The 72,089-nt window shown below is 33.1% G+C and overlaps 1 protein-coding gene across 3 annotated transcripts; it reads right to left on the bottom strand.

The window, feature by feature from the left end:
• Positions 1-20,381: 20,381 nt before the first annotated feature.
• Positions 20,382-61,271, bottom strand: LOC143231722 (uncharacterized). 3 transcript variants are annotated; one of them, XR_013017134.1, is made up of 4 exons: positions 61,116-61,271; positions 23,285-27,672; positions 23,027-23,157; positions 20,382-20,499 (listed from the first exon to the last, which is right to left on the bottom strand). XR_013017134.1 is itself a non-coding variant. In XM_076466336.1 (4 exons), exons 2-3 carry the CDS (start codon positions 27,626-27,628, stop codon positions 23,107-23,109), a joined length of 4,395 nt encoding a protein of 1,464 aa, XP_076322451.1. In that variant the 5' UTR covers positions 27,629-27,672; positions 61,116-61,271; the 3' UTR covers positions 20,382-20,499; positions 23,058-23,106. The 3 variants fall into 3 exon arrangements, 2 of the variants coding, with proteins under 2 accessions (XP_076322451.1, XP_076322450.1); XM_076466336.1 differs by having other exon boundaries at positions 23,058-23,157; XM_076466335.1 differs by lacking the exon at positions 20,382-20,499 and adding an exon at positions 57,383-57,422 and having other exon boundaries at positions 20,589-23,157; positions 61,116-61,219.
• Between the last annotated feature and the right edge of the window lie 10,818 nt (positions 61,272-72,089).

Genomic DNA, 72,089 nt, shown 5'->3' with positions numbered 1-72,089 from the left:
ACATGCATAGTGAGGTTTCTGACTTAAGGCTTACTTCTAAAGGCTTAAGTTTAAATTATCTAATATGTTGCACACTTCTTTTTTCTTTTGAAATACATTAAGCAGCACAGCAAAATTCATAGCAACTAATTTGCTTTTAGTGGAAAGTTCAGAAACTAGTATGTTTATTTATAACAAAAAAATTTCTTTTTCAACAGTGTTGTTTATCTGGTACCAAGCAAAAAACAAATGCAATCTTTAACAACTGCATTTTTGAAGAAGCAGGACAGTAAGGGGCTGCAACCTGGTGGTATAATTGTGAAATTCTTAAAGTTCCTGGAACAAGAGTTGAGGTGCAAGATAAAAGTGAGGATTAATAAAACTTTCAGTGAAAACTCTGTATGTTTTAACCAATCAAACAGCCTTTAAACCAACATCAACTTTCATTTACACTGACTTGACCTATGTTGGCTGTACAAAAGATAGGCATTCTGTACCATTTCTCTCAAGCATTATTTCCAAAGATTATGTCCAATAAATAACAAACACATTACTTCTGAAAAATCTTTCATATCTTTACAGAAAAGCAAGCATGTTGCTCTGATCATCTATATCAGTAGCCTTAATTGTATCAACCAACCAACCAGAGGAAGAATTTCCAACTCTAATGCCCAATTACAAACTAAGATTTCAAAGAAATAGTATACTCTTCAAAAGAAGAAAGGCAAAATATGAGACAAATTGTTAACAAGTTCATTCCGGGTAGTTCTGTATGACATGTGTGAAACTTTGCACATTCACTGCTGAACATCAAAGTCTGCAAAGCGAAGTCCATGCTCACTAGGTGATGTTCAACGTCACTCAATGCCAATAACGAGTATGCCCCCCGTGAGCATCAATAACTGCTTCGCATCTCTTGCTCATGGAAGCGATGAGATGACGAATCACATCCTGTGGAATGGCTGTCCACTCAGCCTGCAAAGCTGCTGCAAGCTGAGGTAGAGTCTGCGGTTGAGGTTGTCGCCGTCGCAGACGTCGGTCCAACTCGTCCCAAAGATGTTCGATGGGGTTTAAATCTGGTGATCTGGAGGGCCAGGGAAGAACGTTGATGTTGTGGTGTCTCAAGAAGACAGTGGTGAGTCGGGCTGTGTGAGGACGGGCGTTGTCATGTTAAAAGCGTCGTTGGCGTTCACCATGATGGGTTGCACATGGGGCCTAAGAATCTCGTCGACGTATCGTTGAGCCGTAAGATTCCCTCGAATGTGCAAAAGGTCTGTTCTGGCATTGTAGGCGATGGCAGCCCACATCATGATGCTGACACCACCAAATCTGTCAACATCCTGCACACAGTTTGCTGCAAAACGTTCATCTCGGTGATGGTAAACACGGGTCCTTCCATCCTGCCTATGAAGCATAAAACGTGATTCATCGCTGAACCAAACATGCCTCCATCGTCGATGAGGCCATACCCGATGTGCCCGAGTCCACTGCAGCCGTGCTTGGCGATGTTGCTGGGTGAGGATGGCGCCTCTGACTGGGCGCCGAGGTCGGATTCCTGCATCTCGTGAACGGTTGCGTGCGGTCTGATTGGAAATCCTACACAGCCCTGGTATGGTTGAGGCAGTAGGCGTCGCAGTGGTGGTCCTATCCTGAAGGTGATGTAACGGATGTTGCGATTTTGTGCGGGCGTGGTCACCACGAGGTCTGCCAGATCGCGGGCGGTCACAAGTTGATCCATGTTGTTGGTGACGATTCCATAGCCTTGTGATGGTGCTTGGGTGAATATTCACAGCTCTGGCAACATCTGATCGAGATTCGCTTGCTTCCAAGCGACCAATGACGTTGTTGCATTGTGCTTCAGTCAGTCTTGGCGTAACTGTATTGCTTGTCAATGGCTTAATACTGAGCTATGGAAACCGAGAACCCGTCACTTTTATAGGGATTTTGCACATGTTGCACTTGCAGAACATGCAGATCTCTCAAACAAATGTATTGGACACGCATGAGTTTTGGCGAAAAATCCGATGTTTTCCTCCGTTTTCAAAGTGCACAACTTTTATTGTCGTTTTGGTCTGACAATCAGTGCCTTAACACGTGTAACATCACATACTCTGAGCTTGTTACGTTATTACATATAGTTCTCTTTATAATAACAAAAATATCCCTTTTGTGTTTCTTGTTTTGAAGAGTATATATTAGCTGCATGTCAACATAAAAAACCCTTGAAACTACTACTTCATATCTGTCCATTAGCAGTAACATTCATGCATCTACCAAGGTGAGTAGATGTGATCATATTTATAAATGATGTAGAGCAGTTTCCCACAGTGTGAAGCTTCTTTCTGAGGATGGGTACCAAAAATGTGTTGAAACATAAATTAATTTTAATTCTATATCAATAGTAACCAGATACAATTGTACTGAATTACATTATACAAAAATGTGTTGAAACATAAATTAATTTTAATTCTATATCAATAGTAACCAGATACAATTGTACTGAATTACATTATACATACGTCACAAGGAGTTGTTATTATCACCACAATGTTTTTCAATCACTGTACTAAAGTTAGACTGTCTTTACTTACATAATACTCTCACACTTCTTAGATGTTTTATTACTTGGTAGCTTCACTTTAAAATAGGTTTTGCATCTTTTTTCCTTCAGTCTTGGCAGATCATATATTTGGAGTTTCATGAAATAAGTTCCAAGTAAAACTTTCCTATTACCTGTGCTGATTATACAAAATAGTTTAGTTTGACTGTTATTATTTTGTTTTTAGGATAAATTCTTTAAAAAGTGTTAGTTGTGACAAAGTTCATTACATGACTGTATGAGTTATATACTGTGTGTGTAGTTCAACTGTAGTAATACTGTTGATGTCAAACTACTCAAATCTTCAGTATTTTTCATATTACCCTAATTATCTTCCATTAAAATATTGCATAGTTTACAGAAAGTTTGACAACTCAATGAACAACATACAAATACAAGAGAGAGTCCTATTCAGTCAGAAAATGTGAACTTGTCAGCATGCGAATGATTAATCATAACAGGGAATATTTCAAAGTGAGTTTCACAGTTTAATAAAGACAAGTAGAATAATTTGTCTTGACAAAAGATGTCCTAAAGTAATTGAACCCATTTGTGTGGACTCTGACAAAAGGAGACAATTATTTAAAGTTCAGGATACAATTGTTGTAACCTATGGAGTAATGTACATGAATATCCCACAGATTGAACAGTAAGAAACAAAGTAGAGAAAACTTGTGTTTTCAATTTGATTCTAAATCAATTAAAATAACCTGTATAGACTTTTATCAAGAAAGAGCATTATTTAGGTTTAGAAAAAACTTTGATATCCTATAGCATAAACAATGTTCTACATACATTTGACTTATTTTGAATACATTATTTTAAAACAAGTGGATTGTGTGCTGTCCCATTTATTGTTCAAATTTAGTGCCAAAACATTACACACCCACTGAAGAAGAATTCCAGTTCACTAGTATTTAAAATGTTGACAATTTGTCTTTAGTATTGTTGTGGGTACTCCAGTATTAAACAAATGGTGGTTGTTGGGAAGTTTTCAGTTTTACCTGATATATGTATGTAGTACACTTCATTTAAACATTTATTTAAAATACTTTGTTCTGATGAAATCCAACAACTGAGGGATTGGGAGTTGGTTACACTTTTTTCAACGAGTCAGATGTACTTTGTTTCTTTGCCTGATATTTCAGTTGATGTGAACCATTACAGAATGGAAGGAGATTATACAGACCTCTTTGTTCAGCAACATTAAGATCTTGGGTGTTATGGCCATAATTAAAAAAAAACTGAAGTCATTGTAGCTCTCAGATCAATGGAATGAATGGAAGGTGTCACAGTGAAACAACACATTTTTGAATTCATTGAAGAGTTAGCCTTCAAACCTCCAGAGGCCAAGCAGCTCCCAATAGCCACTATTCTATCCATCCAGTTCAGCCACCACATATCTGCATAATGTCACTAGAATCTGCTATGAAGAAAGAGGTGACTGAACCACCAACAGAACTTCAATTGCTGCTGATAAAGTGTTATGTTAGAAGATATGCCATCACCAATGATACTGCAGACAAGTATGGAAAACCCTCTTGTGGGATCACTACAAACCTAAATCTCAAAACACCTTTATAGAGCTCAAGATTTCACAATGGCCAAGTAAGTACTGTGGAACTCTTTATAGTATAAAACTTGTAAAGCACTAGCTGGCAATGACTACTCCACCTGTAGCAAAGATTTTGGTTGTAAATAAACGTACTTCAACGTAAGTTGTCACATGACCACCACTACTTAGGCCTCACCAGGACAGACCCCCACCATACACTGATAGTGTTCACTCAAAATACATCTTGAGACCATATCCTCACTTGCAAGAAATATTTCCAGGAGCAAGCAGGTAGATAGACTGAGGCTTTAGCATTATATAACCACAAACAGAACCCACGATGGAGAAATCTGGGGCATTGTCATGGCTGGAGGAATGACCTGACAAGAGCTCATCCACCAAACCAAATTTTTGAGTAGAAAGTCCACAGCCTTTGTGGAACATCTCCTAACCTTATACTTCACCATTTCATATTGTCTTAAATATGGACTGTATAATAATATATATATATAACTTTCTGTCTTGTAATATTTTCACACTTTTTTTAAGAGTAAGAGTGTACATTTGAATTATAAAAAAAATGTGCTTTTTATGTCTATCTCAATTGCAGGATCTAACTGATAGGTGTTATAGGTTTTCTGTAACATGATCTTTAAGGATTTTACTTTTTCTTAAAACCAGAAGTTTATGTTAGAAGGTTTGTTTGTTTTTCTTAAAACCAGAAGTTCTATGTTAGAAGGTTTGTTTGTTTTTCTTAAAACCAGAAGTTCTATGTTAGAAGGTTTGTTTGTTTGTTTTTCTTAAAGCCAGAAGTTCTATGTTAGAAGGTTTGTATGTTTGTTTTTCTTAAAACCAGAAGTTCTATGTTAGGTTTGTTTGTTTTTCTTAAAACCAGAAGTTCTATGTTAGAAGGTTTGTTTGTTTGTTTTTCTTAAAGCCAGAAGTTCTATGTTAGAAGGTTTGTTTGTTTTTCTTACAACCAGAAGTTCTATGTTAGAAGGTTTGTTTGTTTTTCTTAAAGCCAGAAGTTCTATGTTAGAAGGTTTGTTTGTTTTTCTTAAAACCAGAAGTTCTATGTTAGAAGGTTTGTTTGTTTGTTTTTCTTAAAACCAAGGGTTCTATGTAGAAGGTTTGTTTGTTTTTCTTAAAACCAGAAGTTCTATGTTAGAAGGTTTATTTGTTTTTAATTTTTTTCAAAGAATTATGAGTGAAGTTAGTTATAAGTGTTAATAGGTTTCTTCAATTCATTTGGCTGCAAGTAAACAGTATGATTTAATGCTAATCACTTAATGAATTATTGCTGTTAAAGAGTTTTATGTTATGTAGGTTATCATTAGATTTGTCAAGTGTTTTTGTAAAGGGCTATCTGTTTTAGCTGTTCCTAATTTTGAAGTGACAGATCAAAGGGTAAAAAGATAACAAATAACACCCACTTAAGTTATTCTTAACCAAGGATTAGTGAGATTTATCATAATGTTATAACTCCACCACCTAACAATTGAAAGGAGCTATTTGACATCTAATTTTAATCCCAGAGCCTGACATTAAAAGTTCAACTCCCTGACCTCTTGTCATTCATTATGTAACATTCAAACATACAGTTGATGTGAACATGCATTATATTCATTCCAAGGAAAATCTGTACAACAGATAGATGAAGTGAAGAAAAGTGTTACTGGCTACAATTCTTCACATTATATAGCTACAAAATAACAGATATAGTAAATAAAGTTAGTGTTCCAAAGATTGTTTAATTTAAAAGGAAATCCATTTCAATCCACACTCTGATCAACTTGTGTCACAATGTCAGTCTAGCTTATCTCTCTTTGTTTAGGGTTACTGCTGAGGAGTGAAATTCTCTGAATTTGACATAACCCAAACCAAACTTGATCAAAGTGTATATTGAACTGGATTTTGACTGAAATTAGATTTTAAAATTAAGCAATTTTTGAAATACTAAGTTTATTTATTATTGCATAACAGTTATTTAACATGCAAGGACTTTGTCTTACCTTGTATTCTTTTTAACATTCAAGGACTTTGTCTTACCTTGTATTCTTTTTAACATTCAAGGACTTTGTCTTACCTTGTATTCTTTTTAACATTCAAGGACTTTGTCTTACCTTGTATTCTTTTTAACATTCAAGGACTTTGTCTTACCTTGTATTCTTTTTAACATTCAAGGACTTTGTCTTACCTTGTATTCTTTTTAACATGCAAGGACTTTGTCTTGTATTCTTTCAATTTATAATCGATGTATCAGTGGTAGTTTCTTTACAAGCTCATACGATTTGACTTTTATCATTTTGTGTCAGTATTAAGAGTGATTTAATCTTAACTTTTACCTTTGTTAGAGAATTCTCACATCACAAAGTATGAACTGTATACTAGTATTTTAGTATGAGTTAATTGTATTTACATGCATCATGTCATTGTTAAATAATCCTGTATTTTGTCTGTAGTAAAGTTAATTCTAGTCAAAATTGCCTGTATATAGAAGCTGTTACAGTATACATTAAAGAGTTTTAGTGTATGAAAGTAATTACCTCAATTAGTCTTTCATAAAGATTTATTATTACTTTGTAACAAGCATCTGTCTTATTGGAAAATATCTAATTTGTGGTCAATCTGTGTTAAAGGGTATTTTTCATTGTATATTTTAAATTTCTATATTAAAGATGTTGGATAACTAAAAACATAATATACTTTTATATTTATTTATATGCCATAGAAATATACAATAAAAATTATGGCCATGTTATTTTTTGATATCTTGTTCCTGCACTTGGCTTTACCAGCTCTGAAAGGAATCAACTTGGTTGAAAAACTAGATCAGAGACGATTGATTTAGTGTTTTATGGCACAAAGCAGCTGGGCTATCTGCACCAAACGTCCAGTAAAAAGGTAAAAATAAATTAAATGTAGTAAAATACAGAAAAGGAAATGAAGGTAAAACAAAACATCATTGAAAAACAGAAAAAGTACAAAACCAATGTTGACACCTAGTTTACAATGTTAAGAGAGAAAGCAGAGTAAGAGAAGTTGTAAAGGACTTACTCTAGCAGAATGGTAATGATCATAACCCACCAGGAAGACTAACAGGTAAGTACAAGAACCACTGTCAGTCACCTGAAGTTGGTCTTTCCAGTCCTGGTTCCAGGTCATGTGTCATAACAGCCATTATCAAAAGGTAAAATAACAAAAGTTTTAAAAGACATGTAGCAAAATCGTAATAATAATTAGCCAAATGTCCAGTAAAAAGGTAAGAGTAAAGTAAATGAAGTAAAATACATAACAGGAAATAAAGGTTAAAACAAAACAGCAATTAAAACATAAAATGACATAAAACCAATGTTGACATCCAGTCTACAAAGTTGTAAAGGACTTACTCTAGCAGAATGGTAATGATCATAACCCACCAGGAAGACTAACAGGTAAGTACAAGAACCACCACCAGTCACCTAAAGTTGGTCTTTCCAGTACTGGTGTCGAGTTATTTAATGTCACGACCATTTTCCAATTTCAAATCAAACTAGAGAGATTGAGACTCTTAAAAAAGAACCACAATTAAAAAGGTGTAATGAATAAATATCAAACACTTAAATGAGGTTAAAAAGATTAATGGCCATTAAAAAACTAAAAACTTTATCAAGGTGGAAAGTGTCACCGTCACCAATAACACTGTCCAATGTTATGGACAAACCTTGGGACAGAACATGTTTAAAATAGTGCCGTTGCTAAGAAGTAGAAAAACTTCAACTTATGACAGCAAATGTAAAAATAACAGGATAAGAAAAGACGTTATGTATTTTGTCAAGACAAGTTAGAACAGGAAAGAAAGAAATATGGAAATTATGTAAGAATAAAAGAAAAAACTGAGCAGATAACACTAGAAAAAGATTTGTAAAAATACATCAGTAAAGTCAGAAGGAAGAGATTAATTATGACTGAGATACAAGAGAGAAGAATAGGGTGAAATATGTGAAGACAAAGGAAGAAAATGTCTGAGTTGGATCTCTAAAAGGTGAAGAAATTGTTTGTTTTTTGAATTTTGTGCAAAGCTATACAAAGGCTGTCTGTGCTAGCCGTCCCTAATTTTGCAATGTAAGACTAGAGGGAAAGCAGCTAGTCCTCACCATCCACTGCCAACTCTTTTACCAATGAATAGTGGGAGTGACTGTAACATTATAACACCCCCACGTCTGAAAGGGCGAGCATGTTTGGTGCAACAAGGATTCGAGCCCCCGACCCTCAGATTACAAATCAAACGCCTTAACCAACTTGGCCATGCCAGGCGGAGGTGAAGAAACAGGTGAGAAGAAATGGTTTGCAAAACTTGTATTAAACAAAGTTAAAACTGTATAATGAAACTGAAAAAGAGCGGGTGTGGGATAGATAGATTCCAAAATTACATATGGTTATAGGCTCCAGAATATCTATTAGAAAAATAAAGAATTACATATAATAATATATGGAGAAGATAATTTCTTTTAAATTAAGGAAAACACACAAAGTAGTATTGCTTGAAATGTAGGGATCAACAGAAGTAAAAAAATGTGTAACAAACAGTATCCTTGTTATAACAACGTGTAAATTATATGATAATGTTTAACAGTATCCTTGTTATAACAACAACGTGTAAATTATATGATAATGTTTAACAGTATCTTTGTTATAACAACAATGTGTAAATTATATGATAATGTTTAACAGTATCCTTGTTATAACAACAACGTGTAAATTATATGATAATGTTTAACAGTATCCTTGTTATAACAACGTGTAAATTATATGATAATGTTTAACAGTATCCTTGTTATAACAACGTGTAAATAATATGATAATGTTTAACAGCATCCTTGTTATAACAACAACGTGTAAATTATATGATAATGTTTAACAGTATCCTTGTTATAACGTGTAAATTATATGATAATGTTTAACAGTATCCTTGTTATAACGTGTAAATTATATGATAATGTTTAACAGTATCCTTGTTATAACAACATGTAAATTATATGATAATGTTTAACAGTATCCTTGTTATAACATGTAAATTATATGATAATGTTTAACAGTATCCTTGTTATAACAACGTGTAAATAATATGATAATGTTTAACAGTATCCTTGTTATAACAACATGTAAATTATATGATAATGTTTAACAGTATCCTTGTTATAACAACATGTAAATTATATAATAATGTTTAACAGTATCCTTGTTATAACAACATGTAAATTATATGATAATGTTTAACAGTATCCTTGTTATAACAACGTGTAAATTATATGATAATGTTTAACAGTATCCTTGTTATAACGTTATAACAACGTGTAAATTATATGATAATGTTTAACAGTATCCTTGTAAACAACATGTAAATATATGATAATGTTTAACAGTATCCTTGTTATAACAACAACGTGTAAATTATATGATAATGTTTAACAGTATTCTTGTTATAACAACATGTAAATTATATGATAATGTTTAACAGTATCCTTGTTATAACAACATGTAAATTATATAATAATGTTTAACAGTATCTTTGTTATAACAACGTGTAAATTATATGATAATGTTTAACAGTATTCTTGTTATAACAACAACGTGTAAATTATATGATAATGTTTAAATAGTATCCTTGTTATAACAACATGTAAATTATATGATAATGTTTAACAGTATCCTTGTTATAACAACGTGTAAATTATATGCTAACGTTTAACAGTATCCTTGATATAACAACAACGTGTAAATTATATGATAATGTTTAACAGTATCCTTGTTATAACATGTAAATTATATGATAATGTTTAACAGTATCCTTGTTATAACAACAACGTGTAAATTATATGATAATGTTTAACAGTATTCTTGTTATAACAACATGTAAATTATATGATAATGTTTAACAGTATCCTTGTTATAACAACATGTAAATTATATAATAATGTTTAACAGTATCTTTGTTATAACAACGTGTAAATTATATGATAATGTTTAACAGTATTCTTGTTATAACAACAACGTGTAAATTATATGATAATGTTTAATAGTATCCTTGTTATAACAACATGTAAATTATATGATAATGTTTAACAGTATCCTTGTTATAACAACAAAGTAAATTATATGCTAACGTTTAACAGTATCCTTGTTATAACAACAACGTGTAAATTATATGATAATGTTTAACAGTATCCTTGTTATAACATGTAAATTATATGATAATGTTTAACAGTATCCTTGTTATAACAACGTGTAAATTATATGATAATGTTTAACAGTATCTTTGTTATAACAACGTGTAAATTATATGATAATGTTTAACAGTATCCTTGTTATAACATGTAAATTATATGATAATGTTTAACAGTATCCTTGTTATAACAACGTGTAAATTATATGATAATGTTTAACAGTATCTTTGTTATAACAACGTGTAAATTATATGATAATGTTTGAAGAAAGGATAAGTGGATGGGTTCAATAGAAGGACAATAATATACACATATGCCTACATTAATTGAGGAACAAAGGCTGTATACATTTTATGTACAGGGTGGCCTGTAAGTCCCTACCCATCCATTTGTTATTCAATAACACTAATGATGAGTTGAAGGCAGCTGTTAGTTACTGCAACATTTAGAACAATAACCCCTGCTATGTTGAGGAAAATGTCTCACAGAACATGGCGTCGCATAATATAATGCAGCGAGAATGAGGGACAGCACACAGATACACTGGATACATAAGATATATGGATGGGTAGGGACTTACGGGCCACCCTGTATATTTGAAAAGTTGAAGAGAACAAGAGATTCAAAGAAGGATGCTTTACAAGAAATATGTGATGAAACAAAAAGTACAGAGGATAAAATATACTCAGTCTGACATATATGATGGATTAAAAGCAGGTAAAAGATAGTACTGTAGCAAATTGTCAATGTGAAATATGTGAGAAGGTACTGTGAAATAGGAAAGATACTGGTAGACAAGAGGGAAGAAAGGATAAGTAAACATGTAGTGGATGGTGCAACCGACTTAGAAAACCAGAGAAGAAAGGGTTGTAATAGAGGAACAGGAAATTTTTCCTTTGGTCTACAGATATAATTTTGTTGGTTATGAAAGTAGAATGTTTCCACAAAGTGATTGGAAGGATACTGTAAATGGAGTTAGCAAAGTACATCATCAGGTTGCTCTGTTGTTAGTCTCAGCCTACAGAACACTTGTACTCATTGTATACACTTACAATTCAAGAATATTAATATTACTGTATTTTTTTTTGGCTTATATTTACACTACAATATATCAACTAAACTTATTAAATTCTTCAGTTTCATAGTTACTCTAAATAAACACACAAATTATTTATTAAAGCATGTAAAAATCTTCAAGTGAAAGCAAGCAAGTATTCATAATTCATAAATAAAAGTTTAGATTAAATGTGAAAAAAATCTCCTATCATACAAAAATCATACATTATCACTGAAGCATAAGACTAGTTTTAGATGAACCTAAAGAAAATAACTAGAATATGAGAAAGTAATTCTATGTTCTGACTGTAGTACTATAAACGCTTTCACTCTGGGCTCAGTATAATATACAAGTTCCTCTACACATTTGCACATATTGTGTATCTTCACAAAATTTGAAAGACTAATAAATATTACAAATTTTTGTACACAAAAAAACAAAATTTTCAATTAAATGTTTTTACTAAAGATCTGTTTGTGAAACTAAAGTCTGTTTCAATATTAGTGCAAAGTGATTTAATGTTATGATTAACAAAATTATTTTTCATCCCACAAATCTCAGATATTGTTTATGTAATACATATCAATCATATATTTTGAATCATACTTTATATTTTGTGTTATTTTCTATAATCTATGTGAAGTCTGTTACTTAACCAACCTTGTCACCACCATTAAAAATTTAGAAAATAAATATATGAATTATGTTTTTTTCATGCTAGAATAAGTCTCATAACATTATATATTTATTATTTTTTTAATTATATTGACCTTTACTCATACCTAGCTGACATTAAATAACTTGAATTTATGAAGCATATGTGCACCCATGTTACATATCAGATTATTTTAAACTGACCTTTAGTCTTCCTGTCTTGGCTGTGTTTTAGTGGACTAATATTTACTAATAAACAGTCACATTTCACTTATTATACATTATATATATATGTATATAGATTTTTACTATTTAGAAATAAATTATTAAACTTATTTTTCTTAAAATATAGAACAACAAATCAAGAAATAAAGCAAACAATTACCTAGTGATGACAAGAAACCCACTTGAAGTAAAAATGTATCTCAGGATGACTGGTAGGGGTATTAACACTTTTAATAAGAAGATTGATAAGTTGTTCTCTGCTTTATTAGTAAAAGTGTTAATACCCATACCAGCCATCCTAAGATACAACCAATTATCTCTTCTCACTAAAATCTTTGTGCTCAGTTGCTGCTGCAAATCTGTTTCCAAACCTTTTAAAATTTCTCACATGGAGGTTTTTTTATATATACAGTTGAATAACCAAACAGTCATACATAACTACACTGATACCATAAAATTCCACTATAACTTATTAAGCTTAGTAACTATGATGCATTTAGATTTAAAAAAAAATATGAAGCTTTGAGCAGACTAAAGACATGTTTTACTTCATTGAAATCTTGGATCTAAAGAACGTGATAGCCTTTTCGCAGATTAAAATGGCTAAGAAAAACCACTTTGAGGACATTCTGAGCTGTTGATTATTTACATATCATGTATTAAAGTAAATGTATATAATGGATTGTTTCTAAAAATGGAAAGAGGTGAACATGGCCACTGTTTGATTCAGTACATATGCTGTATCTCAGCAAAATAAAAAGATATAAGAGATTAGTGAATTGAATTCCTAATTTGTACTAAACTACAGACTTAGCATTTTGACGTCACAAACGTTTTAAACAGTGCTGTATTCAACATATCATGTGACCAATTAAAATCTATATTTAGATGCGTTCTTTTAATATTTATTTTAAATTAAGAAATTAACTTGTATATAATAGTAAAGTCCAAACTGTAATATACAGTTCAATTCCAAACTTACTGATGTAAATTCATAAAATAATAGTTCAATATAAATTTGAATGCAAGTCAACAAACGAGATGACATGCCCTTGACCCATGGTTTGTCATGAAAAGGTTAATGCTACTAGTTGTATTGTACTAAACTAATTACAGACAGATTATATAAATATATTGCATAGGCAATTTAAACAGATATAAATAATTTTAAAATCATACTATATCAAAAAGCCTATACATGAACAGCATACGATCTAGTTACAAAGCTCATTTTCAGCATAAACCCAATTATTTTGTACTGTAACTAGTGTTGGCTAAGGCTATTACCCTATATCAGTACTTGACCTTGGTAGAATAAACTATTATTTTTGTAGAAATAAAGTATAATGCAATAAAGTTGCTTTATTTTTTCAACTATTTATCAATAACTTAGTCATTTACTTCATTACCAACCTCCACTGCCAATAATCCTCAATTTATTTAAATGTAATACCTTTAACATATTTTATGAAATTAATAACTAATAAAGTTGAAAGTAAATATACAACATAAAATTTTTATAACTTTATGTTCATTATTGGAAAGGTTTTTAAACCACCCTTTCAATAATACAAATAGTGACACTTCTTGAACAAAACAGTGTATAACTGTAATACTTCTAATTTTCCATTTGTCTTCCTTTGTTCATGAAAAGTTTCAACACCACTCTATACAAGGAAATGCTGGATCACCAATGTGACAGAAATCCAGAATTACATCTGTCCAGTTTTAGTGTAAAGTTTAGAGTTTGTAAAATTCTAGCATTCTTAACAATGAAAAGTTAGTCTTCCTACAGAGAAAATGTATTTCTAATGGATATTTACCTCCCCTCACCTAATAGTTTTTCTCAATTAATGCTGTCCTCTATATACCTAATTTATATTCGCTCCCACATATTTAATGTAGTACAGATATGCTGAGCATGCAAAAGTATGAAACAACCCTCCACCAACAGAAGAGCAACACAACACTGGTACAACCTTACTTCAAGATTAGCCACCCAGGAAGAAACAAGTGGATAAGTAGGTTGGGAAGAGTCAGTTCAGAATTTTAATTTCCAATATGATAGTCTACCTTTTATCACATAACAGCTGGAACCCCACATTGATCTGGTGATTGCAAAATTATGTAGATGAGCCCACATCAGAATATGTCTTGAGGAACCTCTGGAGTGTGGCATCTATGAGGAAAAACACTTGTGGGAAACTGCATCAGATCTGAGCCCAGTATACTCTTCACCCTTGAAGAATGAAAGTGTCGCTAAAGAGGTAACAAAGAACAAACAAAAAGAACAAAGCATAAAAGAAAGAGAAGTAGTGAAGGTGGGAGGTTAAAGTTAAAGATGGGGCAACTGTACATAGAAGAAAAGGATTAAAGCATCAGACTTGAACTCCTAGCCAAGATTAAAAAAACTACTGTTGAAAATCAAAAAAAAAAAAAAGAATTCCAAACCTGATGGTAGGCCAATGTTTTAACCTCAGAAGAGTGTGGGAACACAGCATGCTAATCCTCAAACATTAACAGTCAATGAAACCCTCACCATAGAACCATAATATCTAGAGTGAGAAGAATAAACATTAGGGAGCAGGTGTGTCATGTCACAAGGAAAAGGATAGGTTGCACAACCCTGGGGGATAACAATAAACACAACAAATCTGTGTTATCAAATCTAAAAAATCTAATGAAGGTCTAGGTGCATCAACAAGAACAAATCTGTTATAAAATCCAAAAAATCTGATGAAGGTCTAGGTGCATCAACAACAACAAATCTGTGTTATCAAATCCAAAAAATCTGATGAAGGTCTAGGTGCATCAACAACAACAAATCTGTGTTATCAAATCCAAAAAATCTGATGAAGGTCTAGGTGCATCAACAACAACAAATCTGTGTTATCAAATCCAAAAATCTAATGAAGGTCTAGGTGCATCAACAACAACAAATCTGTGTCATCAAATCTAAAAAACCTAATGAAGGTCTAGGTGCATCAACAACAACAAATCTGTGTTATCAAATCCAAAAAACCTGTTGAAGGTCTAGGTGCATCAACAACAACAAATCTGTGTTACCAAATCCCAAAAATCTGATGAAGGTCTAGGTGCATCAACAACAACAAATCTGTGTTATCAAATCCAAAAATCTGATGAAGGTCTAGGTGCATCAACAACAACTGAATGAGACTGCATATCAAAGGAAGGATGGAAAAGGCTCTCCAAGTCTTCAACCTCCTGTTCAATGTCCCTAGAGTTGGGGAGAACTGCATAAGGGTCAAGAGAGCCACTAACCTGCATAAATGACTCCACTTACAAGCAGATTAGTGTCACAATTTCCTTTTCCTATAACTTTGCACCCATGTTCACAATAACAGGATTGAACCATGATAGTGGCAGCAAGTAAAGTTATGGTGACAATGAACTTCAAATACCTCACTGAACATGAGTAGATAAATACACCAATACCAAAAGTATTCTTAAAACAACTTAAAGAATGAGGGAGAAAAAGAAAATTTTAAGGAAGAAATTCAACTCCTATTGAACAGTTGTTAGATTATCAAAGTTGAAGTTGCAAGTTCCAAAACAAGATATAAAACTAAAAGAATTGTGCAAAATTTGAAAAGTCAGAAGCTCATCAAGGAATAATTCTACTTGCTTAAGTACTAAACCAAGAAGAGAGATTAGACTCTGTAATCCAGAGAGAGACAGCTGTGCAAGGAGTATGTGTTGCACATTTTCTGATGGAAGGTTAATATTGTGCTTTTTCCATGCTACAGCACACTTGTACCCCATTAAACATGTGGGGGTAGGTAGGAATACCATAACTAGTGGCAAACAAAAACAATTGAGCATATAGACAGCAGCATTAATTGAAAAAGCTGTTCTTAAAACATGAGACATATACAGCTTGAAGCACAACTCAATGAAAACCTTTTCTTGATTTAGAGTGTCACTGATGTTACCAATCAGATTTGAAAATATCCTCTACTTTTGTAAAACTTTTTAACAATGTTTCTGTTTTCAATAATAGATGGACAAGCAATAAACTTGTTACATAAATGATTGTAGTATCACAAACTTATTTTAGATAAATAGTAGAAAGAACATTTAGAAATATCAGTTTTAACATATATTTTACAATAGTATCAAGTAACTTCAGTTACATACAAATGCTTTGAGAAACTGGCATTACATAACTTTGTACTACTTCCTCTGAATATCCCACAACTTTCAATACCTTCTTGGATTCTATAAATAACTGGATTATGTAAATTCAGATGCAACAACTATAACTGCACATTAAAATTTAGAATCAGTTTGTAATCTATTTACATAATAGAGCAATTCAATTTATCAATTCTAAATTTATAAATAATGTAGAACATAATAAAATTTAACAAACAGCACTGTGAGTTAACAGATTCAACAGTTCAGTTTTAACCTATTCTTGCTGCTGGTAATTGTGTGGATTATTGCTTTAAAATTCCAGCACAGTTGGAGAGTAAATGTTTCTGGCAGTATTCTCCACTGGCATTCCATCATATGTAAATGTTTCTCGCAGTATTCTTCACTGGCATCCCATCATATGTAAATGTTTCTCACAGTATTCTCCACTGGCATCTCATCATATGTAAATGTTTCTGGCAGTATTCTTCACTGGCATCCCATCATATGTAAATGTTTCTCGCAGTATTCTTCACTGGCATCCCATCATATGTAAATGTTTCTGGCAGTATTCTTCACTGGCATCCCATCATATGTAAATGTTTCTGGCAGTATTCTCCACTGGCATCCCATCATATCTAAATCTTTCTCACAGTATTCTCCACTGGCATCTCATCATATGTAAATGTTTCTCACAGTATTCTCCACTGGCATCTCATCATATGTAAATGTTTCTGGCAGTATTCTCCACTGGCATCCCATCATATGTAAATGTTTCTGGCAGTATTCTCCACTGGCATCCCATCATATGTAAATGTTTCTGGCAGTATTCTCCACCGGCATCCCATCATATGTAAATGTTTCTCGCAGTATTCTTCACTGGCATCCCATTATATGTAAATGTCTCTCGCAGTGTTCTCCACTGGCATCCCATCATATCTAAATCTTTCTCACAGTATTCTCCACTGGCATCTCATCATATGTAAATGTTTCTCACAGTATCCTCCACTGGCATCCCATCATATGTAAATGTTTCTGGCAGTATTCTCCACTGGCATCCCATCATATGTAAATGTTTCTGGCAGTATTCTCCACTGGCATCCCATCATATGTAAATGTTTCTGGCAGTATTCTCCACTGGCATCCCATCATATGTAAATGTTTCTGGCAGTATTCTCCACTGGCATCTCATCATATGCAAATGTCTCTCGTAGTATTCTCCACTGGCATCCCATGGTAAAGTATTTCAACTTCTGATGCTTCTCTTTCCCTCAAGATGTCAGAAAGGACTGTACAACAATGTCTTGGTGGTGCAGCAGCAAGCAGTGCTAAGATGGGAAAATCTAGATTCTTTTATGTATTTTTTAAAATAGCATTGACTAATCAGTTGATACAATGAAGAGAAAAAACATTTAGAGGCCATATGTATATATACACCAGCTGCAGTGAATAGGTTTAAAAAATGCCTTCAATTTCAACTTTTCTGTGATACATGCCTGAATAATAGCAAAACAATTTCATTCTTGAACATTCTGACATACAAACAAGTTATTACTAACTGCAATGGTGAATAATGACTTACTTAAAAGCAAAACTGTTTGTGGGTAAAAATCTTTATTATACCACAGAAACATTGAAATTTGAAAAACGTTTAACAATGTAACAAATTATGACTTGTTTATTAACAATACACTTTCTGCAAGACAATAGATTATTGCTCTGTGTTGTGATTAGTCAAACAGGAAGAACTGATTATAACTGCAGTGATATTGTAGAATGGGCAACATTTCTCGTCCACAGAACAAACAATAAGAGAAAAACAGGTGTTATTTTTTATCAGCATTCTTATTGCATCTCCAATTTGAGTTATTATGGTAACCCTTTCGTAACAAGTCACAGGTCAAAGGCCATGTCATCACATTTGTTGACTTGCATTCAAAATTTCATTGAGCTAATATTTTATGAATTTATGTGAATAAGTTCAAAATCAAATTGTACATTATAAATCAAACTTTAAAATTATATTTTAATTAATTTCTTAATTTAAAAGTAAATATTAAAAGAATACACCTTTATACTGATTTTAGTGAGTCACATGGTATGTTGAATGCAGCACTTCAAAATTAGACATCTGTGATGTCAAAATACCAAGTCTCAAGTTTTGTACAAATCAAGAACTCAAATGACTAATATTAACATGCTTGTAGTATAAAGTAAAAACTCCATATCTTTTTATTTTAAAGATATATGGCTTATGTACTAAATCAGACACAGTGGCCCCATTCACCTCTTTTTCTATTTTTGAAAACATTCTCTAACATCAACATATGACATGTAACTAACCAATCAACACCTTAGAATGTCCCCTTGTGTTTTTCTCAGCTATTTTAACCTGTGAAAAGGCTACCACATTCTTTTGATCAAAGATTTCTAGGAGGTTGGTTGTGTCTTTTGCCTACACAAAGTTTCACTTTATTTTTAATCTACATGCATCTTAGTTACTAAGCTTAATAAATTACAGTAGAATTCTATGGTATAAGTATAGTTATTTATGATTTTTGGGTTACTCAACTATTTGTATAAAACCTAAAAAAACATTCTGTTTGATATCTCCCATGTGCAAAATTTTAAAAGGTTTGGTAACCTATTTCCAGCAGCAACAAAGTACAAAGGTCATAGCAAGAAGATATAATTGTTTGTTTTATTTCTTGATTCATTGTTCTATATTTAAATCAAAAAACAAGTTAATAATTTATTTCTACATAATAATAACTTAAATGCATATATATATAATGTATAATAATTGAAATGTGACTGTTTATTAGTAAATACTAGTCCACTAAAACACATCCAAGGTCAGTTTTATATTATTGGGTATATAACATTAGTGCACATGTACTGCATCAATGCAAGTTATGTAATGTTAGCTAGGTATGACTAGGTCAGTATAATAAAAAATAATAAATATATACATATAGAGTAATGAGACCTAAGACTAAACATCTGTATTTTCATGGTATAATATGTAGTCATTCTAGCATGGGGAAAAAACAGTTTATATTTCATGATTTCTTTAAGAAGGTTATGAGGTTGGTTAAGTGACAGACCCCATACAGAGTATAGAAAATAACAAAACATAAAAGTCTTACTGAAAAAACATCTGAAGTGTATTTAGATGTTACACAAATAATATTTGAGAATAGTTCTCTTAATCATAACATGAAATCACTTTGTACTCAGACACTAATGAAAGACTATTTTCACAAACAAATCTTTAGTAAAAATCTGATTTTTTTGTGTACAAGATATTTGTAACCTTTATTAAAAGTCTACCACATTTTGTGAAGATACACATGCTGTGTCAAAAGTATAGTGAAAATATATAGACAAACCCATGTGTATTATACAGAGTCTGTCACAAAGAGGTTAAATAGAAACAATAACCCATTTTGTTCTCTACTTCACAATTTGTGTCATCCTTTTTATTCTGGGAGAACATAGCAGAAACAAAAAGATGTGCATTTCAAATGTGATTTTCAAAGAGAATGCTAACACAGCTCATATAGGATTGCTTTTAAACACTGACTGGAATTTCCCTGTGCAAATAGCTTCACAGGTGGCACAATAGCATTCAAAATTGCCTTCTCTCTACTATTTTAATAAATCTTGCCAAGCCATTCTGTAGACACAGGTATTTCATGTCTTGTTACTTCAGTACATACACAGCAAACACTGTGCATTCTGTAGACACAGGTATTTCATGTTTTGTTACTTCAGTACATACACAGCAAGCACTGTGTTCATGTTTATTTTAATGCTAATATTTTCACTTCAGTTTGAACACAAAACAAAATGAACATATTTTGAAAAGTTGCTGTAAGAGAATAATTATTTTTTTCAAAATATTTCAATGATAATTAACATGTTAAAAAAAGAAGTTGCACAAGCAAAAAAGAATAAAAAACATTTATTAATTATTACTAATGAATCAAATTCAATCTGTCATCATAGTGAATCTCAGGTATTGTAGATTAATTAAATTTGGAAGGTTGTTCTGTCATCATCAATCCTATGTATAAGAAAAACAAATATTTTACAATTAGACATCAAAACTTCTAATGTTACTAAAGAGTACTGCAGAATGAAAATGAAGACAGATTTGTTTCATTAGAGGTGATATATTTAATGAAAAATAAACACTTTTATTGACATCACACAGTAATAACCAATTATAAACTTTTTAAATTTTTGTTACAGGAAACTAGTTATAAAAAATAAAAGGATATAGGATACACTTCATATAACATTTAAGAAATAAAAACTAGTTTAAAAATCTATACTAATCGTCATTACTTCATATATTACCATGCAAAATGTGCACATCTTAGACATCTTTAACCACTTTACGTTTCACGTTATTTATATCCCATGTATACTGTTTCAGAATATTAAAATACAAACTCTCTCCATGTGGACATAAACAACACTATAATTCTTTTTTTCAGTAACCAACCACCCAAGTCCATGCTGCCTCTAAAAACACTTAAACAATTTAAGAATAATTCACACTTCCTTATTTTTATTAGGTGGCAAGTACAAATTCCATTGTATTTCACATAAATTTGCTTCTGTTAACTCAGAATAGTTTGTGGTGAAGTTAGGCGAGGCATTTAAACAAGTGTATTTAATTAGGCTCTCTAACTCAACTGATCCTAATAAAACTTGTTGCAACAGTACTTTTTGTGGTTACTACTTCAGTAAAAAACAATTTGAACCAAGAATATATAAAATAAATACTTCTTTACCTGGAAAAAAATGTTTTAAGTTTATAAACAATATATAAATATATATATACTGTACATAGATCCTAAACATGTATAAAAAACTACTTAGGTCAATACAAATCTGAAAGAAACCTTTTCTACGAAACTATTACGGTATTTAGTCAAAACGAAAATACAGATATTTCTACAAGAACAGTAAGAGAAATTGTTTAGTACTTTTAAGTTATGTCGCTTTTAATACAGCTTGCACAGGCAATAAATTGTGATATATGCATGCACTTATCAAACATATTAAACTGCCATGGTAACAATTGTTTATAAAATGTTGAACAAAAAAATTATAAAAAATAGCCCCACTTCGTCCTCTCAACATCAACTAAGATTTTGTGTTTTCACCTAAAGAAGTTGTGTTGTTGTTACTGCTGAAAACTGAACTTAAAATCAATCTATTCAATAACAAACACATGTTCAGAAAATTCTTTTCTTGTACTAAGCAGACAATCTTTCCCTTCTAATGAAACATTTAATGATGGCTGTCAAATATACTCTTAATATTTAATCTACCTGATAAACTATAGACATTTCATAAGCATTTTCATTATACTTGTAAATTTATGGTATCTGATGATGAAACTGGGATTGTTGTAGCTTTCAAGTCCGAAACATTTAAACAGTAGACAATTACAAATTTGTAATTCCCGACACTTAGAAGAACAACAGCATTTGTCATCCTAAGAAAGCGCACATCTTTTATTATGTTTTATAATGTGAAACATTTTTTTCTTAATGTATTACTTCATTTACTGCTTTAAATTTGTTAAGACACATATACAGATGTTCATAACTTGTATGTATGTTCGTTTGTTGTGTATATAGACACAAACATTCAGTATTTATGATTTCTCTGAAGACTATGGACATTCGTTATGGAGAAATGCGACAAACTTGTTTGAGGAACTATGTTTATAAATTGAAAATGCATGCTGAACTAAATGTGAATCTCAAATATCAATTTCATTTGGAAGAAATCTTTTAAAAGGACTAAGATACATTATTCTGGTCCCTTCTGAAGCAGTTCCTAGATTCAGGATTTATGGCATATTGGATCCTTTCAAACACCATATTGCTGTTTATCAACCAATGGATAATGCAGATAATAACCTGACTGTTCTACATACAGTAGGCTGTATGTTTGTTTTGTTATTATAATAATACAGGTTACCCTAATGACGTGTGTGTGTGTACAAAAACAAAGAGATGATGAAATTACAAATCATGATATCTTGAAATAAATTTCCCCAATTTTACAAACTATCCATATAGAAGTCATCTTAAATAATTATATGCTGTAAAAAATGTGTGTCAGAGAGGTACTATATATGAAAGTATAAATAGATAGGAAGAACCCGTTAGACTTACACATGGAAATAGTTTTATTATAAATTACATAACAGGTTTTAGATATTTATTCAGTTACCTTAGAACATGCTAAAATTATCAGTTTCTTTGAATAACCCTCCCCGAAGGCACACACCACAGAAACAATAGGAAAATTTTCTACATACACTGACTAATGATGAATACAATGATGTCCTAAAATAGAAAAACAATCTAGTTCAAGAAAATATTTGTAATTATGAAATCTGTACATGAGTTTGGTCATCCAAACACCAGTGGACAAACTTTAGAAACATGGCTTTTGACAAAAAAACATCAAATAATTCCTGACATTGCTTAAACCAGACTTCTTTTTTTTTTAAACTTTTATTAACATATCCTGGATCAAATATTTCTATGTCCTAATCTGCTCACCAGTCTGAAGGTCATTAACAGTGTCACCTACATTCACTCCTATCACAATAAACGGTCTGCATCTTCAGCTCCTCCCTCCGTCACTCCACGGGTATGTTCCTTCTTCGGGGACTCCTTCGACAGCCCAGTGTCTGAAGTATGAAGAATAACTAGTCCATCAAACGAACCTAGACATTTCTGGCACTGCTCTATCCGGCAGGCCTGAACTGAACAGTTTTTGATGTGTTTGCCTTTAATGTGATTAAAAATGCCACCAACCTCTATTCCACACTTCGGCTTGGGATGGCCATCTTCTTTCGGGGAATTTTCTTCGGTTGAAACTGACGTATCATCCCTTGTTTTTCCACGTTCTACTCCCATCTTGACCGGCATTGCTGGTTTCCTGGACCTGGATCTTGGAGTAATCTTTGGAGTTTCCATCTTGGTGTTCTTGTCTCCAGCATGCTTCTTAGAAGGCTGTTTACTGGAACTATCATCAGCATGTCTTTTCACAGATCCACTGTGAACCACATAAACATGATTTTCAAAGAGCTTGTACAAATTAAACGTTGCTGTACAAACTGTGCATTTGTACGAGAGATGTGCAGGTTTTAGTGTTATCTTGTGAACCTGATTCATATGAGCAACTAACTTACACGCATACACCAGTCCACAGATAGTACATCGACCTGCGTCCTGGTTCTTCTGTGCTAACTCCTGCATGTTGGAAGTCACCAGTCCATGGGACCCCAGCAAGTGTCGTTCAAGTCCCTGGTCTGTAAAGAACCGCCACTGACATTTTTGACAGTTAAGAGGAGGTCTGTTCTGAAGCATTTTGGGATGGATTTTCACTTTGTGTATCAACTGCATGTGATTTCGTAATTGTTCCTGATCTTTGATGTAACCATCACATATTTCACAGATCACAAAACTGTTACTGGGTAGTATTGTTTCCCCTGGTGCTGAATTTCCAGTACTGGGAAGAAAGGGTCCTTGCAGTCTAGGTGGTGGTGGCATTCCTGCCTTAAATAGGCTTTTGGTGTTATTGACAGGCATATGAGGACTACCTGCTGATGAGGCTGCTACATTTGTAAAGAGGGCAACTGGTTGAGGACCTGAATCATATGCATTAGATATCTGGGTGACTGGTTTGCAACTAATGGCTGAGTTAGAGGTATTGATCATTGGATGAACATTGCCACCTTCAACCACCTTATAAATCTGATTGGTGGGAACAGTCAATGGAACGTGTCGAGATGATGAATTTATGCGTGTGTTGGTAGCCTGACGAGTCATGTTGTTCTTAGAACTAGCAGAGGCTCTATTAAAAGCTCTAACTTGCGATTTTGAATGTAGAACTACATTATCTGCTAGGTGTTGGTACACTGGTCGATTGTAGGGTAACATTCCAACAGGAGCAACAGATCTAGTAACATTACTGTGATGTCTTGGAACATTAGAGTGCTTTTTGTGACCTCCTCTAGAGCTTGTTGGACAACCTGGTCGTTTCATTGTTGCTGAAGCCATCTCTACAAGTTGTCGTTCATATAAGTATGTTTTAATGTCCATCATAGTTATAGGTTTTGCAGTTTTTGCTGACATTTCAAGTTCTGTGGCCTGATTCCTACCCAAAACAAAAAACTTCTGACATCTATTCATATGACTGTTTAACTTCTGTTTCTGATTTGTATCAAATGGACATAAAGGGCACTCATGAAAATGAGAAGGAGGTGGAAGCTGACCCACCTTTTTATGTTCAGCTTCCATGTGAAAAAGAATTGCTTTCGAGTCTCTTGTGCAAAAATCACAGAGATGGCATGAAAATTCCCTACGTGATGTAACAAAGGGTACTGCAGAATGACCATCCATCACAATGGAAGATTCTGATTTAAACTCACATTTGTCACACTTATGATTTCCAAAAATAAATGGTTCATTGGCTTTTTTAGCCTGTAAATATGCCATTTTCATGATCAGATATTCATTTTCTAATTGTTTTATTTTTCCTTCTCTGCGCATTTGCCGATCTTTAGACCTCAATAAATCTTTTTTGTGCCACTCTTGAACTCGACTTAAACCTATTGCAGTGAGAAAACCAACAGCACTACTAGTGAAGAGTTCTTTACTTTCTTCTTCCACTTTGTTTTTGTTTTCAGAAGATGATACTCTCGCTTCCTTTGTATCCTTTTTACTTTTTTCAGTTTTATTACTAGCTTTTTCTTCATCAGATGATAACTTAAAATATTTTTTTGCCCCTTCTGTATCATCTAACAATTTCTCGGTTTTACCTACTGTGTTTTCTTTGTCAAGTGACGTGCTAGTTTTGTAATGTACTTCCTCTTTATTACTTGTTTCAGATGTATCATGTTTAAATTTTTCAGTGTGGACTTCTGTCTTCTCTTTATCTATTGTAGATACATCCTTAGTTTCTTCTCCCAAATTCTTGACTTTAGAAGTATCATTATTATCTGTATGTTCTACAGGTTCTTTGTCCAATTCTTTAGGTTTTAATTCTGATTTCTCACCACTAACTACTACCTTTAAAGGTTCCTCATTTCTCTCCTTTATTTTTTCTATGTCTTCTTGTTTGTCATTACTTTCTGCAGATCTATCAGATCCATTCACATTTTTCTCAGATTTAACTTTAGAAGTACTGTTCTCAGTACATTCAGATACAGACAAACCTTTTCCTACTTTACTAAAGTTACTTTCACTGTCAAGTGTAGCTTCAGATGAAAACTTATCTTTTTTTTTTAGCAGCAAAGGTGTCACCATTGATGGACATTCTAATAATGTTTCATCTTCACACAGTCTGAAGTTGTAGCTATCAGGTAATTTTACAGGAATAAATTTCCCAATTTTTACTTTATCTTTAAAAATTTCTGGAAACCCTGCTTCCTGGAGAATCTTTTCTACCATTTCATCTGTAACTACACTACCACATATGCTTTCTAACAGAGGAGGCAGGGGCTTATCTTTACACTTTTCTTGGTGATGCTCTGGAACTTTATCTTTTGGCTTTTCCCTTGATTTATCTTGAGGTTTCTCTGAGATAGGCTTTTGCATCATTGACTTTTGGGATTCTTCATTCTTACTTGATGGAATTATAGAAATGGTAAGGTGTTTCAGAAACCCAGATTTCAGTATTTCGGGTATATTTGTTAAGGAGTCCTTGCAATTTCCTGTCTTATTTGTCTGTTTATCATGAGCACTAGTTCCATCAATGGTTTTTTTGTTAACCTGACCCTCCAAAGAAGGGTGATCATTAATGTCAAGTTTATCACTTAGCCTGTGTTGGGTTTTACCAGGAGTTTTATCATTTTCATTTGTATAAGGTGGTAACTGGATTTTTTGTTGTTGACTAGATTTATGTGAAATTTTGTCTACAGGTTTTACTACTAAACCTTTTGGTGCTCTGATTAACTTCTCAACGTTGCCTTCATCATTCTCATTAGTAAAGTGTTTCTCTACAGATTGATCACAAATTTCTTTTTCTACAATTGTTCCATTTTGACCACCGTGATTTTGAAGATTCACAGAAGTATTGGTTTTCAATTTGTCTTCTCTCATGTTACTTGAATCTGTATTTAAAGATTCACTGTCTTTGCTTGCTAGATTCTTTCTACCATCATCATTATGACCATCCCTTTTTCCTTCTTCATTGTCTTTGATCTTCTCACACACAGAAATCATTATTTTTTGTTTAACACTGTTATTTTCTTTAATTGATAAATAATTGGAACCATCAATACATTTTTCTACCTCCCTAGTTTCTTTTGCACGGCATTCATTGTTATCCAGATTATCTTTCTGAAGTGAAACATCTTCTATACTAGTATCACATTTCACGATTTCATGTGCATAGCTCCACTCCTTTTTAAAGTTATTTTCATTCGGACTTTGTTTTGACTCATTTTTATAAGTTTTTGTCAAGCATTCGTCATTTGTGGCCTTTAACAGAGTTTCACTTTCTGATAAATTAATATTGTTTAAATAATTGCTACTACAGTAAGTACCTTGAATAATTTCATTACATCCAAGTTTCTGAGAATTTACAGGTTCTGATGACCTTTCTATAGTTTTGCAACATTTACCATTCTTATTGTTATTGTCATTTTTTTCAGTTTCAGATACAACATTAATACTTCTCCCCTCATCATGCAACTGTTTATTTGGTGCCATGTTTTTTAGATCATAAGTAGAGGAAGATTCCTTTAATTCATCAGCTACAACTGACAGTTTTTGTGAAAACTGTTCACTCTCTACTCTTAAATCCTCTACAGTATCTTGTGAAATGCTACAGTTTTTCAACTGGCCAGTCTCCTGACATTCTAAACTTCTATCGTTATTCTGCTTTAATTCTCCCACACCTGAAAGACAGTTGCTCTGATTAACTTTACTATTACTAGAATCAGATTCATCAAGGACACCATTAATAGCTGATGGACGAAGCAAATTATCATTAGTATTTTGTTTAGAAATGCTTATGTTGCCATTTTTAGAAGTTCCCAAGTCAACAGTATTTTCATGAGAAATGTTACTTTCATCATGTTTAACCTGCCAACAGTCATCAGGTTGAAAATCAATAAAAGGGTGCACCACTTCTTTCAGTTGATCACCCATGTTGACCTACTGCAATAACTACTACCATATCCTTCCTAAAACATCTACAAGACAAAAAAACAAAAAACAGACAATTAGAACAGCAATAAGAATATGTATACAGTCACATCCTCACAATCTTCTGAGGATGAAAAATTAAGATACGGATAATATGATAAAAACAATCAGTTAAAGAATATGATAAACAAAAAGACTGAGAGAAATACTACATAAAACACAAACAAACTTACTTAAACAATATTAAAACAAACGTTCTCCTTTATTCAGTACAGATTTGAACAGTAGTTAGCAAGTATACTGTAAAATTATACACTGACATATCATGCAGCCATATAACTAAGAACATTTGAAAAAAGTGTTCAACAGAAGTTAATGTAAAGTTATAGTTTCCTCTACTACTTTATCCATTAATCTAACTATTCTATTTTATCTCAGCTTGCAGGGACACATCAAATATAATGTACCTTCTTCAAATAAGATATTGACTGATGAATCCTAGTAAATTTGTTTTTATGTGCATTTACTACCAGTTGTTTCTGTTTTTACATAAAAAGTGTTATTTATAGAGATTTTTGTAGTTACAAATTTACATTCATCAAAAACCACACAGATGATGGACGAAAATGACATAACAATTTTTTATTAAACTATTTTAATTTTTAAACTGAGCCATTCAATCAGTGTCTACATGTTCAGCTTCAAAACAACATCACTGAGGAATATCAGTGGATGACCTACAAGTGAGTAAAAGTGAGGCTGACTTTTCTGTAAAAAATAACCTTATTTAGTAGGCTTTACAATACTGTTAAGAGTAGTTAGGAAATAAGTAGTGATTTGGGGTATCTGAAAAAACAGTAGTCTTAATATGGTCAGTAAAGACTGAGATTGATTAGGTTTATGTATAAGAATGGGTGAGGAGGTCATGAATCATGAAGGTTCACAAACTCAGATTTAAAAAAATAAGTTAAAAATATTTATATTATAGGCATAGGATTAAGTTCTATTTTTCATATATATTAACAAACAAATAAGTTGTATGAATCAGGGAATTCAGTTGAGATGAAAGATTTTAAAAGTACTGAAGCTTGGTTTAACTTGGAAAACAATTACACAAATACCATTTAAGTTTCTGGATACAAGTTATTCCATAGTGATAATTGTTAAAAGAAAATGGGAATGAGTTGGGTATTTATATTATTAAAAATACCAAAAATTAAATAGTCTGCTATAATGAAAGACTTAAAGGCCTATAAATCTACTACAAAACTGATTAAAAAGAATATTAATAGCTTAAAAAAAGGAATGTGAAAAAAAAACACAAAAGTATTATACATTCAATGTATTATGATGGACAAGACAATGTCAAAATGGTAGTTATGCCTCAAAAAATGTTGTGATCCCAAGATAACTGAACACCTATTGTTGGTTTTAGCTACAGAATATGATCAGAAGATTTTACAAGTAGATTTCCAACTGGAAATATGTCTGATACCCTTCAATATGTTAAGATAAAGAACTATTAAGTTTCACTATTGGAAATGAAATGAAGATGAGTCATCTGGCAGAGATAATATTAATCTTAATGTAATGAAGGAAACAAAACAGCAGACTTGGAGATGATTAACTTTAATTTTTAACATATCCACTAATATTGTGGGGGCCAAAAGGTTGAATATATATATATATACACACACAATGTCCAAGTGGTCTAATAATCATAAAATATGATGTCTTACAGTGAAAAATAATAAATGGAATTGACTATTACAAAAATTCAAAGCAGAGAACTAGCTTAAAAACATTCATATGTTCTACTCATCAAGATATACAAACTACTTTTTCTAATGTAAAGTCCAGAGGTGCTGCTAAGCACTGGCAGTTCTCCAAATCCCAAACTGCATCTTTGAAAATCAGAATAGAAAACCATGATCGATATTTTACTCAAAAACTGAAAAATTAATGCTTGTATGGATGCAAGCCCAGAATCTTTTAAACACCCAGTGGCACCTCTGATTAAATGATTAATTTACAATGGTTTTGTATTATATTTTAAAATTAGTAATATATTAATCTATAACTAAAAAGACTATGTAAAAAGAGCACTAAAACAAAAGTCATGTTATCACAGATAGTATGGATGTGGAAAAGTAAAGTCCTATATTATAAATTTGCTTTCTCTCAAAATTTCAGTGACTTTGATGTACTTTAACTTTTGATAAACTATTACATCAGAAACTTATGAAAACTATATCTGTTGGAGCAGCCAAAACATTAATTAAATAGGGAAGCAGATCAGCTGCACTAAAAATGGTCAAGTATTACAACATAGTTTTGCTATTTTTGGAAAGTACATGTTCTGTCATAAAACAAAATTACCTAGAATCTCTTTGGAGAACATGCTCAAATGACATCAAAATGGCTGCTACTTTGTACTGAAATGGAATAGCCAAATAATGAACATCTTTTCACTCATTACTTTAATTTCTAAGTTTGCAATATTAAAGTGGATTAGTTGAAAACAACATCTGACTATTAAGAGTTACTAGGTACCAGGATGCACTTACCAAATGGGCATCAGTGTTCCTTGAATGTCTATTTATGAATCAATAAGGTTCATTGTGAATAAATATTGTGAAATAACAGATTTAAATGTTGTCAGGCTTTATTTAAATGGTATCCAAGTGTGCCAATTAATGCATCAAAACTTAGTCACATGACTAGCATTTCCTTTGCCTTTGTTACAGAAATTATTACATTTTTGCCTTGTACAAATAACATATAAGTTGATTATACTAGCAACTAATAGATGTAGCCTAACATATTTACAAATGTTACAGGCACAGTGACGAATGAACTAAAGCCAACTAGCCAAATATAATTCCAGAGAGTATCAACAATATGAGCACTAATACTTGTATCATTTGCAAAGCCAAAAAGGGACCTTTATATGTCAAGGAAAAGACATTCACAATTACACCAAAGTATTAGTAACCATTTGGAAATCCTATAAGGAATGTCAAGATGAAGTTGTTGAAATAGTACCACTGCTCTGTAAGATACCTCAACTGTTCAATAGTACCACTGCTCTGTAAGATACCTCAACTGTTCAATAGTACCACTGCTCTGTAAGATACCTCAACTGTCCAATAGTACTACTGCTCTGTAAGATACCTCAACTGTCCAATAGTACTACTGCTCTGTAACATACCTCAACTGTCCAATAGTACCACTGCTCTGTAAGATACCTCAACTGTCCAATAGTACTACTGCTCTGTAAGATACCTCAACTGTCCAATAGTACTACTACTCTGTAAGATACCTCAACTGTCCAATAGTACCACTGCTCTGTAAGATACCTCAACTGTCCAAAATTTGGTTCTATTTTCCTTGTAGACCTCAATATATTGACATGCAGAAACATACAACAGTACAAAAATAATGTCTAAAGAGTGCTTCTTTTGATGACCTATGATGTTTACTGTGAGAAGACAAGTTATTTTCTTCCTGGGATGAAAACTGCTTAATTTTTGGAAACCCAGAAACTAAAAAGAAAGGCAAAACCCTCTCAAAGGTGAACACAGAGTTGGCAGATGTTCGTGAGAGAGTGCTGAATGCTACTACTACAAAAGGGGAGGAAGTTTTTTTGAAAAGTTCACTTATGAAGAGGATATATTTCCAAAGAATGCAAAATGCCTAAGATTTAGCAATAAAACTTGCACATCTCTGAGAAACATCAACACTTATAAGTGAAAAATATAGCCAAATCTACCCAAGGTAAGGCAACAAGAACTGTTTACTCAGAGTTTAAGCAGCAGAATGGTGGAATAATGGTTCTTTCTGAAATATATAAAAACTACAAGGAATATCTGATCAAACAGGTACGAGTCTTTACACTGCCAAACTTTTTTGTCAAGGAATTGTTGAACAAAATATTTGGTGACAAGATATTGTTTTACAGTCAGAAAAGATTGCCAAATATAGACTGCTCAAACCCAATTTTGGTAGGAAATTTGCTCCAAAAATTTCAGAAATTATTGGAATCTGATATTGACAGAGAATGAGGATGAAACAATTCACAAAGCTGTCATCATACTCTACAGAAATGTACAGCAGATAAAATCAATGGCTGAGTACACATATCCTCAAGAAATTGAGCATGATGCATCAACTGCCTCTGATTCAGCAGACTATAATTATAACAGAATATATTCAATTTAAAAGTTCACTACTGGATGATCCAAGTTATTTACTCTGTTTAGTATAGCTTGCTGAAAATGAAAAATGTATATTTCAAAACATTCATGAGTAAAATGTTTGTTACTGAGTGCCTTATCTACTGCAGTCACTGTGGTATAGGTTGCACCACCATTTCATTTGACCTCATGGTGCGATTACAACACAAACATGGTAGCAGAAACCTTATCAAGACTATATTCACATGGGATGCATGCTAACTATGATGAAATAAGAATATTTTAAATATCTGCTGCAGAAGATATGATATCACCAACATATAACAGTCTATATACCACAGCCTTGATTTGAAGATAGCAAGAGGTGCTCTGATATCAATGTTGAAACTGTAAATGGGAGAAATACAACATACCATTCTATGAAATACACACCATTCTATGACCAAAGAAATATTTCAGGAACAACTTATAGCAGATCAGCAGTCCCAAACCACAAAACTGTGAACAACATGCAAGACCATTATATGCAAGGATAGTTACTTCCTGAAGACATTACAACTTGGAAAGCCAAAATTTCATCCAGAACTGATGAGAACACTTGACACACTTAAAGTTCTAACCAAGAAACTTGAAAAATTGCAGATACTTCACTGTTTGAAAGACTTGTTTGGGCTTTGTTACACCAGGTATCCAAAGGAGTACTCCTCATAACAGAAAACGTGTGCTATGCACATAATCAAACAGTCTGCTTCTGGATAGGTTTCAACAACAAAGTGACTTCATGTGATGTTAACAATGACAGTTGCCACATACCCTTCTGTCATACAAGCATCATCATCTTATATGGGTATATAAAGCAAGGTAAAGATTTAACTCAAATGGAGCCTTGATGAAGAATTTTATCTCATTATACACCTAGGTGGATTTCACACCCTGTCAACTTTCCTTGCCAGTATTAGAAACACCTAGTGATGCTGAATAGAAAGATATGCTTGAATATTTGGAAAGCTATACATATGCCACAGTTTAGAGTGTGCTGTCAGGAAAGCAATTTCATTGTACTGTAAGAGAACTTTATTAGCATTTGAGGCTCTCTGTCATGCAGATCTTTATTACTAACTTCTTGAAACTGTTAAGTTAAAACCATCTCAGTAACAGGTTTGTAGCTATTATGTATAATCTTTGTAATGTACAGAAAACATTCTTAGAGAATTACCATGTCTCATCAAAGAGTATTGATGCCCTTACAAGTATGCTAATCCACTGCTAAAAGATCAAACCTTAGTGTGACAAAAATTTGCCACATTTGCACTCTGGGACAGCTTCCTGATGGCTATGTAAATCTTAACTGCCAATATCTTGGCTGAAAGGGAATGGAACTGACAGCTTCATCTCTGTACTAACATCAGCATGCTACAATACTTTTCCAGGCAAATTGGTTGAGCTATGCTCAATGGGGGAACACTATATGCTATTGAGAAGCATACCTCACAACCAGATACAGTCACAGATAAATCTTCCAGTGGGGAGTTTGCAGTGAAACAAACCTCTAGAAAGTTAAAAAACAAGAAGTGATACAGATGTGGATTTCTTTATTTTGCATTTTATGGTGCAAAGTGCCTAGGCTATCTGCACCAAATAACTGGTAAAAAAAATAAAAGTAAATTAAAATTTCTAAAAAGCAACCATGTTAAAATAAAACAAAGTTATATTTTTGAATTAAAAAGGCCAATTGCTCTTAAAAACTAAAAACATTTATAAGGTGGACAGTGCCACTGGTGATCGTGACATCATCCAGTGCCAGAGGTAAACCTGTGGAAAAAACATGTCTATAATAGTACTGTTGTTGAGAGGCATAATGATGGCATGACAGTAAAATATGGACTATTGTGACCTAAGTGTCACACAGTTCACACATTGGTGCATCAGTCCCAGATAAAAGTAAACAATGAGTTAAAAAAATGAAACCAATGGATAGTCTAGTTAGGCCAACTTCTTTCTGATCCTTATGAAAACAAGATGACCAATGTCCAGTATAAGGTTTTAGCTGGAAAAGCTTGTTTTCACATTGCCCATTCCAAGTCAACTGCCAACTGGCACAGAGTTGAGCCTTGAATACAGGTCATAGTCCATTTACAGAAAAGGCACAGAAGTGATAGCAGCAGTGTCAACTAGCTTATTCCCACAAATACCAATGTAGTCTGGTATCCAGAAGAACTGGATAGAAGTAGATGTTAAAGAGAAATGGGCCAGTCAGTTTTCAATATCGATGAGAGCAGGGTGAGAACTAATGTGAAGTGATTCCAGGCCCAGTAGAAAGCTGGCAAGTCAGTGTAAATGGTACAATGAGTATTGCTTAGCTTCTATGTGATCCTGGGCAAGAGAAGTGGTGTGGAGTTTGGCAGTGAACACAGAAACTGTAGAGGGAGTATTGTGTGCAACCACTGAACTACAACAAACCATGGCAGAACCCACACAGTCACCTAATTTTGAACTATCCATATAAATGGGAATGGAAGGATGGTTTGAAAGATGTTCAGCAAATAAAAACGATAATTCCAATCAGGAGCATCCTCTTTTCTCAGATGACTCAAAGTAAGGCCAAACTTGGTGATGGGCTGGCCAGTGGTTACAGCAATGTCATCCAAGGACAGACCCAATTCACCCAACTGCATCTGAATACAAAAGACAAAAGGAATAATAGCAGATTGTCTGTTCTGAAAAAGCATAGCCCACTGAGGAAGGAAAACACAACTCCAGGTGGAATGCTGTGGTATGATTTGAAGTTTTGAAGCATACAGTAAAGACAGTTGCAAACAGAAGAGATGTAGAGGAGGTTCATGAGACTCTGTGTACAAACTCTGGACAGGGGAAGTGCAGAAAGCCTTGTGCATAGCCAAATCCCTGATGATGAATGCAGTCCAGCATCTTCAAGGCTGATGTTCTGGCAGAGCCATAGACCAGTGATATATAGTTTAGCTTTTTTTTTTTTTTTAATTTCATGCAAAGTTACATGAGGGTTTCTGTGCTAGCTGTCCGTAACTTATTAGTACTGTAAGACTAGATGAAAGGCAGCTAGTCATCACCACCCTCCAACAACTCTTGGGCTACACTTTTACCAACAAATAAAGTAGACCAAGAGATCAATAGCAGTAAAAGACTGACTAGTTGCATGAAAATAAGTATAAGAACCAGTACTGAAGAGAGAAAGGTTGTGATCTGAGAGCATACACTCTACAGAGTGATCCCTCCCATCAATATCAGTACCTCCCCAAAAGGGATTATGTCTACTAAAGTCCCCAGGATTAAAATGAGAGCATCAAAGTGTGATTGATCATACCTCTCTCCAGAAGACAGGTGGAGAGAACAAAGAGTGAGGTATGACCCAAGGAAACATACATGACTATGGGCTTCAAAGGTGTGTCAAGTGGCAAAGACAGGGTGGGAACATGCTGACTGACCAGCAGTGCCACCTCTCCATGCATTCATCCATCACACAACCTGTCATTTCTGTACAAAGAAAACTGCCAAAAGGTGACTGTATCAGCAGGTTTCAAAAATATTTCCAAAGGAAAGGCACACAGGATAAGAAAAATCAGTTAGTTCTTTGATGTCATCTGACCTCAACAATTCCACAGTATCAAAGTGGACACTTTTACTTATGTATAGGCAAAATGAGTGGAGAGCCCTTCTGTTTTAACCATGTTTTTTTTTCTTCATTCAAAGGAGGTCTATCGACCTCCATGGATCCTACCCTGGGTCAACTAAACAGGTTTCTATCATTGGAAGAAGATTCCAGCAACTAAGGGAATGAATGAATGATCATTCTGCATCTTGGGGTCAGAGAAGACAACTGACCCAAGGAAATATCAGAACCTGGAGCCAAAGGAAGTGGATCCATGGATCTGTTGGAAGGAATGGTAGGGACAGAAATGGGTGATGACATTGACTCAAGAATTTTCTTAATCATAGAGGGCAAAAGACTTTTCACATGGTTTGAGAATGATTCTTTTGAAGGCATGGAGAGATCTGTCTGTACTCCCACTGTAGCAGTGGAAGGAAGTGCAGCAGCATAAGTCTGAGATGGAATGGTGGATAGTAACTTTCAAGTCTTGGGTTAAGAAATGTGAAGCATTTTCAAATGCTGTATTTCTTTTTCTTCCATCAACCTTGGGCATGAACAAAAGTAAGATGGGTGAGAGCCACTAAATTTAACACTCATGTGCATCATGGTCCTTGCCACTGCAATGTGCACACATCAAAAAACCAGGATGTGGTCTTTAAGTGACAGAACTGCTGACACTGGAGAGTTTGGAATATATGACTGTAACTTGCAATTTAGGTAACCTGCCTTGATGGTGGTAGTTAGAGACGTCGTAATTTAAACTTGAAAATTAGAACATTGGTTGGCATCATAATTCCATCTTTGCAAATGGAGATGTTTCACTGCAGAAACTCCATGAATGGAGAAACCAGCAAAGATCTCTGACTTAGGGATGTTCTACAAATCCCTATCAACAACTACAACTCATAACATTTTCAAAGTAGCATGGGGAGTAACCTGAATGGGTATATCCCCAATAGCCTTTGAATACAAGAGTTCACCGTGTTTAGGAGTGGATGTTTTCACCAATATATCACTAGAATGAAGCTTTTTGACTGACTTAAGAGAGACAGCTAACACCTCTAGTCTTTTCTGAATAAAAAAGGGAGACATGCCTTAAAGATTTGTTTCATAAAGAATGTAATATCAGAAAACGAGGTACAGCGTTGAATAAGTTGAAGACTGGTGTTCAGAATCTTCAAGACATGGTTGTTTACCTAAGGTATGTTTTTTCACTATTTTATTTTTATTTGGGGGATCCATAATAAAGAAAGAATATTTTGGTGCCCACTGACCCCACCCACCATGAAGCCCCACAAGGGGATGCAATACAATTCCAAACAAAGGCATTACAGTAATTCTAGGGTTTTGTGAGCACTATTCCCAAACACCAGCATCAGACATAATGTCCACAACACCTGTTGAGAACGTCCAACACTGGTACTTGTTTAACCTTAACCTCAGCCAACTGACCCTGAGGGGGAGGAGCACTTCAAGACCACCCATCTACAAGAATTCAAGGCCAAAGTGGTGTGATAAGATTGGATCCTCAACCACCAGGATCCTCTCCTCTCTTACACAGGTCACCACACATGGGTGGATGTTTAGATCCTTCTATAGGTGGTAAATTGAAAAAAACAGAACCATTTCTTGGAGGTCCCCTTACCACGTACAGGAATCCACACTGAGGGGATGCATGTGGAAATGACCATTAAAAACAGCAAAAGTGACAGTGATGTCATCAGACTGATTATCAAAGATTCAGCTGCTTTTTGATGGGAATGCATTCATCATGTTCTCAGCCAATATGCAACTACATTTGTTTTGTTTTTTTTTAATTTGGCACAATGATACATGAGGACTATCTACGCTAGCCATCCCTAATGTAGCAGTCTAAGACTAGAGAGAAGGCATCTAGTCATCATCATCCACTGCCAACTCTTGGGCCTCTCTTTTAGTAGAATTGACACTCTTATGGCTGAAAGGGTGAGCATGTTTGGTGTGATCGGAATTAGAACTGTGATCCTCAGATAACGAGTCATGCACCCAAAACACCTGGCCATAATGCAATTTCTTAGTGGCCTAGACTTGATTTATTAAGTATCACAAACAGTTGATGCCATCAATAATAATGGAATGAGGCATACACCAAGGGGATCATAAAGTACACAAAAGGAAACACGCAAAACCCATGTTTGATTCACATCCACAACTACTTGTAAATGTCAACAGTAGTCAAGTTAATACCACTGAAATCAGTAATTTGTTATTTAATGCTTCAGAAAAGAGCTAAGCAGTGATGAGCACCTTTGTGAAATCCTGTCTTAATGAAGATGCTAAGAATCTAAAGTATTCTATCATCCAGTTGCCAACTCAAGACTGAAGACACTTAACGATAAGAGGAACCAAGCAAACACAAAGATCTCAAGAAACACTCATCTAACTGCAGTGTCTCCAAAACTGATCTTCCAAAGAGCCAAGTCCATACATTTGATCAGCAACTTTATGCACTAACTCAAGTGGAGCAATGTAGAGGAATTTCTTTCTTTTTTATACTCATAGGTGAATTTCATAATGTTATCTTTCATTGATGGCACTTGAAACATCTGGGGTACTGCTGGATTTAAAAATATGCTAACAGATTCAGAAACCATGCACCTACCACAATTTAGAGTATACTATCAAGAGTGCAACTTCACTTTTCCACAAGAGCTTATGAGGCTGTCAATAAGCACATACACCCTTGGGCAAATTAATTGAAACAAATGATCATTTTACAATATTTTCAGCATGGCAGCCTGCTGATTTCCTTTAATAGTCATTTTTTCACACAGATGGCATCATTAGCTGTGTTTTGCAGTATGGTCGATCTATTTTTGGGATATATGACAAAATTTTGAGGAATATTATATCAATCAAAATTGTGTTAGACTTTTCTCAAAAATGAGGCTATTTGTTTTACTGCTAATCAGTTGTCTTTCAGCCATCGTACACAATGGACGTGACTCCCAGAAAGTGTACAAAGATTGTGACACTGCACAAGCACAGCAGCATGACTTACAGGGAAATCATGGACGTTGTTGGCGTTAGCCTATCGACCGTCAGCTGTGTGATCAAGGCCAAGATGAGTACCAGATCTATCAGTCCAAAATGTAAAGGAAGATGTGGCCGAAAAAGGAAAACAATGCCAAGAGATGATGCATACATGGTTAGGGAGAGTGTGAAAGGTCCATGGAAGACAAGTGATGCCATAAAAAGAGATTTGGAGGTCAAAGGAGTAAAAGTCAGCTCTTCAACAGTTCGTCGTAGGCTTCTTGATGTCAGTAGAAGGGCAAGGAGACCAGTCAAAAAACTTCTTACTAACTCAATGAAGAAAATACGGTATCAATGGGATCTGAAATACAAGAACAATGGAAGAAGGTGTTATTCAGTGACGAGATTCATTTCTTCGTACAGGATCAAAAAAGTTTGCATGTTTGCCAGATCTCCAGGTGAGAAACTTCGAGAATCTCACATCAATCAGTTCGTAAAACATCCCTTGAAGAAGAAGTTTTGGGGCTGTTTCAGCTACTATGGTATCAGAGGTTTACATATCGTAGAAGGTATGATGTGAGGACCACAGTACATCAAAGTTTTGCAGAGAAGAGTCGTTCCAGAATTGAAAAAGAGATTTCCAAATGAATCTGGCATTCTCCAGCAAGATCTGGTTCCATGCCACACATCGAACCTTCTGAAGAATTTTATGACTACAACACGAATAAAGGTGCTGGACTGTCCTGGAAACTCTCCAGACTTAAATTCTATTGAAAATCTTTGAGCGATTTGTAAAGAAAGACTTTGGGGAAAAGACTGTACTACGAAAGATAAGCTAATTTAGGCCATAATTGAGGTGTGGTACCGCGATCCAAAAAATTAGTAATGATTGCAGTCAACCTGTGGACACAATGCCAAAGCAGAATAATGATCTTCTGAAAAATAAAGGTGGTCAAATCATGCATTAATTTGTGAGTAATTTTTGGATTCTCAGAAATAAAATGCAAAAAATTGAAAAAATCATAATTTTCCATCTTGTTTCAATTAATTTGCACAAGGGTGTAACTACTAAATCTGATCTTCACACCACTGAGAATACAATAAAGATGTCTGTGAAAGAACACCTGACACTAACAGTGAAGTGTTCACCTAATTTACTGATGCCATGGCAGACTTTCAGTGGTTCAATGTGAAGAACATCAAAACATTTCAAGGCAGTAGAGAAGTCTGTCTCACCAAGATACTTATATTGTTTGAAGCATCAGAAGGTGTACAACTTGCATAAGGCAATCTTTCACACATCAAGCCACAAACTATACTTGGTAGGAGGATTCACATCCAGTCTGATCTCAAAACATGTGACATCTGAAGACAAGAAAATTTAACAAATTGTCACCTATACAAACTGATAATCTGAGCTCCTACATACAATGGACTCTGACAGAAGAATGAACTCCAAAAATAAAATGACTTAACTAATTATACAATCAGTCTATACTGATGTGATGGTTCTCTTAACACAGTATGTGCTACATGTGCAAGCTGTTAGTGAAATCTGGATGCAGACTGGCAGGATTACTAGAAACCTTGAGCTGCGTCAAATGATTCCCATTCACATACAATCAGGCCAGAGGTATGTATAGCATTGCCAGCAGCACAAGCTCTTACTGGTTTGGATGTGATTTCATTATTTTGTAGTGCAAGCAAGAAAGTAGCATTGCAGCTAGTATGGATAATGCCAAGCACAAAGTTTGCTTGACTTCAGATACTCAGTAGAAATGATGAAGATGCAGTGTAAATGCTTCAAGGTATTTTCTAACCATAATTTATCATCCGAAACACAAAGTAAAGAAACATAGGCATCTATCAAATAGCTCCATGTTAATATTGTTGCAACAAACAGTGTACTTATTGCAATGCTGCCTCCATATGAAGTTTCATTCTTACAGCACATTAAAGCACACATGGCAAGCAACCACATGTACAACAGCTCATCTGGCAAGACCAGAAGTTTCCAGCCCTGTTGATTGATTGATTGATTGAGTTAGTGTTTTATGGCACAAAGCAGCTAGGCTATTTGCACCAAACATCCGGTAAAAAAAATTAAATGTAGTAAAATACAGAAAAGGAAATGAAGGTAAAACAAAACATCATTGAAAAACTAATAGGCAAGTACCAGAACCACCGTCAGTTACCTGAAGTTGGTCTTTCCAGTCCTGGTTCCGGATTATGTGTCATTATGGCCAGTACCAAAGGGTAAAGTAATAAACGTTTAAAAGAAATGCAGCAAAATTGGAATAACAGCTCGCCAGGACGACTAACGGATAGTTCAAAGAGCAGTGTTAGTCACCTGAAATAGGCCTTTCCTTTGGTGTCGAGTTATTTAATGTTCTGACCATTTTCCAATTTCAAATTGAACTAGAGAGATTGAAACTTTGAAAAGGGAACCACAATTAAAAAGGTGTAATGAATAAATATCCAACACTTAAATGGCAGTAAAAAGATTAAAGGCCATTAAAAAACTAAAAACTTTATCAAGGTAGACAGTGTCACCATCACCAATAACACTGTGCAATGTTACAGATAAACCCTGGGAAAAAACATGTTTAAAACATGCCGTCATTGAGAGTCGTAACGATGGCAAGAAAGTAAAATGTGGCTTACAGTGTTTTGAGTGTTACACAAACTATACATTGGTGCAACAGTTCCAGATAAAAGAAAACGATGAGTTAAAAAACTGACCTATGCAAAGTCTAGTTGGAACAACTTCCTCCTTCAGAACCTTACGGAAGCTAAATGGCCAAAGTCCAATATAGGGTTTTATTTGAAAAAGCTTGTTGTTGCGTTGCTCACACCAAGTGGATGCCAGCTGTCATGGAGCCGAGCCTTGAATACAGGACCATAGTTAATGTACGGAACAGGCACAGTGGTGATAGTGCCTGAGCAGATAGATTTAGCTGCCGTGTCTGCAAGCTCGTTCCTGCGAATACCAACATGGTCTGGTTCCAGAAAAAGTGGATAAAAGTAGCAGTTAATGAGAAATGGGCCAGTCGGTTTTGAATATCAGCGATAACAGAGTGTGAGCCAACGTGTAGCGATTCCAGGGCCAGTAGATAACTAAGCGAGTCAGTATAAATAGTGCAGTTGGAGCTTCAATATGATCCAGGGCAAGAGATATGGCGTGTAGTTCAGCAGTGAACACAGAAGCTGTAGAGGGGATTCTGCACGCAACCACCGAACTGCAGCAAACCATGGCAGAGCCCACTGAATTGGAACCATCTGTATAAACTGGAATGGAATGACTGTTTCAAAGATGTTCATTAAATAAAAGACAGAACTTCTAATCTGGAGTATCTGCCTTTTTCAGATGACTGAAAGAAAGGTCACATTTGGTGGCTGTAATAAGCCATGGTGGGATGGGCTGACCTGTGGATTCTGCAATGTTATCCAAGGACAGACCCAATTCATCCATTTGCACCTGGATTCAAAGGCCAAAACGAACAATGGCAGATCATCTGTTATGAAAAAGTACGGCCCACTAAGGAAGGAAAACACATCCCCAGGTGGGATGATTTGGTAAGGAACGAAGTTTCAAAGAATATAGTAAAGATAGTTGCAAACGGCGAAGGTGCAAAGAAGGTTCATGAGATTCAACGTATAAGCGGAGGTGCGGAGGAGAGGTGCGGAAAGCCCCAGTGCAGAGTCGAAGTCCTTGGTGATGAATGGGGTCAAGCATCTTTAAAGCCGAGGGTCTGGCAGAGCCATAGACCATTGATCCATAGTCGAGTTTTGATCAAATAAAAGCACGATATACCTTTAACATAGAACATCGATCTGCTTCCCAACTGGCAGTAGAGAGGACACAGAGGATGTTAAGTGCTCTTGTGCATTTGACCTGTAGCTGCTTTAAGTGTGGTATAAAGGTCAGAGAAATTACACCGATATGAAGTTCAGGATCAGGGTGAATACCCTGTTGGTGGCAAAAGTGCATGCAAATGGTTTTAGAGAGAGAAAAATTTAAGCCGTTTGCCACAGTCCACTTCAGTACACGATTGAGGGCAGTTTGTAGTTGCCACTCAATATATCTCATGTTCCTGTACAAAAGAACAGGAAAGTGTCGAACCCACACGAACTTGGAATCTCCTGTCCATTAAAAATTTTTTAATAAGCATGGGTAAATGGCCACGTAACCCATATGTATGGAGGTCTCGCAAAACACCATACCTCTATGTTGTGTCATAAGCCTTCTCAATGTCAAAGAATATTGATACAAAATGTTGGTGTTTGAGAAAGGCTTCTCTGATTGATGTTTCAAGTTGAATTAAGTGGTCCGTGGTGGAGTGCTGCCATAGGAACCCACATTGGGTGGGCAAGAGGAGGTTGTTTGATTCAAGGAACCAAACAAGACAAGCATTAACCATCCTTTCTAAGGTCTTACAGAGACAGCTCGTCAAAGTAATTGGACAGCAGTTTGAAGGAATCTTGGGTTCTTTCCCTGGCTTAGAGAAAGGTAAAATAACAGCCTGGCACCAGACATCAGGAAAAAGATTCTCTTGCCAGATCCAGTTAAAGACAATCAGAAGAAATCAAGAGAAGCAGGAGATAGATGGTGCAGCATGTCATAGTGCACATCATCAGGTCCAACAAATGTACTGCCAGAACGATGGCCATTTTCAGTTCCACCAGTGTAAAGAGACAATTATAGTAAAAAAAGACAGTCAGTTCGAAAGGAAAGAGGTCAACGCTCTGCCAGAGTCTTGATGGCCAAGAAAGTGGAAGAACAAGCAGAAGTACTAGATACCCGGCAAAAGCTTTCACCTAGAGTTTCAGCGATGCTCTGGACATCAGCCACCTCCTGACCATCAGAGGGGGACAGAATTGTAGTGCCTACAGACCTTTCGAATCCTGTCCCATATGACCTTGGAACTGGTGGCAGATGATATGCTAGTTGTGAACTTAATCCAAGATTCCTTCTGGCTTTAACGTCTTACCCACCTAGCATGTGCACGGGCCAGTTTGAAAGCAACACAGTTCAAAAGTGTGGGATATCTACAAAAAGTATCCCAGGCCCGTTTTTGAGCTTTCCGTGCTAAGTGGCAAGCAGGATTCCACCACGGACAAGGATATTGTGGAAAACATGTTAAGGTTTTAGGAATACACTGAGCAGCTGCTTGTATAATACAGCCAGTTACCGCTGCCACACAGTCGTCTATTGATGACTGATTCACGATGGCAGGACCAAGTTCTGTGAGAGCAGTGAAAGTGGACCAGTCTGCCTGATCCAGCTTCCACGTGGGTAGGGTGGCATCAACCACGGCCAGTCTCTCTAAAATGTATAGGAAAATGATCACTGCCTAGTGGATTATTGTCAACCCTCCATGAAAAAAGGGAAAATAATGAAGGGGAGCAAACTAAGAGATCAATAGTGGTAAAGGACTGACTAGGTACGTGAAAATAAGTGGAAGAACCAGTACTGGAAAGAGAAAGGTTGTAATCAGAGAGCATACACTCTACAGAGCGACCCCTCCCATCAATAACAGCACTTCCCCAGAGGGAATGATGTCCATTAAAGTCCCCAAGAGTAGAAAGGGAAACTGCAACTGTTCAACGAGAGCATCAAGGTCTGATTGATCATATGTCTCTCCAGGGAACAGGTCGAGAGAACAAACAGTGATGGAATGACCCAAGGAAACACGGATGGCTTTGACCTCCAAGGGTGTGTTGAGTGGCAAAGACAGGGTGGGCACATGCTGATCAACCAATAGTGCCACCCCTCCATGTACTCGTCCATCACACAGGCTGTCATTTCTGTACAGAGAAAACTGACGAATGGTGACTGTATCAGCAGGTTTTAGAAACGTTTCTTGTAAGGAAAGACATACAGGATGGTAGGAAGCAATCAGTGTTTTGATATCATCCAGATTAGAATGTAAACCTCAACAATTCCATTGTATAAAGGTGGCTGGAGAACCCTTCTGTTTAGGACCACGTCTTTTTTCCTTACTGTCTTTAGTCGGAGGAGGTCTATCAACCTCCATGGATCCTGCCCTGGTTGATTGGGCAGGTCTTTGTTATTGGAAGGGGATTCCAGTGACTGAGGATGCTTACGAATGATTGTTTTGCCTCTTGAGGTGAGAGAAAAAGATGTATCAAAAGAAATGCCTGTATTTGAAACTGAAGGACATGGATCTTGAGGTTTGTTGGAATGTATGAGAGGAACAGAGATGGGTGTGGAAGTCAATTCATCACCCTTTTTAACCATAGAGGTCAAAAGGCTTTTCATTTGTTTAGAAAACAATTCTCTTGGAGACACAGAGAGATCTGTCAGAGATCCTGAGATGTTAATATTTTTTAGTGAATAAACCAAGTTTAACAGTTTCATTTGCTCTGAATTTCATGCAAAGCTACATAAGAATTATCTGCGCTAGCCATCCTTAATTTAACAGTGAAAGACTAGAGCAAAGGCAGTCAGTCATCAACACCCACTACCAACTCTTGGGTTACTCTTTTACCAAAGAATAGTTTGAGTGACCATCACATTATAAAATCCCAAAACATGACTGAAAGGGTGAGCATATTTGATGGGATAAGTATTTGAACCCGGGACCAGCACAGTGTGAGTCGAGTGCTCTATTCCCCAGTCATACCAGGCTTCAGGTTAATAGACACTTAAAAATAAATATGTATCAATAAATTCTAAGCATTTTAATGGTAATTTTAAAAGGGTTCTTTCGTAACTCACTAGTCAACAGAACAGCTATAGCTTACAATATTTGAAATTTCCCTGCACATGTGAATTAAAACAGGTACCTTTAAATAATCATTAGTTCTTTGAAGCACTGCTACCAAATTCCCATAGTTTATCTCTTAGACTATCTTAACCTTACTAATCAAGTCAGATATGTAATCTGTGTAAGTCTGTTGAAACTTGTTGTATATAGGATCAATAAAAGAAGAGATCTAAAACATTTTTGAATGTCTTAACAGTTATGCCTTGCTGACACAGAAGGAATTAGGCTTTCTTCATTACTTAGTAAAAACTATTTACAAAAACTGGAGTAAAGACACTTCTTTAAAAACCTTCTAACAGCCTCACATCATTTTGGGCAGATTTCAAAGTTTAAGTTCAGCCTTAATTTGTGAAAAATTCACCATCAGTTATGTTCATCATTCTGCTCTCTTGATTTACAAATTGAGATAAATCTCTAAGTAACAGTTGGAAATCCATTGTTACGTAGAGATCAGTAAACTACACAGATGCATCAGTTCAATGCATCTATCTTATTTACAGGATAAAATAGTTTTGACTTGAGGTAACTTTCTAATGAATATGTAGTTTCAAAACAAAGTTTGTTATATTTGTATGAATTAACAACTTGGAAAATATTTCAAGTCTTCTTTAATAAATGTATATTTTGTTTCAGTTTGCAACTAATGAAAACACTGCACATCATTCTGCTGTGTTCAAAAATAACTTTTTACTAAATCAAAATTAGAACCAAGCCAATGTGTTTTTTATGGCACAAGTTTCAACTAATATACACAATAATTTTAAGTTCTGATGAAGCAGTTACTGTGACTGTTGGTTCAAGTAACACTTTCACTAAATATATGGAAATGTGTAGACAAACTTGTGTGTATTGTATGTACCAGGCTTGTATCAAAACAGTTATGTAAAATACTTTTGGAGAATTCTCGTTTTTATGAATAAACTACCTAAAACAATGCCTAAAATACTCAGTTGGCACTGGAAGGTCTAGAGAAAAAAAATATTTAATCTTTTTGTTTGAAGTAGGAATTCACATGTAATTTTCTAGTTCACAATAATGCCAATTGACATTTGACTTTTTCCAACATAATTAAAAATAACCTGCATTGGACATCTTATTATGGTGCCTATCATTTTTTCATACCTAAAACTAGTTTATCGTATGATGGCTACTATAATAATAATAATAAAAGCTGAATTTGCTATACGATCATTTTACATAATTTTTCACAATTTAAAGGAGAAGGCAATACAATGATATACAAGTTACTCAAAGGATATTAATGTTTCTTACAAATGTTGATTTCAATACAATGATATACAAGTTACTCAAAGGATATTAATGTTTCTTACAAATGTTGATTTCAATACAATGATATACAAGTTACTTAAAGGATATTAATGTTTCTTACAAATGTTGATTTCAATACAATGATATACAAGTTACTTAAAGGATATTAATGTTTCTTACAAATGTTGATTTCAATACAATGATATACAAGTTACTCAAAGGATATTAATGTTTCTTACAAATGTTGATTTCAATACAATGATATACAAGTTACTCAAAGGATATTAATGTTTCTTACAAATGTTGATTTCAATACAATGATATACAAGTTACTTAAAGGATATTAATGTTTCTTACAAATGTTGATTTCAATACAATGATATACAAGTTACCCAAAGGATATTGTTTCTTACAAATGTTGATTTCAATACAATGATATACAAGTTACTTAAAGGATATTAATGTTTCTTACAAATGTTGATTTCAATACAATGATATACAAGTTACTCAAAGGATATTAATGTTTCTTACAAATGTTGATTTCAATACAATGATATACAAGTTACTCAAAGGATATTAATGTTTCTTACAAATGTTGATTTCAATACAATGATATACAAGTTACTCAAAGGATATTAATGTTTCTTACAAATGTTGATTTCAATACAATGATATACAAGTTACCCAAAGGATATTAATGTTTCTTACAAATGTTGATTTCAATACAATGATATACAAGTTACTCAAAGGATATTAATGTTTCTTACAAATGTTGATTTCAATACAATGATATACAAGTTACCCAAAGGATATTAATGTTTCTTACAAATGTTGATTTCAATACAATGATATACAAGTTACTCAAAGGATATTAATGTTTCTTACAAATGTTGATTTCAATACAATGATATACAAGTTACCCAAAGGATATTAATGTTTCTTACAAATGTTGATTTCAATACAATGATATACAAGTTACTCAAAGGATATTAATGTTTCTTACAAATGTTGATTTCAATACAATGATATACAAGTTACTCAAAGGATATTAATGTTTCTTACAAATGTTGATTTCAATACAATGATATACAAGTTACCCAAAGGATATTAATGTTTCTTACAAATGTTGATTTCAATACAATGATATACAAGTTACCCAAAGGATATTAATGTTTCTTACAAATGTTGATTTCAATACAATGATATACAAGTTACCCAAAGGATATTAATGTTTCTTACAAATGTTGATTTCAATACAATGATATACAAGTTACTCAAAGGATATTAATGTTTCTTACAAATGTTGATTTCAATACAATGATATACAAGTTACTCAAAGGATATTAATGTTGCTTACAAATGTTGATTTCAATACAATGATATACAAGTTACCCAAAGGATATTAATGTTTCTTACAAATGTTGATTTCAATACAATGATATACAAGTTACCCAAAGGATATTAATGTTTCTTACAAATGTTGATTTCAATACAATGATATACAAGTTACCCAAAGGATATTAATGTTTCTTACAAATGTTGATTTCAATACAATGATATACAAGTTACCCAAAGGATATTAATGTTTCTTACAAATGTTGATTTCAATACAATGATATACAAGTTACTTAAAGGATATTAATGTTTCTTACAAATGTTGATTTCAATACAATGATATACAAGTTACTTAAAGGATATTAATGTTTCTTACAAATGTTGATTTCAATACAATGATATACAAGTTACCCAAAGGATATTAATGTTTCTTACAAATGTTGATTTCAATACAATGATATACAAGTTACTTCTTACAAAGGATATTAATGTTTCTTACAAATGTTGATTTCAATACAATGATATACAAGTTACCCAAAGGATATTAATGTTTCTTACAAATGTTGATTTCAATACAATGATATACAAGTTACCCAAAGGATATTAATGTTTCTTACAAATGTTGATTTCAATACAATGATATACAAGTTACCCAAAGGATATTAATGTTTCTTACAAATGTTGATTTCAATACAATGATATACAAGTTACCCAAAGGATATTAATGTTTCTTACAAATGTTGATTTCAATACAATGATATACAAGTTACCCAAAGGATATTAATGTTTCTTACAAATGTTGATTTCAATACAATGATATACAAGTTACCCAAAGGATATTAATGTTTCTTACAAATGTTGATTTCAATACAATGATATACAAGTTACTTAAAGGATATTAATGTTTCTTACAAATGTTGATTTCAATACAATGATATACAAGTTACCCAAAGGATATTAATGTTTCTTACAAATGTTGATTTCAATACAATGATATACAAGTTACAAAGGATATTAATGTTTCCAAAGGATATTAATGTTTCTTACAAATGTTGATTTCAATACAATGATATACAAGTTACCCAAAGGATATTAATGTTTCTTACAAATGTTGATTTCAATACAATGATATACAAGTTACTCAAAGGATATTAATGTTTCTTACAAATGTTGATTTCAATACAATGATATACAAGTTACCCAAAGGATATTAATGTTTCTTACAAATGTTGATTTCAATACAATGATATACAAGTTACCCAAAGGATATTAATGTTTCTTACAAATGTTGATTTCAATACAATGATATACAAGTTACCCAAAGGATATTAATGTTTCTTACAAATGTTGATTTCAATACAATGATATACAAGTTACTCAAAGGATATTAATGTTTCTTACAAATGTTGATTTCAATACAATGATATACAAGTTACTCAAAGGATATTAATGTTTCTTACAAATGTTGATTTCAATACAATGATATACAAGTTACTCAAAGGATATTAATGTTTCTTACAAATGTTGATTTCAATACAATGATATACAAGTTACTCAAAGGATATTAATGTTTCTTACAAATGTTGATTTCAATACAATGATATACAAGTTACTCAAAGGATATTAATGTTTCTTACAAATGTTGATTTCAATACAATGATATACAAGTTACTCAGGATATTAATGTTTCTTACAAATGTTGATTTCAATACAATGATATACAAGTTACTCAGGATATTAATGTTTCTTACAAATGTTGATTTCAATACAATGATATACAAGTTACTCAAAGGATATTAATGTTTCTTACAAATGTTGATTTCAATACAATGATATACAAGTTACTCAAAGGATATTAATGTTTCTTACAAATGTTGATTTCAATACAATGATATACAAGTTACTCAAAGGATATTAATGTTTCTTACAAATGTTGATTTCAATACAATGATATACAAGTTACTCAAAGGATATTAATGTTTCTTACAAATGTTGATTTCAATACAATGATATACAAGTTACTCAGGATATTAATGTTTCTTACAAATGTTGATTTCAATACAATGATATACAAGTTACTCAAAGGATATTAATGTTTCTTACAAATGTTGATTTCAATACAATGATATACAAGTTACTCAAAGGATATTAATGTTTCTTACAAATGTTGATTTCAATACAATGATATACAAGTTACTCAAAGGATATTAATGTTTCTTACAAATGTTGATTTCAATACAATGATATACAAGTTACTCAAAGGATATTAATGTTTCTTACAAATGTTGATTTCAATACAATGATATACAAGTTACTCAAAGGATATTAATGTTTCTTACAAATGTTGATTTCAATACAATGATATACAAGTTACCCAAAGGATATTAATGTTTCTTACAAATGTTGATTTCAATACAATGATATACAAGTTACTCAAAGGATATTAATGTTTCTTACAAATGTTGATTTCAATACAATGATATACAAGTTACTCAAAGGATATTAATGTTTCTTACAAATGTTGATTTCAATACAATGATATACAAGTTACTCAAAGGATATTAATGTTTCTTACAAATGTTGATTTCAATACAATGATATACAAGTTACTCAAAGGATATTAATGTTTCTTACAAATGTTGATTTCAATACAATGATATACAAGTTACTCAAAGGATATTAATGTTTCTTACAAATGTTGATTTCAATACAATGATATACAAGTTACTCAAAGGATATTAATGTTTCTTACAAATGTTGATTTCAATACAATGATATACAAGTTACTCAAAGGATATTAATGTTTCTTACAAATGTTGATTTCAATACAATACAATGATAATACAAATGTTGATTTCAATACTCAAAGGATATTAATGTTTCTTACAAATGTTGATTTCAATACAATGATATACAAGTTACTCAAAGGATATTAATGTTTCTTACAAATGTTGATTTCAATACAATGATATACAAGTTACTCAAAGGATATTAATGTTTCTTACAAATGTTGATTTCAATACAATGATATACAAGTTACTCAAAGGATATTAATGTTTCTTACAAATGTTGATTTCAATACAATGATATACAAGTTACAAAGGATATTAATGTTTCTTACAAAGGATATTAATGTTTCTTACAAATGTTGATTTCAATACAATGATATACAAGTTACTCAAAGGATATTAATGTTTCTTACAAATGTTGATTTCAATACAATGATATACAAGTTACTCAAAGGATATTAATGTTTCTTACAAATGTTGATTTCAATACAATGATATACAAGTTACCCAAAGGATATTAATGTTTCTTACAAATGTTGATTTCAATACAATGATATACAAGTTACTCAAAGGATATTAATGTTTCTTACAAATGTTGATTTCAATACAATGATATACAAGTTACCCAAAGGATATTAATGTTTCTTACAAATGTTGATTTCAATACAATGATATACAAGTTACTTACAAAGGATATTAATGTTTCTTACAAATGTTGATTTCAATACAATGATATACAAGTTACCCAAAGGATATTAATGTTTCTTACAAATGTTGATTTCAATACAATGATATACAAGTTACCCAAAGGATATTAATGTTTCTTACAAATGTTGATTTCAATACAATGATATACAAGTTACTCAAAGGATATTAATGTTTCTTACAAATGTTGATTTCAATACAATGATATACAAGTTACCCAAAGGATATTAATGTTTCTTACAAATGTTGATTTCAATACAATGATATACAAGTTACCCAAAGGATATTAATGTTTCTTACAAATGTTGATTTCAATACAATGATATACAAGTTACCCAAAGGATATTAATGTTTCTTACAAATGTTGATTTCAATACAATGATATACAAGTTACCCAAAGGATATTAATGTTTCTTACAAATGTTGATTTCAATACAATGATATACAAGTTACCCAAAGGATATTAATGTTTCTTACAAATGTTGATTTCAATACAATGATATACAAGTTACCCAAAGGATATTAATGTTTCTTACAAATGTTGATTTCAATACAATGATATACAAGTTACCCAAAGGATATTAATGTTTCTTACAAATGTTGATTTCAATACAATGATATACAAGTTACCCAAAGGATATTAATGTTTCTTACAAATGTTGATTTCAATACAATGATATACAAGTTACCCAAAGGATATTAATGTTTCTTACAAATGTTGATTTCAATACAATGATATACAAGTTACCCAAAGGATATTAATGTTTCTTACAAATGTTGATTTCAATACAATGATATACAAGTTACCCAAAGGATATTAATGTTTCTTACAAATGTTGATTTCAATACAATGATATACAAGTTACAATGATATACAAAAGGATATTAATGTTTCTTACAAATGTTGATTTCAATACAATGATATACAAGTTACCCAAAGGATATTAATGTTTCTTACAAATGTTGATTTCAATACAATGATATACAAGTTACTCAAAGGATATTAATGTTTCTTACAAATGTTGATTTCAATACAATGATATACAAGTTACTCAAAGGATATTAATGTTTCTTACAAATGTTGATTTCAATACAATGATATACAAGTTACCCAAAGGATATTAATGTTTCTTACAAATGTTGATTTCAATACAATGATATACAAGTTACTCAAAGGATATTAATGTTTCTTACAAATGTTGATTTCAATACAATGATATACAAGTTACCCAAAGGATATTAATGTTTCTTACAAATGTTGATTTCAATACAATGATATACAAGTTACTCAAAGGATATTAATGTTTCTTACAAATGTTGATTTCAATACAATGATATACAAGTTACCCAAAGGATATTAATGTTTCTTACAAATGTTGATTTCAATACAATGATATACAAGTTACCAAAGGATATTAATGTTTCTTACAAATGTTGATTTCAATACAATGATATACAAGTTACTCAAAGGATATTAATGTTTCTTACAAATGTTGATTTCAATACAATGATATACAAGTTACTCAAAGGATATTAATGTTTTCTTACAAATGTTGATTTCAATACAATGATATACAAGTTACTCAAAGGATATTAATGTTTCTTACAAATGTTGATTTCAATACAATGATATACAAGTTACTCAGGATATTAATGTTTCTTACAAATGTTGATTTCAATACAATGATATACAAGTTACTCAAAGGATATTAATGTTTCTTACAAATGTTGATTTCAATACAATGATATACAAGTTACTCAGGATATTAATGTTTCTTACAAATGTTGATTTCAATACAATGATATACAAGTTACTCAAAGGATATTAATGTTTCTTACAAATGTTGATTTCAATACAATGATATACAAGTTACTCAAAGGATATTAATGTTTCTTACAAATGTTGATTTCAATACAATGATATACAAGTTACTCAAAGGATATTAATGTTTCTTACAAATGTTGATTTCAATACAATGATATACAAGTTACTCAAAGGATATTAATGTTTCTTACAAATGTTGATTTCAATACAAGGATATTAATGTTTCTTACAAATGTTGATTTCAATACAATGATATACAAGTTACTCAAAGGATATTAATGTTTCTTACAAATGTTGATTTCAATACAATGATATACAAGTTACTCAAAGGATATTAATGTTTCTTACAAATGTTGATTTCAATACAATGATATACAAGTTACTCAAAGGATATTAATGTTTCTTACAAATGTTGATTTCAATACAATGATATACAAGTTACTCAAAGGATATTAATGTTTCTTACAAATGTTGATTTCAATACAATGATATACAAGTTACTCAAAGGATATTAATGTTTCTTACAAATGTTGATTTCAATACAATGATATACAAGTTACTCAAAGGATATTAATGTTTCTTACAAATGTTGATTTCAATACAATGATATACAAGTTACCCAAAGGATATTAATGTTTCTTACAAATGTTGATTTCAATACAATGATATACAAGTTACTCAAAGGATATTAATGTTTCTTACAAATGTTGATTTCAATACAATGATATACAAGTTACTCAAAGGATATTAATGTTTCTTACAAATGTTGATTTCAATACAATGATATACAAGTTACTCAAAGGATATTAATGTTTCTTACAAATGTTGATTTCAATACAATGATATACAAGTTACTCAAAGGATATTAATGTTTCTTACAAATGTTGATTTCAATACAATGATATACAAGTTACTCAAAGGATATTAATGTTTCTTACAAATGTTGATTTCAATACAATGATATACAAGTTACTCAAAGGATATTAATGTTTCTTACAAATGTTGATTTCAATACAATGATATACAAGTTACTCAAAGGATATTAATGTTTCTTACAAATGTTGATTTCAATACAATGATATACAAGTTACTCAAAGGATATTAATGTTTCTTACAAATGTTGATTTCAATACAATGATATACAAGTTACTCAAAGGATATTAATGTTTCTTACAAATGTTGATTTCAATACAATGATATACAAGTTACTCAAAGGATATTAATGTTTCTTACAAATGTTGATTTCAATACAATGATATACAAGTTACTCAAAGGATATTAATGTTTCTTACAAATGTTGATTTCAATACAATGATATACAAGTTACTCAAAGGATATTAATGTTTCTTACAAATGTTGATTTCAATACAATGATATACAAGTTACTCAAAGGATATTAATGTTTCTTACAAATGTTGATTTCAATACAATGATATACAAGTTACTCAAAGGATATTAATGTTTCTTACAAATGTTGATTTCAATACAATGATATACAAGTTACTCAAAGGATATTAATGTTTCTTACAAATGTTGATTTTCAATACAATGATATATACAAGTTTACAATGATATACAAGTTAAGGATATTAATGTTTCTTACAAATGTTGATTTCAATACAATGATATACAAGTTACTCAGGATATTAATGTTTCTTACAAATGTTGATTTCAATACAATGATATACAAGTTACTCAAAGGATATTAATGTTTCTTACAAATGTTGATTTCAATACAATGATATACAAGTTACTCAGGATATTAATGTTTCTTACAAATGTTGATTTCAATACAATGATATACAAGTTACTCAAAGGATATTAATGTTTCTTACAAATGTTCAAAAGTACAGCTATGCTTATTTTTCTTACTTTCCAAAACAAAGCTTTGGGATAAAACACTTGGTAGAGAGTAACTATAAGTTTTCTACAATGTTGATAATCATGCCTAGTTACACTTTTTACAGTTGTGTATAACTGTCATTTCTCAATTTAATAAACAAAGTAAAATGCTCACTAATCAGTTGAGCACATCTTTTAACATATAGCAATAACTGATACACAGACAGAATTTTAAACATTTTGGTAATCAGCTTACTTTTGTTAGAGTCTTCATTTTCATTAAAATAAATTGGTAATTAGCTTACTTTTGTTAGGGTCTTTATTTTAATTAAAATAAATTAGTAAACTAAATTTTCTTGGTTTCATTTATTCTAAATTATTCCTTCGAAAGCATATTCCTTAAAACTATGTTTTAGTGCTTGAGAAATATTTTAACAATTTCTCTTGTAACAGACACCTACTCAGAAAAGATTGTTCACCATGCTTCCGAGGAAAGAAAACAACGGTTTCTACCTAATTGATAAATAAGGTGATATGCTTTCATGTTCTGTCATTTTCTACCTAGGATATTATAAAAATGACCAACACCCTCCCCCTATGTAATACAGTGCAATGACCATAAAACCATAATCATCTACCACTGGCAGTTAATTAGAAGTATTTCTACTCAATTTTTCTTGAAAGATAGGCAATACATGCAGTATTATCTCGACCTGTAGTAGCCAAATTATGAATAGCACTACAAAAAGATTCTTTAACCCTACTGTGGTGAATCAGGGGACATGTCGTTTGTTTACTACATTCAAACTTTTATCAAACTACTACTTTATGTCAGTATGTTTGGTATCACTCTTGGTTATGATTCAAATTTTATTATTATGCATTAGTTAGTGTCCTAATTTAAAATTAAATATTAAAAGATCACACCTAAATATTGATTTTTGTGTGTCATGGTATGTTGACTGGAACACTGGTTCAAATTATGTTTTTGATGTCCACATTAAAAACTGAAATGAATGATATTGACAAATTGGAATATTTAATAAGAACCTACACTTTCCATATGTTCTGAAACACACAGTCGTCTCATACACTTCTTTCAATTTCTGAAAACACTCTTACATACACACACTTCTATGTCATGTGAATAACTAATCAAGATGTCCCTTTAGTGGCTCTGTAAGCCATTTTGAACTATTATGACATCAACTAATTATTTCAATCCAATATTTCAAGCTGGTAAACTGATTCATTAGTCCATTTAAAATTATATGTTTTTCATCCAAATACAGGTTAGTTACTAAGTTTAGTTAAATCATAGTAGAATTTTATAGTATTAATGTAGTGAATTAATGATTTTTGGTTGTTTCAAATGTATATATGAAACTTAAAAAAAAATTATTTTCACATACACCACTTGCAAAATTTAATAGGCTTAGCAATTTACCACAAGCAGCAAGTAAAGAGTTTGTAACTAGAACAGATAACTGTTTGTTACATTTTTTTATTTACTGTTTTTACTTTTAGAAAAAATAGCTACAAACTGATGTGTAAATAGTACTAATGTATATACATATATAATGTATTTTACACTAAGACACAGCAAAGATGGGTCACTTTGTAAAGACTAAAAAACAGTTTTATATTGTTTCATATTAGTAGCATGAGTGCGTGTATGTACACCAGTGCAAGTTCTGTTATGTTAGCAATTCATGACGGGAAGGTTAATATGATAAAAATAATAAATATATATAAATGTATAATATTATGAAATTTAAGTTTTTGTATTATATAGTCATTCTAGAACAAAAAAAAGCATAATTTATATTTATTTTTTAATTTTTAAGGTGGTTACAAGGTTGGTCAAATTGACAGACCCCATACAGTTGGGGTAGACAAAATATAAAATATTAATAAAAACAAACATTTGAAATGTATTTAGGAGGACTTAGGGATTGTACAAATAATATTAGATGTTGGATACAAAGAACAGTTTTTAACCATAACATGAAAAACACTTCACATCTACATTAGTAACGAAACAACTAGATATTTTCACAAAGTAAAACACTTCATTAAAAAATCTGACTTTCTGTGTACAAAAGACTTTCAAACCTTACAAAAAGTCTAACAAATTTTGTGAAGGAACATACACTGCAGCAAAAGTAATAATATAAATATTTAACTTGTATATTATACTGAATGTGTCAAGAAAGAGTTTGTTCATACTTTTTGGTTTGGGACAATTTAAATTTCAAATGTTAATAAAAAAAGTTGTATTATACACAAAGAGTTTAAATATTTCAGTTATAAACTTAAGTGAAAAAATCATGAAATAATTTAAGCCAGTGGTGTAGTCAGTACTTACAGGTTTAATTCGCTTCACAGATATGCATTTTCAAGGGATACTAAAAAAAATTACAAATACAAACTAATAAAAGGCTGCATTTTGAATCCTATTTCTGTAATTTTATTGGATTTTTTTCTTTTCAAACATTAATAAATTTTGTAACAAATTATTATGGGTTCAAGATCTCTACAATTATATGATCCATAAAAGTATACAAGTCATTTTAAAGCTTTCAACCTAAAATATCATAAATACTACAATTAACCCTTTCTGCACCAGAGGAGAGTGGTACTGATACTCCCAGATTCAGGCCTTCCATCAGGTTCCTCAGGAAAAGTAGATTTTAGTAGTAGGAAAAAGTGGAGTAATTTAGATTTTGTGATGGACATACCAGCATGTTTTCATACAATTGTCTACTTTGTCATAGCCCTCAATACATTAAGAAATGCAACAAAACATACATATATATTTTTTTTAATAAAACCTGAATTTGAATACTATTTTCTGAATAAAAAAGCATGATGGACAAGAACTGGCACAGTGTGTGGCACTGCTGGATTTGTTTCCACTATCTACAGGGCAATTTTCAATGATTAGAACTAAATGTTACCTTAGCCATTTCTTTGTGTTTATCTCCCTATGCATATTTGAAGAGTTGCTTTTTGTTACTATTATCACACTATTCTGTTTGAAAAATAGTACAGAAACAGTTAAGTTGGTTACTTGTCAATGGTTGACACCAATATGAAACCTGATGACTATTGCTGCTTACATAGGTTAAGTACTGGTACAATAAATGTTTTTAGCAGCATTTTAACCATGTACATTACCCTGAAAATATAAAACTTTTTAAAAAGGCTGTCTTGAGCACCACTGACATGGAAACATAAATGCACAAGCAACACAAAACCGAGTACATGGATGTTAGATTAGCATAAATTTAACACTGTATATTAAAACTACCAAGGCCTAGCTATTTCAGGACTTTACTGACAGTGACATGAACATTGTCATACATGAAAATCACACAACATGCAGATAAACTTATGCAGACAATAACCATAACAAGAAGCATACTTTAACAACAGCTGGTGTATATTTTTCAACTTGAAATATGTTAAGCTAATGAAAGCCTAAATCATCTGTCAGTTGTTCTTCATTGTAGATAGTTATATTCACTCTAAAGTCACTTATAAGAAATTGGAAAAGATAACTTACACGTCTTGCAAAAGAAAATATCCATCTTTAATGCCCCAAAGAAGCTATAACTTGTACCAACCAGTATATTCTGATACTTTTGCTACCATACAGTTAATTACACGATGGTTTGACAATACTCATAATATGACTGTTTGCTTTTCGTGGAAAGTTTTGTATTTCATGTTGAGCTAAGCCTAAACTTTAATTAAAGGTAGGAGAAGTAGGAATTTAAATTGGAAAAAAAAAGGAAGAAAGCCTCAAGAAAGAAGTGGAGAGGCCCACAGATTTCCTCTCCTGGTGAATAACTAGTTGCATGAAATGTAATCTAATTACACAATTTTTATTTTCTTATTGTATTCAGTACTTGTTTCATATTCTAGTTTAAGATTGCCAAAATATTAGTACCTTTCATTTGTTTATTTTCTGTTGATCATAAAATTCCATTATGTATACATATAGCATCAGTTTCAGTTAGAATCATTTTTATAAACACAGTTTTTCTTGTACTTTAAATTGCTGACTGCAGTAGTTACCACTACTGGATATGAATGATAAAAACACAGCAAAAACTGATACTAGATTTATCAGTGACCATTACCTTTGCCAGGCCATGCACTGTGACTCTTTCAAACAATATTTTAGGATGAGATCATATATGGTTAATCCACACCAAATCACCCAAAAATCTTCCAGGGTGACTATCTCCAATTTGTAGGATATTTTGCCTAGTTATATATCCATGAAAATTACTGTGTCTAAAATATCAACAGAAAACTATAATTACTTAGGAAGTTACAGTCAACTGAGAGTTTTTTCTTACAGCAAAGCCACATTGGGTTATATGCTGTGTCCACCAAGGGGAATCAAACTCCTGATTTCAGAGTAGTAAATCCAAAGACTGAGGAGGGTTGCCAGCTTTAACTGTGGCACAGTAGTTCATAGAATGGCTTCGAGTGTTTGTTCTTACCTTCAAGTACAATCTTTTAGCTCACACCTTAATCACATCTTGACCAACTTGTGATACATTTATACTTTTGAAAATCAAAACCCTTTTGACTGATATATTTCACCACATCAAAGGTCTCACAAATGAATTTACTTTAATCTTGCCTAAACAAACTTCAATTTGAGTAGTGGCCAATAGAGATCCTCATGAGTATATAACATGAATTAGGTATACTTGTGCTTAAGCTTGGTATTGCTGATACACAAAAATATAGCTAATAAAAAAAGAAAAATATGCCTCATAGATTACTTTACTCTATTCCTGTCCATTTTAAATGACACAGCTATTCAGATTTCCCTTGTTTCAATTAACTTGTAACAGAGGGTTCCTAAATTGTACTAATTTTTAAAAGATATCAGACTGAAATTTGCTGTAAAACATGTTTGGAATGTGAGGAATCAGAATTGGACCTCATATTGTCAATATATTTGGTTTGTATTAGATATAGGTCCCTGAATTTTGTTCCTCAGAAAATTATATTTTTCAGAGTTTTACATAACACTTTTACCTGATTATTCATCACAGATACCAAATTTTACTTGATAACTGCAAGTAATTTTACAGAAAATTTTTTTATCTGAATAAGTTGATTGTTTAGCTTTATCCAAGGTCCAAATATGAGACAAATTATAAAACTGTGCAGTTACACCATATGAGCAATTACCTAACATAGCAAGTTTTTAATATGATTAAGCAACATATTTTAAATATATATGTATTGGATTTCAACTGTGTGTCTCAATACTTTCAACTTTAAAATATTTTGATCAAAAGTTTATCGTTGGAAATAAGAAAAGACCTTATTTTTACTTCAGGATGAACTTACTGAAGTTTAAAACATTATTTGATTCATCTGGAATTAGTCTTAAGATAATAAGATGAGATAACAAAAATTTAAGATTTGGAAAAACAGGATATTCTCCAGTTAACAATTTCATTTTTCTAATACTAGCAGGATGATTTACTTAGGGAATGAGTTGCCATTAGCAGTAATAAGATCGATAACATTTTAAAAATGAAATTGCTAATTTCCAGAAAAAATAACGAGTGAACTTAAGTGTTTAGTTTTCCCCTTGTTGTCCATATGTTAGCATCTCTTCGATAATAAGTTTACATTAACACACTCGCAACCGTAAATTTTTCTTTATTAAAATTGCATAAAAAATTCACTATTTTTTTAAAACATCAAAAGATTTGGTTCTTCATCATTATCAAAATGAGAAAAATGAAATCAATGACCAAAACAGCCAAGTATAACATTCATAGTACAAGCTTTATATTTAACATTAAAATAATAATAACCCAACTGTCAGTACCTACACTAATTACTTGAACGAGCACTGTAATAGCAGCACAGTACACTATTTGAACTCGTTACTGCACAATACAACAGGGAAGCACTGTCACGTAATCGTTCACAATGACCGAAGGTTCGTAAGCCTAGTCGAACCAAGCTTACAACCACTCAGATTTTGAATTGAGCGCGATATTCAAATTTTATTACTAATGGCAAAAAAAAAGTTCTAAAATTATGTTGAAACATACCAGTTGAAAGAAGCGTTTACTCCACAATTAACTGATAAATACGTTGATCCTTTATGTTTCTTCTTCCCTGCCGGCAGAAAATCCAGCTACGTAGTGTAAAAGCACTACACCAAGATGGCGCCGAACGATCACGTGATTAGTACTCTACTTTACACCAATTTTTTTTTTTAGCGCATGTCAACCTATCAGCACATTCACTTCAGTCACGTGAATAGTTACAATACCGAACCAACCAAAACGCGTACAGACAACTTCTTTCTGTCCCCTAACGATCCCCTTCCCCACAATGACCCCATGACAACTGGTTACTATGGAAACAAGGATGCTAATAACATTCATGAAATGGTCCCTAATAGTGATTTCCAGCTAATACAATGTTGGTCCCTTTTAAAGTGCTATTAATAACATGCTTATTGCATGAAGATTCAAGTTCAATTAGTGGTTTTCGAAATCTCCCTTCACATTAACATCACCCAAACAAATGGTTATCGTTGTACACATATTTAACATTCTTGTAATTATTGTTTTTTATTTACTGTGGGAATTTGCTGAACATGAAATGTATATATTCCGAAAAGTTCATTAACTATGCTATTATTCGTCATTTCTATGGTTATTTTGTTTAGCAACGGCTGAATGATGATTCATTCAGGGTTTATAAGATCAGAATCAGGGTACACGAGAATGATGAAGTGAAGAGCAGGCTGAATAAGAATGATCACTTATACAACAAAGGGTGAAAAGTCACTAGTTATTATTACGTGTTTTAGTTTGATAAATACGTTTTTATCTTGTGTTGTAACCAATCTAGTTACAGTTTGGTGTATGTTCAAGTCATAACAAATATTTTTTTTTACATTTTAATTTAACACTATCTTTTTTTTTATCTGAAGTGAGTGAGATGCTGTGAAAAACTTATAGGAGTGAATGATATTGGAAAAGGTTTAGAAGACTGACAAATTGTCTATTATTAACTTACGAATACGACGGAATATACTTTTACAAAGATTTACGTGCATTAAATTTGGATATTTTAATTTCAAACATGATTAACTGTTATCAACTCTGTCTTTACTGTGGAAGTAAGAAATTAAAATCATATTGGTTTAAAAATTGTTCCTTCAAAGAAACTACAATTACCCCAAGCAATTAACTCTGTTTCATACACTCATATTTATCGCTTTCTACTTAACTAGCTAGTATTGTAGTGTTATAAATCTTTGATAAGAGAATTATAAAATTCAACGGACCTATACATGTAAAACTCATAGAAAACATATTTTTAAGTACTGAAATGATGTATTACATATTACGTTTTTCATATTCTTGTTTCAAGTGAACGTAAATAGTTACATTGTTTAGTAACAAGTAGCCCCCAGTGTCAAAGCGGAATATCTGCGAACTTAAAACGCTAGAAACTTAATTTTGACACCTGTGGTGGGCAGAGCAAAGATAGTCCATTATGCAGTATTATGCTTACCTTCATAAAAACTAATAGTAACAAGTAACGTCATAAACCTTGTGTAACAAAATATTCCATAACGTTAAGAATGTATCGGTACTTTCTCACGTAAAGATTAACATAAAAGTTTGATCCAGTTTACTATTTATAATCTACTTGGTTTATTTTGACGTCATTGGAAAAATAACGAGGAAGTGACGTGAGCATGGCAAATAACCTCAGCGAAAGAACTGAGGGCTTATAACGTTAAAAATCGGAATTCGATACCTGCCGTTTCCATAGCACAGATACCATGCTACGTAGCCAAAGCTATAACTGTATGTTCGCTCGCTGTTCATAACGCACAAAGCTACACATTTGGCCATCCATGCCCTTCTCACTGCAAACACAATAGATATTTAGCGTTATAATCTCCCAGGCTCACCACCACTCAGCCATTGAGCGAGAGGGGGAGGAAACATGCTTTCAGAGAAGTGGCTATATATTACTTTATAGCATTTTTCTGATAATTTATAAACTTTAATATATTACTAAAAGGTGTAACAAAGGAAGGTTTTGTTGTTTTTTTTTTTTTTTTTTTAATTTCGCGCAAAGATACACGAGGACTATCTGCGCTAGCCGTCTCTAATTTAGTAGTATAAGACTAGAGGGAAGGCAGCTAGTCATCACCACTCACCGCCAACTCTTGGGCTACTCTTTTACCAACGAATAATGGGATTGACCGTCACATTATAACTCTCCACGGCTGAAGGGAAGAGCATGTTTGATGCGACGGGGATTCGAACCCGCAACCCTCAGATTACGAGTCGAACGCCTTAACCCACCTGGCAATGTCGGGCCCTACAAAGGAAGGAAAATGTTTATTTGAAATTACAAAGACTTGAAATTGATTGTTTTGTTTCTCAGTGGATCAAATGTAAGCTTGAAAGCTTTTAAAGCTAAAATACTGGGTTTGGTATCCAATGGTAAACACGTCGAAGACAGCCTATTGTGTAAGTAAGTATGCGCTAGAAAAACAAACATGCTGGTAAGTAAAAGGTCCTTAATTATGAATGTGACATTATAACAAACCTTTTTACTTCTTCATAGGAAATAGAAGGTTTAAGGTTATGTGGATTCAGGGGTTAACAATTTTTGTGGGACCTATATCCCATGTAATTTTACATAGAATAAAATTATCAATGGCCTCCCATTAAGACCATGGGCCCTGGGGCTGAGCCCCGTCTCAGTCTCTACCTAAATACATCACTGTATTTTAATTATAAATCGTGTGGATCTTTAGTATAAAAACTCTGAATAATGTTTTCGGGTCTGTTTATTACTTATAACTCCTGTCTTTTGTATGTATATATTCTCTCTTTTTTCTCATTATATTCGAAGAGATTTTATTCTTTTACCACAGGGAATCGAACTCAGAATTTTACAATCGCAAGTTTGTAAGTTTGCCGGTTTTACCACCGGCGGTTCCAGGTAACGGACATCCATAATAACTGTCCCTTCTCTGGTATAGCGGTAAGCCTACGGATTTACAATGCTAAAATCAGGGGTTCGATTTTCCTCGGTGGGCTCAGCAGATAGCCTGAAGTGGCTTTGCAGTAAGAAAAACATCCACAAACACACCACAATAACTAGGTTGACCAAACAGAAAATACTCTGTATTAAAGTGTTGTTAGAATTATTTGATCGATAGTGTGAGTGATTCTGAAGGAATCATATTATTTTACAAACAACTAAATCAAATAATAATCCAGTCGAACGAACGGCCGTATCGGTGATATTAGTGTCATATACACTGAAGTTAAGATAATGTTGTAATTAGTCGAGAAACAGTACAAATTCTGCTAGTATTCGTGTAGTTTAACTTACTATATAACATATTCCATCTTTGTTTTTACTCATTGGTTTTTATATTAGAATTTCTAATTGAGTTTCTTCCCATTGACGCTGTAGTTTGGTACGGCGGGGATGCGAACCCGCAACCCTCGGATTAAGAGTCAAGTGCCTTAATACGCTTGGCCTTGCCGGGCCACTCAGAAGTAGTGTTGGGGGTCTTATAACATTATAAAAACTCGAGGTTTTTAATCCTATCGGGAGGTATAGCATTGATGACCCACTACGTAACTCTGCGCTCAAATAAAATACGACAAACAAGAAAACAGAAAAAAAAAAAAACTTTAGAATTTATTATGGGCCACTTTGGAACGTTATAAGAACCCTCATATATTTTAAGATTTGTAGCTTATCTTGAAACTCACAAATTACAGATTTGTTTACGTACTGTTCAATCTCAGTATCTCCACATTTTACGTCACATTAAGTAGTTTTGTTTTCACATGATACACCACCCCGTGTGAAGACCTGCCCAAATATTTGGTGCAAACACCCATTTTTCACATAAAATACATAAGGTGTAGGTGTTTTCTTATAGCAAAGTCACATCGGGCTATCTAATGAGTCCACTGAGGAGAATCGAGCCCCTGATTTTAGCGTTGTAATTTCGTAGAATTACAGCACCAGCGTGGAATAAAATACATAAGAGTAGAAATTTGTGTTTTTCTGTGACTAGTATACAACTGGGACTTTGTAACCAATAAAGTCGTTGTTCCACAAACAAATTGATTCATGGTTAGTTTTGTGAAATTAGAAGAAAACAAAAGAAAACAAACACCAATGGTGGCCATGTTGTTAAAATAAAGTTAATTATTTTACATAACTTGAACAACTTTCGTGCTTAACTTACCATCTCACATATAAAACCGATAGAAGTACTGCTAGTCCTCCATCTCACATATAAAACCGACAGGAGTACTGATAGTCCTCCATCTCACATATAAAACCGATAGAAGTACTGCTAGTCCTCCATCTCCCATATAAAACCGACAGGAGTACTGATAGTCCTCCATCTCACGTATAAAACCGACAGGAGTACTGATAAACCTCCATCTCACATATAAAACCGATAGAAGTACTGATAGTCCTCCATCTCACATATAAAACCGATAGAAATACTGATAGTCCTTCATCTCTCATATAAAACCGATAGAAGTACTGCTAGTCCTCCATCTCACATATAAAACCGATAGAAGTACTGCTAGTCCTCCATCTCACATATAAAACCAATAGAAATACTGCTAGTCCTCCATCTCACATATAAAACCGATAGAAGTACTGATAGTCCTCCATATCACATATAAAACCGATAGAAATACTGCTAGTCCTCCATCTCGCATATAAAACCGATCAAAGTACTGCTAGTCCTCCATAATTTCCACGGTGGGAGAACCATCTATTTTATCACTTTACTTTCTCCCATGGGTTCCTGGAATTGTTCGTGCAATTTTCTATCATTGATGCTGTGTCCAGGACAAAAATTTGGCAGACCACAAAGAAGTTCAAAAAACTAAATGGGTAGGTGGGATGCGGTATTATTATTCCACAAGTTCATGAACCCTTTAGGGGAAAAACATTCACTTTGTTTCGATAGGCCTGATTCTAGACGTACTGATCCACATATCTCCGACAATATTAATATGTCAGGTAGAATTAATGTAGTCAAAATCCAATATCCCCAATGTCAAAACGATATGTCTGCGGACTAACATTGCTAGAAACTTGGTTTCGATACCCGTGGTGGGCAAACTACAAATAGCCCATTGTGTATCTTTGTGCTTAATTCCAAACAAACAATTTCAATCTAACAATGAAAAATATCTACTCTAAAGACAAACATGTGTAGGGTTGAAGAGAAGCGACTTTTCCTGAACACCACGGTTAGGAAGTACTAAAGACTACCACACTGTGTTCACTTCCTAATACGTTTAGTTTTTCTTAAGTACTTTTATTTGGTAATTCATGTGAAAGAAGTTTGTGCCGTCTGAATCCACCGCTGTACCTAGTTATAAATATTTACATACTTATATCATTTTAGCTTGCAGATACAATCGACAAACATGTATAGAATCTCAATCCAAATAGTTCATGGTAATTAAAGACTATTATTGGCCTGGCATGGCCAAGCGCGTAAGGCGTGCGACTCGTAATCCGAGGGTCGCGGGTTCGAGCCCGCGTCGCGCTAAACATGCTTGCCCTCCCAGCCGTGGGAGCGTTATAAAGTTACGGTCAATCCCACTATTCGTTGGGAAAAGAGTTGGCGGTGGGTAGTGATGACTAGCTGCCTTCCCTCTAGTCTTACACTACTAAATTAGGGACGGCCTGGTGCACCGGGCTAACAACCTAATCACTTAAATACCTGTTGAAGAATCCGCAAGCGATTGAGGCCCTATGTTCCTTGATGGAATCTAATGGTGATAACTAACTAACTAAAGACTATTATTATTTTCTAAACAAAACTTTAAATGGCATAATCTGTGCTCCCTTTATCCATTAATCCTTGCAAATTTACATTTCCAAATTTCTTGAATTATTGAGTCAATGTTGTGTCAGTTAAAAAGGTATTTCCACAGAGAAACCTCAAACAGAATTGTGGTTCCAAACGTCTAAAGCTGGCAAATCACTTTAGATTATGGACATTTTAAAACTTCTTCAGTCAGCTCATTTTGGATTTCAAATATACATATATATTTTTGTTTATCAACGTTCCTGCCCAGGAGGACTTTTGTCTAATACCAGTACTCACTATGTCCAAACTAACTTCTACTTCTTTCTTCCCTTAGCTTAACTTTGTAGCTTCACAGGTAGTACCAATTTTGTAACCAAGAATCTTGACTTGGCCTTCATCAAGGTATCATATTCAAACATGTTTTGTCCATGCTTTAGTAACTTATATATTTAAGAACATTTCCGTCTACTTAATTGTTGTGTTATAATACGTGGTCTAGAAAATTGTTGGAATTATTACGTCCTAGTCGCTTCATTTCTTTGTTGTCTATAGTAGGTTTTGTATATTTTCTCCAAGAGGATATTATAGTAATATTTGACATCATGATTAAAAAGGTTGGCCTTTTAATATTCTCTGTTGACTGGTTATGACAAAAGACCAACGCTATGAGATAAGTCGAGTTCACTTGTTAAATTTGTGTGTTCTTTCTTTAGACAATTTATTCTAGGAGGTCATAAAGTGAAGCCTTTTTTTTCAATAACATCGTGTTTTAGTTCTGAGGATATTGATCCTGAGGGAAAGTTGCGGAGCTAAACACAGTTTAGTAGGAAAGCAACAATAAAAACTACAGTTTCATTTTCATAGATACCCACTGTGTATTCTCTTTATTTGCTACAATGATTTGGTAGCTGTTAAATATGCAGTTGGACAATGGACTATGTATGCTCTACCCACCACAGGTATCAAAACAGTTTTTAATTGTTGCAAGGCTGCAGACTTATTGCTCAGCTTTTGGAGCATATGTTATAATAAACATGTTGTTTATTACTCACATTTGGCGAGAATGGTTATTTTTATACTTAAAATAAATCACTATTGTAGAACACTCCCCTTGCTTATTTATGCAATATGCTAAGGTTGCAGGTTTACTTATCTGTTAATCGTTGATGAAGTGGTTTTACCTAGACATACCACACTAATGGTTTAAGAAATGCATTAAATCCGAGAAGCTACTTTAATGGCGGGTCAGATGATTCATACGTCTATGGGGTATATATAAAGGAAATGTTGTGATGTGTAGTAAAATAATTCAACATTTCTGATTTCTAGACATTCCATCTTCATTACAAACTAATCTTATGTTTCCTCTAATTCATGAATACGTTCGTATTATAAGTTTTTTACAAGTATCTTCCACACCTTCCTTCAAAAGGAAAGTGAAACAAAACATTTGTGGTTGAAAATAAATAAAGTGATTTCATCCAATAAATCTATCCATACTTTTACTTCCACTTCAGTGTTAGCTAATCTGTTTTATTCGGGTGAAAAGTATGAGACAACTCAAGTTTCCTTTGTTTTTGAATTTCGCCCATAGCTACACAAGGGCTATCTGCACTCTCAAGTTTTGTCGCGAATTACACAAGGGCAATCTGCACTCTCAAGTTTTGTCGTGAATTAACACTTGGGCAATCTGCACTCTCAAGTTTTGTCGTGAATTAACACAAGGGCAATCTGCACTCTCAAGTTTTGTCGCGAATTAACACGAGGGCAATCTGCAATCTCAAGTTTTGTCGCGAATTAACACGAGGGCTATCTGCACTCTCAAGTTTTGTCGTGAATTAACACAAGGGCAATCTGCGCTCTCAAGTTTTGTCGTGAATTAACACAAGGGCTATCTGCACTCTCAAGTTTTGTCGTGAATTAACACAAGGGCAATCTGCGCTCTCAAGTTTTGTCGTGAATTAACACTTGGGCAATCTGCGCTCTCAAGTTTTGTCGTGAATTAACACTTGGGTAATCTGAACTCTCAATCTAACACGAGGGCGCAATCTCAAGTTTTGTCGCGAATTAACACGAGGGCTATCTGCACTCTCAAGTTTTGTCGTGAATTAACACAAGGGCAATCTGCACTCTCAAGTTTTGTCGTGAATTAACACTTGGGCAATCTGCACTCTCAAGTTTTGTCGTGAATTAACACGAGGGCAATCTGCAATCTCAAGTTTTGTCGCGAATTAACACGAGGGCTATCTGCACTCTCAAGTTTTGTCGTGAATTAACACAAGGGCAATCTGCGCTCTCAAGTTTTGTTGTGAATTAACACTTGGGCAATCTGCGCTCTCAAGTTTTGTCGTGAATTAACACTTGGGTAATCTGAACTCTCATGTTTTGTCGTGAATTAACACGAGGGCAATCTGCAATCTCAAGTTTTGTCGCGAATTAACACGAGGGCTATCTGCACTCTCAAGTTTTGTCGTGAATTAACACAAGGGCAATCTGCGCTCTCAAGTTTTGTTGTGAATTAACACTTGGGCAATCTGCGCTCTCAAGTTTTGTCGTGAATTAACACTTGGGTAATCTGAACTCTCATGTTTTGTCGTGAATTAAGACAAGGGCTATCTGCACTCTTAAGTTTTGTCGTGAATTAACACGAGGGCTATCTGCACTCTCAAGTTTTGTCGTGAATTAACACGAGGGCTATCTGCACTCTCAAGTTTTGTCGTGAATTAACACAAGGGCTATCTGCACTTTCAAGTTTTGTCGTGAATTAGTTATATTTCTTTCTGAAAAATGTGTTTATTAATTTTTATTTTATTCGTTAGTAAGTCCAAAGTCTGTAGTAAACTATTTAAAAATGTTTCAAGTTTTCCTAATAAAATTTATGATTTTTATAATCCTTCTGACAGATTTTATTTTCTTGGGCAGGTGTGATTAAGTTGGTTAAGATACATATATTTTAAACTGTTTTTCTGTATACATCAGTAAAAGAGTAGCCCAAGAGTTGGCGGTGGGTGGTGATGACTAGCTGCCTTCCCTCTAGTCTTACACTGCTAAATTAGGGACGGCTAGCACAGATAGCCCTCGAGTAGCTTTGTGCGAAATTCAAAAAACAAACAAACAAACAAACTGTATACATCAAAAACGAACAATTTTTAGCTTCAGACGTCTTTATTTATATCTACATATGAATAAAAAGACATTATTGAAAAAGATTTACACTGAAAATAATATTAACTTGTATTCACAGCAAGACATCTGCTTAAAGAAATCTGTAATGTAATTTTTGTTTTTAAATTCTTATTTATAAAAATTATAATGTACAGTTTCATTAGTTGGCCATTCTCTCTGTTCAGACATATTTTGGTCTTTATGTTTGTATTGTTATCAATATTTCTAATTTTAAGTAAATCGAAAATAAATACAGTAATTACTAGTTTCATTGTTTTGAATTAATTAATAACAATAACTAATCCAATAATTATTTCAAATTATTTTTATAGAATCTATTTGTGGAGGAAGCATAGCTTAGATATAGTCATTGTTTACATGTGATTGCTACTATATTTATAGGTTACAGGTAAAGTTGACCACCAGGTTATCTGTTTTCTTTGTAATTTGTCAAACTGAATAAAATAAATATGCGTAGAGGAAAGTATTTATTAAAATTTAGATGAAAGTTTTCAGATTTTGTTGTGAATAGAGTTGAACATTAGTGTATAAACATTCAAATATCCAGTGTTTTTAAACAGTTTCATTTTGTATATGTTAGTTGCATGTTTTTAGCTTACTCATGGACAAAGACTAATGTGCCAGGTTTTCTTTGTTGGAAGGAAAATTTTACGATCGTAGATACCTTTACAACATTAGTGAACAAATTAGATAAAACACTACCTTTAGTAGATTTTACTCTTCAAATGTTTTTCTTTCATTAGTAGAAATAATAGGTTTGGCATGGCCAGGGGGTTAAGGCACTCGACTCGTAATCCGAGGGTCATGGGTTCTGATCCTCATCGCACCAAACATGCTCGCCTTTTCAATCGTGGGGACGTTACAACGTGAGGGTGACCCCCTACTACTAGGTTGTAAAAGAGTAGTTCAAGAATTGGCAATGGGTGGTGATGACTAGGTGCCTTCTCTCTAGTTTTACACTGCTACATTAAGGACAGATAGCTCTTGGGTAGCTTTGCAGAAAATTTAAAACAAACCAAACTACTACACTAACTATAACAAAGCTACATTAGCGAAATGTTGACCGAAATAATTTTATTAACTAGAGAGCACAGGTTTTTCTTTGTTGCCAATCTTTAAATTCATTTTGGTATTTATATACATTATCTAGTTTTAAAATTGGACCTTTTATGTATTGTTAAATAAATATTCAGTTACCTGAAGTACATGGATTTGAAGTACCACACATTTATTGTTATCTACTGTACGTATTTACACATTTTAACATCAGGATGACTATACATACCTGTGTCCAACATTTTTGGATTTATTTCTGTATTTTAAAATCAAACTCCTTCAAAGTTACTAAAGTTGTGCAATCTTATTTTCTTTAGGGAATATGTATGGCATCACCTGTTATGTTATTTATTTCTATGTTATATTTGTTTAGGAAGATTATAATTTATTGTGAATTGTTACAACTGTGTTCTCTTTAATCACAACTGGATACAGTTGAATCCAACAAGAGAGAATATACACATACAAACAGGACAACTTTAACTTAGAAACTATACCTGCAAATGATCCTGCCCTGAATACGTTAAACCTCACAGACATTTTCATTATGCTCTTTTCTTTCTTCTTCAGAGCATTTGTCCCAGGTACTTGGGGTCTGCTTTTCTGGCCCTCACCCTCTACTCCTTTCTCATCAGATTCAGAGCAACATTCACACTGTATTTGTCCTCTCTCACTACTTCCATCCATCCTTTCTCTGGTCCTTTTCCATTCCACTGTTATATTTATCACTTATCTTTTTTCTATTTGAGTAAGCCATATAAAGAAAGTAATAAATATTACTTTGTTACTTTTATTATCAACTGATATTTTGTTCTACTCAAGTCACTGTGATGAGTGCTGCCATCTGTGGAGATGTGTATTCACTCATAATGAGTATTCTTCTCGATGTCATTAAAACACAATTTCAAGAAGTCTTAATTTGAAACGATAA

Source organism: Tachypleus tridentatus, chromosome 11, assembly GCF_004210375.1.
Source record: "Tachypleus tridentatus isolate NWPU-2018 chromosome 11, ASM421037v1, whole genome shotgun sequence".
Taxonomy (NCBI): domain Eukaryota; kingdom Metazoa; phylum Arthropoda; class Merostomata; order Xiphosura; family Limulidae; genus Tachypleus; species Tachypleus tridentatus.
This window is presented reverse-complemented; position numbering and strand designations above follow the sequence as displayed.

Excerpts from the sequence above, each read along its gene's own strand:
- LOC143231722 (XM_076466336.1), bottom strand. The coding sequence starts at position 27,628 with ATGGGTGATCAACTGAAAGAAGTGGTGCACCCTTTTATTGATTTTCAA. Across the intron at positions 23,158-23,284 it reads AGCCGAAGTGTGGAATAGAG|ACACTGGGCTGTCGAAGGAG; the intron begins GTTGGTGGCATT and ends TTCATACTTCAG.